The 72089-nt window shown below is 40.0% G+C and overlaps 1 long non-coding RNA gene across 1 annotated transcript; it reads right to left on the bottom strand.

Annotated features, from left to right (window-relative positions):
- Positions 1-33066: 33066 nt before the first annotated feature.
- On the bottom strand, positions 33067-69033 carry LOC129784950 (uncharacterized). The gene is made up of 4 exons (XR_008748263.1): positions 68815-69033; positions 66505-66596; positions 54989-55132; positions 33067-36641 (listed from the first exon to the last, which is right to left on the bottom strand). It is a non-coding gene; the product is annotated as an uncharacterized LOC129784950 (long non-coding RNA).
- Between the last annotated feature and the right edge of the window lie 3056 nt (positions 69034-72089).

Below are 72089 nucleotides of genomic sequence, written 5' to 3'. Positions count from 1 at the left end.
TCAGTTTCTTTGCTCATTGTAGTTGGAACAATTCTAACAGTCTTCTCAGTCCAAAACGTTTGTGGAGTTTTATCATTATCCCCATCACAGATAAAGTGTTGATTTGTGCTTCCCCTGTTAAAGTGTGAAGATTTCTGTTTTTCTTGGTGGTGACATTCATACTGAACTATACATTTCCAATATTTCCTAACAGGAGAGAAAAAATTTAGGCACTATGACGTCAGGAAGATGGACATTAGAAGAGACTAAGAATCAATATTCCTCCTTACACTTTAAATAGTTCTCCTAATATTTTTACTTTACTTGAAAATTGATGTTAGATCATCATAGTGCTAAGTAAGCTTTGAGAATAAACACATGACACTGTGAAAAGGGATTGATAATGAAATATGGGTTAATAGGCAGGAAATGTCTTGGCTGCAGATGAAACTGGATTGCTGTTCTTTGTTGCTCTAAAAGAATGACTGAACAACATGAATTTGATTGTGACTCCCTACAATTCCTAACAAGCAGGTATAAAGAAAGCCAGTAATGAAAAGAATTAATTTCATCTAAGAGTTTAAGCAGTTAGTGGACATGAAGAGCAAATTGAAACTAGACAGTTACTGCAAACTGAGGCCAAGATATTAGCAGAGCAATATGAAGACCTTTTTACTGCTTACACTAATGCTTTCTTTGAGCAAACAGATGTTCTAGAATTGTAAATCCAATACATTTCATGAATGCTAACATCCTCTTGCAAATAAATAGTTTGCTAGAGTTAGATTACAAAGAAGTTTACTTCTTTAAAAAGGAATTTTGTAGCCAGCAGATTTACTAAATCCAATAGCTCCCTGTAGTGCCATATTTCTAAACTTTTTCAGGAATGAAACCCAACATTATTAACATAAAACTGTCAGTGGCTGAGTATGTAAAATGACTTTTTCTTAGAATTCTTTTTTAAAAAATGCGTATCTGAACCAGAATCATAATGGCTCTGACACTGTGGATTAACATTGTACAAGAGACCACAATTATGTCAAAGCAACCATTTCAGTCTGGGAAGGACAAAGTAGATATTTTTGAAGGTACAAGTTAAGTGAACGGTCTGTCATTCATATCTTCATGCATTTCAATGGCAGGGTTTTTTTCCCCTCTGGCACTTTGGGTTTCAATGTGTCAGCCACCAGGAAAGGACATTGTTCTTGAACTTCAGCAAAAAAAAAAGCATTAAAATATAACCACAAAAGAAGATTTCAAGTATCATTAAGTATCTGATTTAAAACCACAAAAGCGATGAAATTTAAGAGTAAGTCAATTATGATTGACATGTGTCCCTTAATGTATGGTACTGCCTGCTGCACATGCAGAAAGTATCGAAACCATTTAACACTGTATTTTGCATGATGACAGCCAGATCAAGGAGCACAGTCAATTAAAACAAGGAATAGATAAATTCAAAAATGATGGGAGCTAATTTTGTAAAGGGATGTAATTAAAAGTTCAAGTGATTGTGTAAACCTTTGGGGTTCACTTGTCAGACTGTCAGTCTCATGGTAACAAGCTGAAGGGACCCTGCAAAGGACCATAATTGTCCCACCTGGTTGGCTGCAGTGACTTCTCCAAACTCAAACACAGACCTCTGCAGAGAGCTGATTTTCTGTATAGAAACAGCAGTCACTGCTGCTCCTGTTAAAGTCACTGGGAGTTGCAGGTGGTTGAAACTATTGTGAAGGCGCCATGTCCGTAAGAGTTTGACTTCTGGAACATTTTGTTTGTGGATATTAACATTTGGTCTTAGTGAAAATAATAGCTATTTAGTATAAAGATTCCCATGGTGCTTTAAGGATAGAAACAGGTGAAGAGAACCCTGTACACTGGAGCCTACGGTTTGGAAACCCCTTCAATAACAAGATGAGAATCTCTTCAAAGATTTCCAGAAAAGAGAGAGGAAAAGAGAAGGAAGGAAGAAGGGAGGGAACTGTAAGCAATATGTTTCTGGTACTTTTTGTTTTGCAGGAGGAACAGCTCATTAAAATGATGCTGCAAGGAAAGCAGATTTTGAGTGAATGTTGGTGAGGTCTGCAAATCAGAGCTGAATTCTGCAATACGTGCACATTTACCACCTCCAGCAGTCAGATGGGATGTAGTCTAGCAAACATTTTATGCTGTGAGACTCAGAATTATTCACATAGAGGGCACAGACAGACCAAAGCTCCTCCAAAAGCTCCTTGTCTAGAAGACACCCAGACACATTCACACAGCACCAGGCTCCAACCAATGCACTGACCTAACAGCTCAGGCAGGTTAGATCTCTAGTGGGATTAGGACAGCTCCATTTCTATTTGCCCATCTAGAGGTAACAACCAACACATGAAATACAGGTATTTTTCCATATTTTTATATAAAAACATTCTGTAACTTTGATAAAAGATTGTCACCTCTCAATATCACTGGCTTCTCTGTCCCTTTTTTTCTTGATTTTTACTACTTCGATTGCAATTTTTTCAGTACGTCTTTTATTGCAGCACCTAATGTGGTAATGTACTGATCTTCAGTTCTGCATTTAGGCTCAACATGAAGAGAAATATGACTTCTGGTGTAATGGTAAAAACATGCTCTTACCCCTTTCCTGACACATTCCATCCAATGCTATGGAACACCTTGCCACAAATTAATACTCAGCCTTATATAAGCATTGTCTCCACTTTATGCTGGAGCAGGACACAGAGCAGTTACAGAACTTACCCCAAGGTCATTTGTGAAGTCTCTGCCAAAACAAGAATAGAATACACATGATTGCCAATTTTTACTTCAGCTATAGAATGATTATTTCCCTGAGACACAGTATCTCTTTATGCATATGTCCTTAGTAATAAAAAATAGAGAAAAGAAACACCTCAGATATACATGATGCAGTCTATAAACAGAACTCTCTCTAAACAATATGTCTTTCAAATTTTTCCATGAGGCATCAACATCTCTTTAAGGACTTTATCATCGTTACTGACACATAATCATTCCTTGCAGGTGGAAAACATTGTGCTGAGAGATAATTGGGATAGTTATTGGATATGACTCCTCACTGGTTTTAAGGCAATATTAAGGCATGATTGCATTCTGCTCAAAGAAAAGAATGAATATTCTTTGCATTTATGTCAGATTGAGTGATTTATGGGTACTGTAAGTACTGAATTAGATGATAAGGTCTAACATTATCTGATAGGATGCAAAGCAAACTTAAAATATGAATGCTTTCCCCCTGTAGAGAGGAAAACCTTTTTTGGCTGTTTGAGTCACATTTGCTATTGGTTTATCTGGGTGGGGTAATTAGACCTCAATATATGTGGAGGAAACTGTCATCTCAGGGTACCATACTCATTGTAAAGGGAACAAATATTTTGAAAAACCTTCCTTAATAAGCGGGCTTATTCATGAACAGATTCTGGTATCTGTAAATGAGCACTTTGTTAACACATCTGTGAGCAAGAAATTACTCTCATGAATCCTGTTTGTGGTGGACAGCTTAAATGACTAAGCAAACCCTGGTTCCTCAAATAAGGGCTTGGGTTTGAGAGTAAGTGGGAGAAAAAAGGGGTAGTTGAAGGGGGACACTTCTTTATTCAACAAGATCTTTAAGAGGGAAATCCCTGCCCAGGTAACTGGGGAAGGAAAAATCCCCTACTCAGAGCAAACAAAATAATAGCTTTATATATCTAAGAAAGCTCTAAGGAAGCTTAAGGATACCGTTTGTTGTTCTTTGTTCTCCAGGATAATATTCCACCTATCAGTGTCCTGGAAAGGCAGTGTGTCCTCCTGTCAGTTCTTTTGTAAATTATGTATGTATGTGCTTATCTGCAGACACCCACAGCAAACACAGTTCCACACTTATGCTACATGTGTAGATTTGGATGTCTGGGGCTTTTTTCATTCTAATTGTGTCACACCTGAAAAAGATTTAACAGGTAAATACATGTGCACTACATGAACAGCAGGTGTGCGATACCAATAAAACTAGGAAAAATACCGTTCTGTAACAAAGCTTATGTTTTGTCTTTAATTCAAAATTGGTCTGACCCAAAGCCCATTGGAGTCAATGCAAGTCTCTGCATTAGCTTTGGAGGGGTTTGGATCAAACCCAGTATCATTCCTGTTATTAGGGCTCATTGTTTAATTTTAGTAAAAGAGAACTGTTTAATTTCCTTTTTTAGAAGAAGAAATTTTACAAGACCAAATGTCAATTGTGTCCAGTTTTGTATTAAAATCTTCTTCACTGGATACTTTGTCAGTAGAATGGTTAAGTCGCGGTATATTTTTAGGATTTCATTCAGTGAAAAGGGATGTCAGAAATTAACAACCCTGAAATTTACACCTCATGCCATGGAAGCTTCCCAAGGGGGGTGGGGGGGGGGTGGGAGGTGGGGGGGGGGGGTAAGGAGGGGGACAAGGGGAAGTAAAGAAACCTGAAATAATTTTATTGCCTAGTGAGACCTTTGGCTATTGTTCTGTGCTGCTTTCATGGGATATAGTCACTATGCGCAATACTACAGGCATTTCCAGTCATTGTTTCATTTATGGAATTCCCATTGAAGTCAATGGCACTGTTGTATGAAATCCATGGCAGGATATGGCTGTAAGAATAGTGAATTTTATCCTAATGCAATAAGTCAGCTGACTGCAAAGCCATCACTGTGCCAGGTGATGACACTACTGAAGCTGAATTCCCTTTGAAAAAATAAGAAAAACATGAACATATAAGACACCAAGCCCAGATCCCTGCTGCTGTTACTCCACAGGCAGAGAAACTCAGGCAAACTGTTTGCAGCCTTCTCACTCTTCCAGTCATCTTCTCCCATCTGCAGCTCCAAGCGCTGAAGAGGGGAAACCAAGCCTTAACACCACTAGGGAAGAAGCTTCTCTGACGCCAAAATTCCAGTTCCACCTTCCCCCAAACCAAACCAAACCTAGCTGCAAAGAGGTCATGCCATATCTGCTCTGTTCAGCACATGGGCCTTTGGAAGACTTAACAGTCATAGGGTTTTATAATTCTTTTTTTTTTTCTTTTTTTTTTTCAATTCTGGTCAGCGTTTTAATGTTGGATAGTCATTATCTCCAGAAGTCTGATCTAATTGTAGTAGTTACTGTTTCAGCCTAATTCTCAAGTGATTTGCCACCTGTCTCATTGAAATTGAAGTGGTGTCCAGCTATATATTCTGGGTTCTTAAATCATGTGAGCCCTTAACCTTGAAATGCAGGGTAGCAAGCAAGAAATAAGTCCAGAAGGAACGTTCTGTTATTGGGGGGAAAACTCCAGCTGCACCAAGAGCTTAAGCTGTTGTGAATATTGCGGTGTGTCACAGCCACTGCTCGTGGCCATGCATATGGCTGCCTGCCTACGTGGCCTCCAAAACCAAGCACGTCTAAGCATGGTGCTTTTAAGGCACCACAGTTTCACGGATATGATTTCTCCAAAGATTCAACCTTAGGGCTATTTTCAGGTTTTCATTACTAGGCAGTGCCTGAGGTGATTTTTAAAAGGAAATTCTGATGTTTTCATCAGGTTTTGAGGAATGGAAGAACGGAGAATCTAGTCTCATTGTAAAAAAGAGGTGGTAACACAGCTCCTGCAAAAATGTCTGATTCTGAGATGTGAAATTTAGCATGGGTCTCTTGTTCTTAGTTCCAGGGTAAAAAATAGATTGAGTGATAATAAACAAGAGGAAAATCATTCTTGTGCATGCTTGGTAGACAAGTAGCCTGAGGAAGAATGTTTGTGATATCATCCCATGATAGGGAAGAATGCTTTTTAGTCTCTGGAAAGTGGATAGCATATTATATTGGTTCTCAACAAATCTGGATTTTGTCCCTGTTTCTGCCGCTGGTCTCATGAGTGACACTGAGAAAATCACTTTACTTTGTAGAGCTTCCACAGCTCTAAAATCATGAAAATGTACACTTATCTTTTTCCTTGGGTTTTTTCTTTTTTCTTTATTTTTAAGATCTCTCAGACACCACAATAAAGAATCTAGAAGAGAGCTAGATAGTGTTATTATTATGAATAACTTTGGTTAACATGGGAATAAAACAGAAATGATGACTCCACAACTTTTTTTAATACAAATTCTCCAGTGTTCAGTCTGGCACAAAACTGTCATGTATAAGAGGACAGAGAAATAACACAGTACCAAGTCAGCTCTTCTTAAAACAGCCATTAATTTAGGCTACCTCACATTCATGAAGTTCATTTTAGATGTCTTTTTTTTTTCATATTTTCTTCAGTAAGAATACACAACATCACTTCAGAAAACCAGAGGGTTGGAAATGCTGAAAAGGAAACCCAGCATGTTTCAAGTCAAGCTTTTTGAATAATAGGTGGTTTCATTTTGTATTAAAAAAAATAAAAAAACAAAAGTACTTTAGTTGATATTTTAGGATGTCAAATGCTGCTCCATTTAGGACTACATCTGTGTGCATATGTGTGTGTGTATGTGTGTGTGTATGTGTGGGCAAGTGTGTGTATCTGTATACTTTAATTAATGTTTGGTTCCATAAAGCATTTAGGACAAATAAAAAAAGAAGAAAATCTGGTCTCTTAACTTCTTTAATTGACAATATCTCATTAAGTTGAGGGATTAATTTTATTCCAAGTGCATGGCAAAAAAGAAGTCAAAAATTTTACTCAGAGCCAAGGGCAACAGGGGAGTTGCCTTTTTCAAGAAACATGGCTGTACGAAACTTGCAAAGTTTATGGAATCTCTCTGGTTTGTATTGCTTTACAAGATCTGACAGAGGAGTATTGTTTCCAGAAGTGTAATTTCTTAATGTGTTTCCCAGAATTCTTAAAATATTGTATGTAGGCAGTAGTGGTCTAAGGGTCACCTGCATCCCGCTGGAATAACCTTACCTATACATGGTCAGAAGTAAGTAGCCCTGTACTCTTTTCTTCCCTTTTTTTCAATAGATTTTTGAAAATATCACAAAGCTATTGAGACATAGGACTTTTTGGAGCACAGGAGGATCATATTTTAAAATTTTAAGTATTAAGCAAAGCTTTCTGCTTTGTTCTTCATTAATATTTAGCAGAAAGCACACCTTTCTGCCCCTTCATTTCACTAAATGCCTCACAGGTAGCATTCAAAAGAGGTCTGAAATTCTAAGAAACACAAATTAACTTGATCCAGAAGTCTCTTCTCAAGAAAATTATCCTCATCAGCAGTATGACTTCATATGGTATTTCCATGGATGTAAAGCACACGAGACAAATATTTCAAACTGCTGCTCCCCAGTACTGACCATATGCAACCAATTGATTGTCGACTACGCCTAATTATTTCTTTTTTTTGTTCAATCTGTGAGCTATAAAGGACCTATCATGGCTACCACCCAGACTTTTCAATAACATTAAAACAAAGCAAAACAAAAGACCCCTCAAATATTGACTCAGTAATCTATCTCCCTCCCTCAAGGAAAACTTGCCTGTCATAAAATTCCAATCAGTTCCACACACACAATTATGAAAATATGGGCCTCAAAACTTCATTCAAAAGCCTGATTACACTAAATATAGATCAACATGTAATTTCTGCTTCCTTTCTATTTTTAAATCATGTTTTTGACAAACGTTGAAATGGTAATAAATGGTTTAGATAGGTTTTTCTTTTCTTTTTTGCATAGAAGGGTTTGTAGAGGGTTCCATGGTTTTAATAGCTATGTATTCTTTATTGAGCCTTTAAAATACTAATAAAAGTGATGAAAAGGCATGAAAAATCATCACTGATTGCATAGGAATTCGCTTAAAATACGATCTTTCCTTTACTCAGTTATCATCTGTGGTGGTGTTTCCTTACAGAAATGGTAAAGGGCTAAAAGTTCTTAATAAAAAACACATGCTTTTCTTTACTCCACCACCACACTTGGATGTATTCCCCTGTGGAAAACTACACCAGGTTAACCACTGCAAGGCAGCCTTACGGTAAATCGAATCCATTTTTAAAAATGCATTCCCAGAAGATTCAGTTTAATACACTGTTTCTGAGAATACCTCTTTGAGAGTGTCTTTTCGATAGTCTTGCTCTTCATATTTGGAAGCAACCTCAGCTGGTAAAAGGTAGGAACAGAAAACACCATTTTGAGACAAAAAAAGAATGAAAGACTAGAATTACTTTGAAATTAAAGACAAGGAGTATGTATATGTTGTATTCTGTATCTTTTTTTTTCTATCTCTGGACATGTAAAATTATTCTTCCCACTTAACAGAAGGAAAAATGGATGATTTTCCTTGAAGTATGTAAGAGGCAGTGTTTCACTGATCCAAACCTTGAAATACAACAATGACACTAAGAAGCTATTACCTGCGCTTATGGCCAGGTCTGGAATATAATGTACTTTCTAGTTAAAAATGTGAAATGGATTTTTAAAGTTGGGGGGGGAGGGTTATGTTTTGAAAGTTTATGCTAATTTGAGGGGGAAAGAACATATGTAGAATGGAAGTTAGTGTGGACTCAGCAGCAGAACTTCTCTTAAGAGAGAAAAAATTTAAATCAGGTCTTCCAATTCACAGATTGCATGTTGGGGTCTGCCAGTAATAATCGATTCCACATAAAACTGCTTCCCTTCCTTGTTCAGGAGCAGTGACAGAGCCTTGCACATTAAGGTGGGGCAGAGAGGGAGAAAAGAATCTTAATTCAAAGACAGAAAGTGCAGTCTAGAACAACCATTTGACCTTGCTCTGAAGGAAAAAAAACCCCACAAAACAGTAGGTGCTAAATGAAATAAAAAAAGGTGCTATTGGTGAAAGAAGAGTATCAGATCAGCTGGTTTTCTGGTAAAGTTGCTTTCCAGAAAGGTTAGAGGAAGACGATACCTGACAATACACTCCCCGGTTGTCTACCATGCAAGTAGCTTCAAAAGCACACCAGGAAGGGTTTTTTCATGAAGGTGGTAGGTACAAGGAGAGTTATCAGCTTAGGAAGAGGCTCGTTTTCTTTGTAATTTCTTTCTCAGACCGTGAGAGGTTAAAATGGTTAAGCAGTTTTCCTTCATTCCGTATTATGGCTCATTCCTACAAGCAATAAAATGAAGGAATTACTTGTAAGGGCAGAAATGTCATTATTTTTGCACTCATCCTGACCCCAGCATCTAAAAATACAAAATGCTGGAATTTGTAGAGCAGGTGACATTTTAAAAAAGGGCCCAGGGAAGTCTAATAGTGTAAAGGCTAAATGTACTTAGGAGGTGGAGGGACAGAAATAGAGAGATATCTCTGCTTCTGACCTAGGCCTAACAAGATTGGCCACATAATTCATTTCAATGACTCCTTGTCTGTGCAGTTTACCTCTGGGTTTAGACAGAAACATTTCTCTTTAGCATAATGGATCACAGTGTCAAGTTGGCTACCTTCTGCCTCGGAATGGGGTTAATTTTAGCCTGATCCTCATGTTGAACACACAAGGAATATATATGACTCATCAACCTTTGCCAAAAGCATAAGATACGTCCCTGGAACTCAAAGGCTATCTGCTTTTTTAAAAGATTCAGCTGCCTTCTATTAATTGAGCTGAGCTTTTTTAGGTCTCCAACAGCTTACTGAAGCTACACAGGAAGGTATATAAAATTTCTAAGCCACTGTATCACGATTCCACAACCCTTCCCCTCCCCCTGCCTTTTTTTTTCCAAATGCCTCACTATATACCCAGTTAAAATCAAGTGTTTAATTCTGCTTCCACAGGGATACTGCATTATTTCTAGTGTATTAGCTAGTATTTATCCTGAAGGCTCTCAACTCTGAGCATGCTATAGCCTGGAGAATCAAGCTTTTGAGCAGGTGTAAAAGAAGGACTAATGAAATGGTGAGCAAAAGGTCTTTTTATTGTTCTTGATTTGAAGGCAGACATGGCTAAATACTGAATCACATGAGTAAAATGGCAAGGAGTCTATGAGAAGTCCAGTAAGGGTGGCCATGTGGTTTCAGAAAAATTAACAATTTTTTCTCTATTCCCCTTAGTCTATTTTTTATATCAACAAATACCTGCTAATACTCTCCTGCCCCTCCACTCAAATTTCCAGCTGTGTAGTCAGGCCTAAAAAAGTTGTAAGCAAAGTATTTAAAGGGTAGAACAGTGCAATCTGTGAGTAAGGGAATTTTAGGCACTTCCAGTCTCAGAGGACCTAGGCTATTTTTTTACAGTATTTTTTCAGAGCAGATGTGACCTAAAGCTGAAATCCCTGCTCCACTGCAGGCCACAAGGAAGAACTCACGGGCTTCACCAGGGTTAGGCTTTCACTCAGTAAGCCTGTAGCACACTTTGCTGTTGCAAACAGAAATGAGCCCGAAGAACAGATATGTTGACCAAGCTGGAGTAATTTCTTAATAGTCATCTTCTCACCTGCCACAGTAGCAGCCTGTGGTGCAGCAGGAAAACACTTGCAGCTCCCTATGAACATGATCCTGCATTTCACATGACAAGTCCTTCTGCTTCCTCAAAGCATAATGATTCACCAGATTTAGCCAGGAGCTCTGCCAAAAAGCTCCAGTCACACAGTTTCATCATTAACTGCTATATTTACTTTGCCCTCTCTACACCAAGTTTCTTCCCTTTTACTCATGCCCATCTCCATGGCAGAGAAGCCAGGCAGACCAACACGGCTACTGCAGCTTTGGCAACATGCTTATCTAGCAGTATCTTGCCTTTCCTACTTCAGAGAATATCAAAGCATATCTTTTCTTCACTAGCCTCACCAAGACTGTTTAGGCAAAGTACGGCCATTGCTTGCTCTCAGAGCCAGGTCCCATCAAGGGCAGCACCAGCTTTTTGCCACCAAACTCCTCAGTGCCAGCTGCAGTGGGAGAGATTGTCACTGCGTTGATAATTTTCTTCAGAAGCCAAAGTCAACCCCTCTGAGATGCAGAGAGCCTCCTGTTATAAACTGGCATAGTTCCATTAAATTTAAACTGAGTAACACCATTTGCAACAGTAAGTCTACCCTCTTGCGTATATAAATTATGAAACAGTTTTTAGTTACAGAATCCCATGTTGTTTCTCAAGTAATAAACCATACAATAGTCTCGATCGCCTCAGATGCATGTTTAGCAATACCTTGTAATGCTTTTTATAGTTTTCCTACCTTCACTAATTTCATTACCTTAATGGTCAATGTCTTTATGCTTATTGAAAAACCTCAGGTTAACAATGGTTGTTAAGTATAGAACAACAGAACTACTAAAGAAAATTGTAGTATTTGATTAAAGTGCAACTGGCAAAAAATAAAGGTTCTTGTTCACTCACTAGTTACAGCTTCTAACCAGAGCACATAATCAAATTCCAGATTTTGGGCACATATGAAATGTGAACCCTAATCTGAATGACAAGTAACCTCTAGTATTATAATGGGATGAAACAAAAACCATAGCTCCAAACACTCCTAAAATTTGGGGGTTTCTAAATCTGGATTTGAAATTTGTGGCTTTTGCCTACTCAAATAAACTTCTATTTAAAGCCCTACTTCAATAAACTCCTATTTTGTGGCTTGGGCCTATTTAAGTAAGCCTTTTAAAATTAAGTTCTATTTATACGCCCCAAATTTATTTACAGTATCATTTTTTAGGATTTTAGGATTAGCTATATCTTTATGGAAATATGAACCTTTGTTCAGAGAATATTTCTCCCTTCTTCATCCATGATCATAATCTAAGGGATGCAACAGAAATGGTTGCATCATGTGGTTATTATTATAAAGAAATTGCTTATTGGCCATGTTTCATTATAAGAACATACAAGAAAGACAAGCGTGAGAGGGTAAGAAGATTTTAGTCACTCTCTCTTATTCCTATAATTTCTTTCTTTTCTTTGTTTGAAATAAATTTACTGTAAGAGGTTTGAATTAAGTTTAATAGCAAAGCAGTCCATGCCCTCACTGCATATTTCCCAAACTGGATAAAAGACTTGAGGGTATTGCTACAAATCATTATTTTTTTCATAGTGTTCAAAAACATCACCCAAAATGAAATGATCACAATTATTTTTTGTAAATATGTTTTCTGCCAGACCATTCTTTTCCAGCAGGTGCCATTCTTTACTATTCATTGCCTTCAATTTATGTATTTTGGTTTTTTCTTCCTTACTCTTCTGCTTCCTTTACTTTTACCAGAATCTCTGCCAGTGTTTTTCTTTATATTAGTCCCCCTTCATCCTGTTTAGGGCCAAAAACCAATGCTGAACTCAGCTGATGCTCTGATAGCAAAAGTATACATGACTTTGCTAGAGTCAGCTTGCAGGATTAGGGTTTTTATAACTTTACTCTTATCTCCCCATTAGCGCTTGAACTACACCTCTTTCTTATATAGCTCCAAGTTCTTCCTCAGGAGAGATGAGCAAAGAAGTAGATGACAGTTGCCGCTTCTAGGTTTCCCAAAAGTTGGCAATCAAAGTGAGAAGTCATGAATCCACAGTACTGCTGCACTATCATTTTCTGTAGACCTAAGACAAAACTTGTCATATGATTCCTTTAAGCTCCCTTACTTCATATGCCATGGTTTTGTTTTAACAATGAAAAAGGTCCATCCTTTTTTCCATTTCAACTGAGGAGATATGACAAAAGGCAGAGTTTTCATGAACTAATTACAGTTCTTTGGAAATTACCTTTTGTGCTAGGAAAATATGCTTTTTTTTTCCCCCTCCTGATGAAAAAGCAGTTTGAATAAAAAGTACTATTTAAAGAAAGAGTACAGTTACATAACCTTTACACAAAATTCAGACAATTTTGTAGCTCCACTTTGCAAAAAAAAAGTATGCTACTTCCGCAGAATTATACATACAATAATCTATAAAAAGATTTCTATACAGAAAAAGAGGGTTTTTTTCCTTTGGAAGAGAGTATTGCCTTATGTCGCAGTGCACATTCAGCATTCAGCAAAGCCATCACGTTTTGCCCTGTATCTAACACTATACAGCAGAACCTGCGAGTGTGCACTCCTGTCTCCCTACTTTGAAAGTCAGGGAGAAATGTGTGTACACACTTAATGACAGACTTCAGCTCCTTAGGGTGCAGGTTTGCAGTCATCATGAGCTGATCTAGAGCCACACTGTCACCAAAACAGGCCCTACCACCCTTCCCCTGGGCCCTTGCCCTGCATTCCTGCAAGATCTTTTTGCCAGCATATCTGTGTGGCCCATGGACAGACAAATCAGGGATGTGGCTCAGCTGAAAGCACATGGAGTTACTGCAAGACTCATTTTCATCTAAGAAGATGGCAGGAGCACAAACATGAGCAAGGAAGATGAACACTAACAAGGAAAGCTAGCGAGGCAGTGGAGAGCTGCTTAAGTCACCAAGAAAGTAGATATAACCATGCCCTGCAGATTCAATGACCATCCAGCTTTTTACAACCCATGGTCTGTACAAGTCTGTACAAGTACACACTACAACACAGCATCTCAAAAGGTTCAGATCTTGAAGAAAATGTAGAAGTCCTTGTCTGCGCAAGGTGGAGCAGCTCCAGAAATTTCATAAATGTGTTACTTGAATCCAGGGCTGTAGACCAGAAGGCAGTTGTCCGCACTGGAAAACCATGATCACTATTTCATTTTTTGTTGTTGATGTGGTCTAGAAGGTCTGTGTGGGAAGTCCTCCCAACTTAGCAAAGTGTTTACCAGCACTGCTGCTAGAAATCAGAAGAGGTACTTGTGAAAGGTGACCAAACTTGGTGACGTTTCAAGAAGGTATCCTGGTACATATGTACCAGAGGGGTTATGTAAGTTGCAGTGGATGTGTTTAATTATTTCACAAGGAAGATTTATGCAAGAGAACATTTACTACAAACAATCTCTGTAATGTCTTTTCCACTTTGGCACTGTACTGAAAACAGAGATGAACCAGTACTCAGATAGGATAAGAACAGGGCTGAGGATTTTTCAGCAGCTAAGAACTGCATGCAAAGGTGTTGTCTGCTCTTCAGTGTTTGACCAGCGTGTGAGAGCACCCCACAAGTAATTCAAAACCAATCAGGAGTAGCTCAAGCTTTCAGATTCCCTCAGAAAACTCCACTAGCATGGGAAACAGAATCAAGATGAGGACAGTGCTCTAAAGGCATGAGTTATGTCATTCATTTTACTTGCTATCTCCTAGGACTCCTGCGTGAGCACTTCTTATTCAAACTATATGTGATATACATTAAAAATGTCCCAGTTGTTTGGATGTAGGTACCAGATTTGCGTCTGTATTAGAAATATTCTCCCTCTCTCTCTCTCTTCCCCCAGCAAAGTGTGATAGAGTCATTATTTCTTATTTCAATAGTCAACAACAGAGTAACTTTTTATATAAGAAAAACCAAACATCATGTGAATCATGCACAAAATCTCATCTTTTTCCAGGAAAGGTAGAAACATGAAAATAATTGTAACAAAATATGGCATACTACTTTTAGTGCCTTCCTGCCAGCCAGAAAAAAAAAGAGACAACAATAAAAAAAAGTTGCAAAGAAACTTCATGGTTTATCCACTATACCACTGAGCCTTTTGACCACCACTGTAAATCTCTTCAAATTCTTGCTCCTGTTTTGATGGAAAACATTCAGTTCTATAATAACAGTACTTAGATAACCTGTACTTGACCTGTCTTTGGATAGTGATGATTTTCCATACAAGATGTTTTACTGTGATAACACAGTGATTCAGATACTCTATCTTAAGGCAGCTGGTGTACAAGTGCTTAGCTCTGGGAATTTTTTTCCTCCACTGCTATTTGAATGTAAGCTGTGCGTTGAAGCCCTTTCATGCCAGGCGCATTTTCAAAGTATTCTCCCAGTTAGTGCATTTCCATTAGAATTCCTCTGTTTTTGATTTCAAGAACACAGCACTGCACCCATGGGAACCGAGCTTTTCAGGTGTTAAAGAGGATTTGTTATAAAGAAAGTGATTATAATAGGATTTAATGTAATTGAAAGTCAAGGTACAGTAGCCACACACTGTATCAGAGACAGCATTAAACTGGTATTGTGAGTGAAGGAGTATTGCTAAGTAAAACCTGGGGCCACAGTGAATAAACCGGGGTAGAAGACCTCCTGCTGTTGTGCACCTTTTGTTACCCAGTGCTGTCCTGACTGCTTTGCTCCCCAGAGAGGCAGGACAAGCAGCAGAGCTGAACTCCCAGAGGCTTGTAACAGCATGAAAAAAGTCTTCATAAATAACAGAAGCAGCTCCCATGGACTCAGCCCATCCACGTGAGTGCCTGTTTTGCAGGTTGTCGCTAGCTCTGGCAGAGGTGCTTCCAGCCACAACCTCATCTAACTCACACAGAGGGCCTGATATTGCTGTGCAAGGCAATGCTTTTGTGCACTGTTGCACAGGACCAATGTGAAACTAATCTGACTCTTCCTCAAATTCTCTGAATCCCTCTGTATCATCTGCCCTGCCAGAAATCAAAGAAGTTGTAAAAACTCCCTGGAAGAACCTTGTTCCCCTTAATTGCTTTCTTTGCATCCTTGAAATCCATTGGATGGACAGGCTTCCGGTGTCTCACATACTTAAAGAAACACTTATTATCAAGTAATTGCTATTCTTCAGAAGTTCCATCTTCTTTTTCCTTATCATAGCTTGCACTCTTTTCTGCTGGCTTTGTTCCTGCTGTCTCTCTATTTTCCAGGGGACCTTGCTTACCTTTAACAGCATCTTCAGCTTCACCATTTAATCAAAATTCGTTTTCTCTTTCCTCCTCTTTTCTTTCAGCTGCTTCTGAGAGTGTTACAATGTCCTCAGATAACTTCTTTCTTGACTGTATGTGGGTAGTAGAAGTCACTTTTATTATCTTTTATCACACTTTGTTCCCTCTTTGATATTCTTCAACATTATGCATTCAGTAACTTCTCCAGATCAGAGGTCAGGAATTTAGCCCCTCTAGTATCTGGGTACTTTTATGTCCATAGCCGAGTTGGTCAAAATGTTTTTCATTTAAAAGACAAAATGCTTCTTTCAATAAAAATGTACTTTTAAGGAAAAAAAAAATATGTTTTTACAATGTTTTCTACTGCAAAGGGGACTGTTCCAGCAAGAAATCGATTCAGATCAGACCAACCCAAACTAGACTGAGGCTCTAACCAAGCTATTGCTTCAGTTTTCACTTTTCACAGAAAATCTCTAACAAAAAGTCCAACGACTTTATTTCAAATTTCCTAGGGATATAGTTGGCATTTGGAGGTCATAATGAATGTAGGTGACTGCACAGATACATCTGCTTTTAAACAAACTGTGATAGCTCTGTATTTGGGGTCCTCACAAATCTGAGTCTTCACACTGAACAAAGGTGTTCAGAATAACGAAGCATTGTCATGGACTACAGTCAGCGTAAGGTTCTCACAAGCTGTTCCTTCCTGAACAATGTAGAATATATGCCTGATCTTGAGTCAACCACAAATCAACTTGGTATTTGCTGCATGCATGCATATATGCATCAGCATGCCAATCATCACCATACCCTACCCCATTGCTTGTTGCCATCCCTGAAACACAGGCCCTTTGTGGTGTTGCATGGCAGCAATTACAATGGCATAGGCAGCAATAAGACACCTCCACTTTTAAGCAACATCTTCCTATATGGTTTGCTTTCTGTGCCTCCTCCCATCTACAGCTCATAAATTGGATGAGGGTAAAAAGAGGAAGATCTGCTGCAAGCAGACATCTGCCAAGGAAGGTAGGCTCTTGTTTCAGAAAGGAAACAAACGGTGTACCCTCACCCAAGGAGGTGGTTGGGGGGTGTTGCGTCAGAGGCGGGAAGCGTGGCTGTGATTTTCAAGGCTTCCTTGCTGCTTGTCCTGCAATCCTGCTTTAATGTTCTCCTAGATGGGGCATGAAACTGAAGATCTCAGTTTCACCATTCCCATCCTTCTTCTCTTATTCTGAGTACAGCCTGGGCAGCATCTGAAACTCCATTTGAACCATCGCTTTCATTGCATTCCCCAAATGTGCAGTGGCCGTGCACTCCTAGCATTCCTCAGAGGTAGAAGAGAGAAAGCTGTTTACACTATTATTTCCTTTAATTATTTCTGCCACTTCACCTCTCATTTTGAGTCAGGATTTGTTTTCTTTCTCTCCAAGGAAGAGAAAAGAAAAACAATGGAGGAAGTTCATTATGAAGTAAAGTGAAATGTCACCAATAATTAGTTAAAAACACCAACCCGAGGAACCAGTTTAGGAACACACATATAGACACACACACAAAAAACAATTAGTATTTCAAGCTTAAAATTCAGGACCTTTGATGAAAATGTGCAGTGGTGAGAGGATCAATTTCTGATGATGTTCTTGAAGGGCAGAAAGAGAGATAATAACTTTGATGCTCTTTGTTTAAATGACTATTGTTTGTAGTTAGCTGCTATTTAATCTCCACTACAGAGAGGAACCACTACACAGCTAAACTCTCTTCTAATGAGATCATTATTTTCTTACCACTCTTCAGAATGAATGTAATTTTACATAGCAAAACTACAGAGGCAGCGTTTTAGAACACTGCTACCTTTTATCTAACCAACATAAGAGGCACTTGAGAAAAGGACAAGGAGGGTCAAGAAGAAAATGTATGCAGCATAGTTTCTTTGCCTGGCAGGCAGGGAAAGGACAAAGGAAGAGGTCTATGATAACAAGACTGACCATCATTATTAGTGGAGAGGGGTCCAAGCAGCAAAGTTTCAGAAAAAGATCAGGTATGGCCCAGTATATTAAAGGGATTTGCCTGGATTTAGCACCAGCCTTCAGGGTTTAGTCACATTTTTAATTACTGCTAAATATTGTTTAATACTTTGACATTTGCCAATTATTACCAAGCCTGGAAAGATACCAGTGAGCTCAGCAGCATCAGAAACCTCGCTCCTTTTGCATACTGCCCCTTTAAAGAGTGAAGTCTCTCCCTTCCACACAAAGGGGACATGCATGAGATATGTGCCATTTTGCATTTCATTTTAGCTGCAAACTGAGAGGGAGCGCGCTTAGAGTGGTGAGAGCCGGTGCATTTTGCTACAGCGGTTTAAAACCCTCCTGCCTGCCCTGCCCCTGAGGCAGATGCTGCCTCCCTCTAGAGCCACAGCAACAAAAAGGAACATATGCTCATGCCACAGACACTGCAATTCACAGTCCACAGCTTAAAGGGATGATAAAGGTAGTTCTGCACTAATACAACGGATTGCTGTTCCAGGTATGGAAACCTCTGAGCAGGGAGGGAGGGTGCACACTGCTGGAGGCAGTCGTGTTTAAAATTGCTGGAAGTCTCTGCTTTGGTGCCTGCCACTCAGATCAGTCAAGCAGGATATTCATATTCATGGGGCTGACACTCTACCTGTGCCCCTCTGCCTTGTTAATAAATGAATGGAGGTTTCCGAACAGGCATTTGCAGAGCAAGGAGCTGCCTAGAGCCAGCTAATCAGAAAAAGTAGTCCCAGGGAGCAGGTAGAAATTATACTGCCAGCCTTGAGCATCCAGAATCATGAAACTGGCCCAAGGAATCATGAGAGCTACTTAAAAATCATGTGATTTTAATAAACAATTCACACGGGATTCCTTTTATTTGCTTTCAGATTTTATAGATTCCCAGGATCGTGTTTATAAACTTTTAGCCAGAATATAAGGCCCTGAAGGCTCCCATTAAAAAAGTAAGGGAAAGAGAAAGATCTGCATCCCCTCCTGCGATCCCAGGAACGAGCCATATGACAACAAAAAATGTGTATCAGAAATCGTACCACTTGTCAGATTTTTAAAGACACCAGAGCAGGCAATCCTTTAACCTCTTTCTTCCCCTCTCCCCGCAGCACGGAAATTTTTGCATTTGCTCCTTCTGTTGTTACATTTGTTCCCCCGACGTTCCTCTAAATCTGAAATAAGTCATCTCTTTCGCCCTTTGTTTATGGGAAAGCGTGTTTGAGAAGCAAAAGAATCAATGCTCCGCTCATCAAATGGAGGAGTGCTTGGCATTCATAACATGAAGGGATGAAAATAAATGCCTCTGGCTGCTGTTTTCGTCCTGCCGTACCACGCTCGGCTCTACCAGGCCTGCATCTGAGTGGCGGTGTGGGGAAAGGGGGCCTCTTCTTAAGTTTTCAGTGTAACGGTCAGAGCATTCAGGCATGTGCAGACATGCCAGTCCTGGTGTGCGCTTTTTGTTTTTGTTTGTTGTTTGTTTTAACAGCTGCTAATAATTATATTATCCTGCTACAGAGGTTGTTCTGGGAAATGGAGATCTTTGAAAGCACCGAAGTGATAGGAAGAAGGTGCCGCTTCCCTCCCCCCCCTTCTCTTCCCCATGTTAGTTTTCTGATACAAACAGCATTCCTGCCTCATTCCCCTCTGAAGTTAAAAGACTTAAATTCTTTACAAGGAAGGTCATCCTTTTGTAGCCAAAACCCTGTTTGCTTTTGTCTTTCCACTCACTTTCAAATAATAAAAAAAAAAAGCCAACCCTGAGAGTGTGCACCAGCCCACTTCACCGACTCAGAAATTAAGCATAACAAACTCGGGGGGGTGGGGGTGGGGGGTGGGTAGAGAAAGAAGCTGTGTTTCAGTTATTAATGTGTGTGTGTGCGTGTGTGTGTGTTCAGTGCTGCACACTTGCCAGCAGCTCTGCCGCAAACGCTGCGCAGATTGTTCTCAACGTGACCCGATGGCGAGCGAGCACCGGGCACACGGGCTGCAGTCACACGGTGTTCAGGACCTCGGTGTGCTCACTCAAAGGAACACTGTCAACTACCTTTAATAGTGTTAAATATAATTTATCGATTCTCCATTGTTTGTAATAATAACCTCCCTGAAGCTTGAGAATAATGTTTTCTTTTCCCCTGCAGATTTTGTCCTGTCAAACATTTTTTTTTCTCATGGTGTTGCTAATAGACCTTGAAATTAACATTGCATTTATATTTAGGATCTATACCGTGATTGTTTGTGCTGGTGCGCCACTCTCATCCATCAGCAAAGCAAAATAGGAGAAACAAGATGCATCTGAGCCCCTTACCATCCTGGGAAAAAATGGGTCAAATTCTGCCCTTAGATGTAGGCACGGAGCTCTCATTAGGGTCAGGGGGAGGCTGACTGCGTATGTGTCACCGAGGCAGAGTTTGTCTCAGTGCTTGTTAGCCGCTTGCAGCTGTAAAGCTAGAGGGGGCATAAAATGTTGGGGAGTGTTTTAATACGTCCTGTATAAACATTGGCTGTTGGGGATTTTTTTATTACTCTGTGAGGTCAGGTACATTTAAAATAAAGTAAGGTATCCATAATTCCCTATGAAATTAGAATAAGCTTTAAAGTGAATTAAATTGGGGTCTGAACCAAATGACAGTATCCCTTTGAACAGTCGGTTAAGAGAAATTACCAAGCTCTAAGTAAAATTGGAAGACTGGGCTTGTCAGACTGACTTGTATTTAACAAAATGGCAGTTATTCCACTTTACATTAGCAATTAGCAATAAAAGAATTTATAATTTACTTTGAACTTTTTTCCCCACTTCAACATAAAACTTCAATAAAAGAGTTATGCTGCTATTAAAAGCACATTGTGTTGAGAATCCCTATAAAACACAGTATGTTTCAGGGTCATGTTAGCAAGCGAGAATCAAGAAATATTTAAAAGGCCCTTTGTTACCTGCTAGTATCTCTTTCTTTCCCATGGAAAATGAGAAATTAGCTGGAATGTAAACAGGGGGAAGCAAGAAAATAAGAAATGCACGAGGAGCATATTTGGGATAGCCAAATCATATGGCTTTGCCTTGCAAGGCCTCTGACTTCTGGGGAGGGGGTTTCCACATCTTGTAGGGAGTTGATGATGCATGGAGGGCTGATGCTGCAAAACAGCCAGCGTGGGGGGAAGGGAGCAGGGAGAGGGTGAGGGAGTAGTATATACAGCTTTTCACCTTTCGGTCTCTATTCAATTTACTTTCTGAGAGTGTTATGAAAGCACTCGGCGCAACACAACCTGATGAAATAATCACATTTGCAAAATCTGTGTGTATCTAGAAATTGCCAGAACTTCATCTATATGTAGGCTTCCCATATAGGAAATAAAAGATGTGTGATTTATGGCATTTTATTGCACTTCTTGGCCATTGCTAACATTTTCTTCATTGAGAAATGGCAGAAGCTGCAATTTGGATTTTTATTGTGCAGTTTGCCAGCCTTCTCCCCATCCCCCTTTCTTCTTTCTTTTTCCTTTCCTGGGTGAACTTGCTTTGGGTTTAGGAGATGAAAGTTTATGGAGGCAGATGAGTGTCAAGGGGACTGAATCCAAACACAGAGCCAATGAGCATGTTGCCAGATTTTATCTACCCTCACTGAAAATACAGTATCCAGAAAAAGAAGAGTGATTATAAAGGAGAGTGACTTAGCCTCTAACTTACACAAAAATTCTTGGACGGGTTTCTGGTTTTCTTTTTTAAACAAACAAAACAATGTTTCCTGGTTGGCAGTTCCCAAAGTCTTTCCTTTTTTTCCCATTTTTTGGCACATTGCTGAAAGGTCATGCTGATGTATTTCCAAAACATGCTCATTGAGTGCAGCTTTGTAAAAAATAAGAGCCCTTTTCTTTAAGGCCTGATCCTGCTCTTGTTTAAGACAGAGACAAAATTTCAACTGTTTGCAGGGATACAGGAGCAGAGTCTAATCACAGAGTCAAACTCATTGTAGGATTAAATGCAGGCTGGGTAGCTCCAGCTACTCCTAAAGCTGCTGACACCAGTATACCATCCTGTTTACCATTGCTTGTGTCTGCCAGACTGTAATGGTTCAGGCCAACAATGCTTGCGCTACTTTTCAGCCTCAAGGTTTCTGACAATGAGGCAAGGGATAAATCAGCTGTTTCTCATGTTAAAATAGTCTTGTGACGATTCCTTTGAAAGCCCTTGTGCCTATGCACTTGGGGGAAGGAACTGAAAAAACAGTGTGCTTTATTTCTGGCATGAACCGTATTCCACCAAAATATTGCCAGACGAAAATCCTTTCCAAGGTTGCACTTTCCATATGCTCAATGGGCTGCAATTTTAAACTATTGAGTTTGGTTAGGCATCATGCATCAAAATGGACACAGTCACAGCTGCTGAAAGTGGAGGTGCTCAAGCACACTGTGCCTGCTGCTTCCAGACATTTGAGTTTGCAGGCATACTGTCTTGTAATCTGTGCACATGTATGTCTGCATGTGTGTGTGTATATGTGTGGCTGCCATTGTTTATTTGGCTTAGGCAGGCAGGCAGGAGGCTGGGTAAATGGACAAAGAGCTTGACTAGAACTCAAGGAACTTACGCTCTGTTCTTGGCGCTGCGTCAGATTTCCTGCATGACCTTGTATAAGTCACTTATTCTATCATGCACCTCAGTCGTCCTCCCCCACAAGAACTTTCCTTCCTTCCAGTGGTGCTATCTAGTTAAAATGCATTAATGCACTTAAGCAAGAATTGGCCAGGGGGGAGGGAAAGGGGAGGAGTGGGTGTGAAAAGAAGACTTCCTTGATAGTGTGAAGGGTCTTCCCTCCTTCCAGGTAACTTCAACTGAAGAACAACTAATATTACCAGTGTTCACTGTTGCATTGTAGTAGTGCTCAGAAGCACTAGTTATAAATTAGGAACCCATTGTGCTAGGTGCTGTGCAAGCAAAGGACCCAAGTGTTACATATTTGGCCTCAAAATTGTCATCAGCAGGATTTTCATAACACTGTATAAATCAAAGCCAGTGTTGCCGATCTTCGTGCCCAGCACTTGTTTTCCTAGGGTTTTTATATTCAAGGGAACATAGTGTCAACTCAAGCACAAGCACTGAAAGTTTTAAGTACTCCTCTGATATGAAGCCTACTGCGCTCTCCTTTAGTTGCTTTCAGTAAGAAGTGAAATCTTGTTGGCTTCTGGATCAGGCATTTATCTAAGGAGTTAAAGCAAATGCATCTGTTGCCTTTAAACTCCAGCCCTGATCCCAGTGAGTGTGCAGAGGGCTGAGAGGCTTTGAAAAGAAAGGCAGATTTTTTGTCACCTTTGACACACAAACATCCCGGCAAGTTACCTTTTTGTTTATTCCACTGTACAATTCCAAACATGCTGATTTCAGGGTGCTTACCTTCCATAGCATGACCTTTCAAGCAAATATATCCCTTCAAACTTTGGAATTCAGTGAGGTAGAATTAAAACCATTGACCTTTCATTCCCCTTTCCTCCTAACCCACCTCCCTCTCATACACTTTCCCTTTAATAACCAAGAAGCACATCTGCAGTTTTTGCCATAAACACTGCAAAAAGCATTAAGGTTTTTAAGGTAACCTTGGCAAAATTCAAATTAGAAAACATACTGCAGTGATTCACATTTAACCTCCAAGATATTTCACAGTGTAGCTGACAGCCTGCATTCTTCAGAACTTTGTGTTGTTTGCTTTTTTCTTCCCTGCTCTCTCTATAAGCAGCAGGATAAAAAAAATAAATAAATTAAAAAAAAACATAGGATTTTTTTCTCCATTGGGGGCCTGACATGTAAAATATACATGAAGAACTAGTTCCTTTTCTAGTCACTGAACTAAAAAGAGACACATTTCTTGCAAGTTTAGAATAACTCAGTCAGATCAACAACAACAATAAACCCCCTGCTTTTTTATAAAAAGCTGTGTAGCTTATTACTTGATTTAGATCTTCAGCTTGCTCCCTTCCAGTCAGGGCCACTCAGCCAAGAAAGAGCCTTCACTGTTTAAGTCATCGCGGTACTGTCATCGTTTCCTAACCCTGCCAGTGCCATCGCCTTGGATCATCCTCCGGAGCTGTAGTGGAGACAAAAGCAGTTTGAGGAGCAGTGAGGAGCAGGGTGGGCAATATCCCCCAATGACAGCGCAAAGCCAGTCAGCCGGGATGGAAGGCATCAGCTTGGTCTCACTGAGAAAGCAAAAGCAAGAGAAGATGCTACAAAGGGAAGGGGTGGGGTTCTGTTTTTCTCAGAAACGTGCTGCACTGTAGGTCTGTGCCTTTTATTTTTGGCACAAATTGCTATAGCAAATTATATAGCTTATCAGATGTGGTTTGTTAGGCTCAGTAAAGAAACCACTGCAAGGACTTGTTTTCCTTGTTGTCTGCACCCGATTATGAGATTGGCACAAATCAGATTCCTGATGTTGCACAGGAACAAGGTTGAAACTCTATGGGCCTTGTTTCTCCTGTAACCAAATTAAGCATGATTGGGTTACAAACCAATTCAGCCCAGTTGGGTTGAATTACAAACTTAAAGTCTCTCTCTGACTTTACACAAAAGTAGTCTGCCTGTTCACCTTGATGCACAGAGATTTACTGGTGGATAGGAAGCTACATGCTAATTTCAATCATGGTGTAAGCCCACACAGCTCCTCTTTAAACAGCTGAATAGGAGCGAAGTGCCCTTGCTCCAGGGTTGCATTTGGTCCCTTAGTTAAGTGTGAGAACCCACAGACTGCAGGATCAAATCCGTTTTCTTCCTAATAGCCCAGACCAGCCCTGAAGGATGTAAACGTGGATTAGAGGAGATGCAGGAGAGATTTCAGAGTACATTAATAAACTGGGCTTAGCCACGGCAGCTAGGGAGCAGATACACATTATTCAGTTCTCCTGGCTACTGGAAAAATAACCTTTGGTAAAGGGGTGGGCAGTGGGGAGACTAACACGACCAATTAAATCCATTTGCATCCAGAGCTACATGTTATGCCTCTCCCACACCAGTAAGACACTGTCACCACTGAAATGGCATAACCTGTTTGCTCTGATGCCACAGGTCCCTGATAAGCAGATCTGCTCAGCAGTGAACAGTTGGTGTCAAAGGTAGAAAGGAGCAAAAGCGAGAAGATAGGCCAAATACAAAATCCTCAGCCACCCATCTGTTTTCAGGGGAGGAGAGAAAATATTTCATTTTCTACCTGTAAAAAAAATGGATTCATGTCACATCCTTCCTTGATTATCACAGCATTATGCAATTCAATAGATTTACTGTCTTGATTAGACAGGCAGAATAGAATTTTAATTGTGAGTCTCTGGAAGGCAAAATGGAGAGATTTGTATGAAGAAATTGGGAGGCAGAAGCATTATTGGAAAGCTGAGCTTTTTATAGTCAGTCTTTCTGCTTCATTCAACCATCTGCCTTTACTTGTGCTCTGCTGCTTGGGGTTGAGAAGTTGCTGGCTTTAAAGATGAGCCACAAAGTTTAACCAGATAAATAAATGTGTGCAAGATCTCTTCATACTAGCAGAACAGCCTTCAGCATTCCAGCTACATATGTTGACAAAAAGAATGTTTTAATTTTAGCATTATTTTTACTGTTTATCAAACAGAAATGATGCATGTAGTTGCTTGCATGACTCTCAGTTAAAAGAAAGTCCCTTTCAAAAAGGCCTGAGAAATGTAGACTGACAAAAGTATTTTACTGGGGGGCAAACAAATTTTTTTTTTTTTTTTTAGATGCATGTTTTAAAGTGTTAGGAAGGGGAGTTGGCTGGCCTAAGCTAGTGTTTGCAGGTCAGGGAGAAGGTACAAGTGTCTGAGTCAGAAGCCAATGCCAATTTAAGGAATTTGGGGCTTAGTTCATGCCAGAAATCAGAGCTGAACTTATTCCAGGACCAGGTGAAAGCAAACATGGCTTTTCTGATACCTTAATTCTATGTCAGTGATGAAATGTGTCAGTGGTATTTACTGGCTCAGTAGGTGGGCAGTAAAGCCAGAAGGCTGAGTAGACAAAGAACAGTTTAAGAAATATGTGGTAGTCTCCGCGACAGGCATTCAACCCATTTTGGGACATTATTTGCAAGCAGTGATTTTCACTGAGGTATAATTGTCTCCCTGTCTTTTTAATAATAAAAGCTCTGGTGACAGAAAACATTAGTTCCACAGGTTCATACACAGATTTTCCAGAATATGAATGCACAAATTCCAGCCCAAATAATCCATGCTCTGAGATGTGTAAGGTCCCTGGTTTAACTCACTATGAGCAGGCTCTTAACCATTCAGCGACGTGCTTTCTCTCTGTGAAAAACTTTAAAAGCATGTTGGGTTTGTTCCAACAGGAAAAACAGTTGCAACCATAAACAGTTTCATAGGGCTGGGAAAGTGTTCCCTGCCCAGATCTAACCTTTTCCATAGGTGGAACAAATATGAAAACATCTTGAAATGCACTGTTTCTACTAGACAAGCGATTTACATTGCTGGATTGGGGCTTTCAGTATGTCTTGTCTGTAACGTGACTCTAGAGATCCTCGTGTCAGCCCAGTTTAACATCTCAAAACTCAGGAAGTTTAAAGTTTTTGATGTGAAAAGTTATGCTGGAACTCTCCTAAGACTTCAACATCAAGAGATTTCAGGAACTTCTAGCTTCTCATTGGAAATATTTGCATACAACACCTTGTTATCTGCCTTTGCTAGGGTCCTGGCAGTACAGCTGTAACCACCTGGCACTCAAGCACTGCCCAGTAACATGGGCACCTTTGTTTCAGCTACTCTTTCAGCCTTCTTTTGCAGTGACCTCTGACTACTTCCATCAGCATGCCATGTCTGCAGATGGGGAAGTTTTGCCCAGTTTTTGCACTAGCTTTATGTGGTGTCATCTCTGCATCTGCACAGGATGTGCAGCCACTAACTGCAGCCGTTTCTGCACCATTTTTCACTTTTGTAGGTTTGCAACTATGCAGGCTCTTGTGAGGATTGAAAAGCCTGCGCCATCACCTACGCAATGGTATTTTGTACAGAAACAGCGACCCTTTTTTTACAGAGGTCAACTTGGCCATCACATTTTACTTATAATGTTTATTCTTATCTCAAAGAATAAACTGTTCCTTTGGAGACTGTGCTTATACTTTATATGCAGTTTTCTTTACCTCATGAAGGAGTGTTGCAGTAAGAAAGTAGAAAGCAAACTTACAGCAAAAAGTTCAAGAACCAAAAAAGAAGAAGTTATGGAAATGAAAATGTAGTTATGAAAATGCATAGCCTTTCAACATCACTAAAATATCTGTAAATCTCATTTCAAGGCAGGCATAACAGAAATTAGGGACTGACTCAAGGAAATACTTAAGATGTGCCCTTATACAGCATAGCACTTAAGTATCTGATTATCTTCAGTCTTGCCTTTTACCAAAGCATTTATTTATACACTTTGCTAAGCCTGATACTGAGCAAGAAAAGCTCATCTGAATTTAAGGCACTTTACTGAGAAGATCAAGAAAATATTCCAACTGATTAACTAGAGTTAAGGGCTTCTCCTTCTCAGAGATATGAAGAACATGCTGGTACAACTGAGTTCAAGAAGAACTGCAAATGCTTGCTGCTACCTCTGGAAAATGACGCCTTTTTCCTAGGGATCTCAACCGGGGCTTCCATGACTGATGTTAGACACCTGCAAATGGAAATGTTGTTATTTGCTGTGTTAAACCCTAATCAGTTACTATTATTACAGGGGTTAAGCAACCAAGTTTGGAATTCGAACTTGCACAAACAAAATCCCATGCACAGAGCAATGGACCATTTACTGTACCAAAGAAAATGTACAGTCCGGCTGTTTCATGGCCTCTCCTTTCTGTGCCTCACAAAGTCAGTACTGCTGTGCTTAATGATAACACATTTATCTAACTACACAGAAAGAGATGTTAATTTTAACATGTATGAAGTGTAAAAGAGAGAGAAAAGGAGAAAAGCACTGCTGCAACCTTCTGTTTGTGGACTTTCCAAATTTTTATTCTAAACACGAGTCTAACATCATTCATGGAAATACCAGCTCAGCACTGTTGAACAGCAGTCTGTTTCTTTATATTTATTTTGCCCCCTCATATTTTCTTCCATTAAAGTTTAGCAATGTACACAAACAAACTGCAATGAGGAAAAAAAGAAAAAAATGAAACTCATAAAAAAGCAGGCAATAGAAATGACCTTTGCCACTCCTTTGATAGCATTTTGCACATTTCTCTGCTAGTGGCTAAGGTGTTTTTTTTACACTTTCAGGCAACCATAGATGATAACATGAATAAAATTGTATGGTGTCTCATGAATTTAACAGAATCATTTTAAAGGCAATAATTGCTCTTTCTGCAGCGTACTTTAATTTAGAGATGGAATTCTTTCTGTGATTTATGTAGCAGTATATTTCATACCATGTAAGGTATGCTTTTAAATCTGCCTCCTCACATACACACATATTTGAAATGTTTGCCTTCATACACACACTTGCACAAACATAAATACACAAATTCATAGACATACCCACATACTTAAGAACATGCAACAGGCTACACATGTATATGTGAATAAATCCATGTGTGAAAGCAGGTATCCGTGTAAATGCAGAAATTTCAAATTATTCTATCCCTAATTAAATCATATTTTGGTCCTATGCAGAGCCACAATGAATTATAAAGAAAAGACAGCACTCTAAGGGAAAACACAGGAAACGCTTAGGACTGACCTTCAGTGCTTTCCAGGAGTAGAGGTTATGGGTAAATTCTGTGTGTATTTGGGATCACCACAAACTCCTGATCAGCAGAAATAACCAGATGCTGATTGCTTTGTGGTTTTCTTCCTTTAAATACATGCCCAAGCAGAAGATACTCTCTGTGTAATGATATGCTAAAGAAGCAGAAACATGGTGGTCTTCAAAATTTGTCTTCATCTGCTACAAGTGGGTAGCAGCCCATTGTATTAGTTATGATAAAGACTGCAACAGATTTACACATTCCTTCTATCTGCTGAGACGTTTTCTATGGATGCTGCATGTGGCGCAGACAGCACTATATGTTTAGCATTACTCTTCACCAGTGTAACCCCATGAACATGCTAATGCCAGTAACCTCGTCACACTCTGCTGTGGCTGTCTTAATAACCTGGGGACTAGAAGCCAGGAATTTTATTCCTTTTTCTTCCACTTGCTGGCTATCCCTTTTTCCTATCCCACAAATTTAACTGAGATTTCACAAATTTTCCCACTCTGCAGCAAAAGGAAACCAGCCTTGTGTAAGTTTTTCCACACACAAGCGAGGCTGGCCCATTGCATACTAGCCTTCAGAGAGGGGCAGCCAGCCAGGACATAATGCCTTGTGTATCCAAGTCCCTGGATGGCCATTGCTACGTTACAGCCAGAAGACTCCAGCCAAGGGGAGGATAACTGTAGTCCCCTGCACTGGAGAACAGCAACACCAGACTATCGCTGGACCAGCTTTAGGACCCTGGCCTCCCACATCCCACATGAGCTGGTTGACTAGTGGGCTAATGATGTAGCTAGAAACTTTTCCTCCACTGCAGATATGTAATTAGGAACAAGAGGCGGGGTAGTTGGGGTAAGGGAGCAGAAGACAAAGAGCAGCACAATAGCCCAGCGCTCACCACGTTCGGACACACTCCTCACTTCATCTGCAACAAGGCAGAGAGGTAAAGCCATGGCTGCTGTATCTAGGCAAGCTACAGAGTCGGTTTTCTTTAACCACAGAACCAATTCTGTCAGCCTTTTTCACATTCACTATTCCTTCGAAAAATATTCCCATTTCAGTTGGGTACCTGCAGAAAAAGTAACTGTTTAGCATGAGAATGATGGGCCAAGGCCCCCTACAACCTAGGCATAAAGGACCGGGGCTTTTTCATTTCTTTTTTTCTCCTCCATGTGTCCTTCTGTGGGTCCCTCCCTGGAAATGGAAATGGTGTATTGTAATGCAGATTTCCTGCAGAATCTCACAGATCACTCTCTGCAGGGATTTCACTCTTCAGCTGAAATACTTTTCAGCCATGGCATTGTTCATTTATTCAACAGCTTTATTTTTAAACATGGAATACTATAACTGTGCATTACTAATTCCTTTTAAAAGTATTATTATGTTATTTTTTTGATTGAATCTTGAGCCCTCAAGACTATTTAGCTGAATTTTGTTGGGGTCTTTTTTATTCCATTATTTATGAATTTAAAATACACTATGAAAGGATCAAAATAGAGTAAAAGACCTCAAAACCCCACTAGCCTTGTTTTCCTTTCTTCTGCCCCAGCACCCAGTCTGTTTTCTCTTTCATGCTTTCCACAGAGAACCATTTTCGCTAATGTAATCACTGGCTGATTGACTCTTGCCTCTGCTTCCACTTTGGTCCTATTTGTGAAGGTCACAGAAACAGCAAAAGCTTCATTTAACTTCTCATTAGAGACCAGGCTTTGGCCCCAAAGCACTCAAGAGCCCAGAACCAGCCAGAGAAACACTGTCCACCTCAGCCCACAGATGAGGTGTAAAACCAGAACAGGGAAGTGGGGAAGCCCTCGGTCCTGCCCTGAAGTCACCTCCAGGAGCAGGTCTGGTCTTTGCCCTGGGTCACCTAATGCTGAAGCGACCAATGGACGGTCCTCTTCAGCAGCACAGTGGCATCTCCCTCCCTATGGTTTCAAAAAAGTCAGACAAGTCAAAAGGAGTGCCACAACGATGAGAACCTCTCTCTCCCCAGTAGGCAAAGGGATGATCTGTGCCCCAGTGCTACTGCTGCAGCTGGTACAGAGGGAAGATTTTGTGAGCAGATGTCTAAGCTTTTGTTCTGCAGCTGCTTCAGAGACACTAAGCCAGTTTTTGTGGAGAGAAGGGAAGAGACTGACCCACAGAAAACAAGATCCCTGTGGAAGAGGGAGAGGGGAAGGGTGGTATTCACTAGCTTCCCCCACCACTGCAAGCAAACTTTTGGCCTGAACCCACTCTCAGCATCTCCCATATACACTGTATGCTTTATCCATGGTATCATTTCAGCAGTGGGAGAATACATTTATCCTGGGCCTGTTTTTACTGTGTCAGGCCATGACAGAGCCTGGAGAAACCAGTGCTGCCTGCACAGTTCAAGTTTGCTGGCAATAACAGGCAGGATGGCTCAGAGGGTCCAAAGAAAATGAGGCCTGAACTACACTGTTTGGGGATCAGATATTAGTTCTTTAAATGACTCGGTACAATTTAGCACATTTCAAAAAGAAGCAAGAAGGTTTGTCCTTACAATGATGACTACAGCACACAAAATTTCCAGTCTGGTTCATGGAAAGGTCCTGAAGCATTACACCAATGCTCAAGAAGATGTTTGCATCTTACTGTAGCAGAGAAAAGTTTGAGTCCTGTAGACATTAATAGGTCTCAAACATACTTAACCAGGGAAGATTTCATCCCACTGAAAGCAAAACTGGGATTAGGAATTTTGCTGAATCTGGGCTCCTGAGTTGCATTGTTGCTCTGGAAGTAATGACCACAGGTATGTCTTTATACCCTTAAAGTAAAAAATATCTGAGAATGAAAGGGAATATTTATACTTTGGTTAAGAAACCCTTAACAGAAGATTTGCTATGGGCTAATAAAGTTGTAACCCCTTACATTATCTTTATAGGCTAAGCTCTGCCTTAAAATGTGCATGGGCAGTTTCCATTGATGCATGTAAACATAAATTATTGAATAAAGAATAATTGATTTAGAAATGTAAAAAATCAGCAGCCTTGCAGAGAAAAGGGACAACAGTAGATGGATACATTTTAAGTACTAATGACTCTGCCTTATGAGAGTAGCTTTACCCAGTGTATAATGCATGAGTGGTAAAATAGGTCAAACCCTGGAAGCATTCACATCTTTGAAATCATTATGAATATAATGGTTTTACTGCATCACCAATTGCATAAGAGCTCCAAAGCAAAGGCATATGTGGAATGCAAAACATAATGAAAATCCTTGCTCTTGTGTCGCAGATTAGAGAGCTACTACAGATTTTGGATCCTTTCCTAATTTTAATACAGTTACATTCCTGTGGCTGGTACTTCTACATTTTCACTTCTGTATGTGACAGGAGTTTGCTCCTTTGTCTTTTTTGTACCGTTCATAAGATTTCAGCTATTTGTGGTACAAGAAATTTGGCATATTAGCAATTATACTCATTTTTATTCAAAGAAAAGTTTGGCCATCCCACTTGCATTCTCCTAGGGCTTTGGGGGAGAGGGCTTCATCCCATGATATTCCATCCCCCACAAACAGGCGAAGCTTGTTCACTGCCTGCCTACCACTACAGCTAGTTATGTCAGTGCTAGGTAATGAAAAGGCTTTGTTTTTTACAAGCAATCACAGAGAGCCTTTGTGCAAGGATAATTACAGTGGTTTGGATATTCCTGGATTAACTCTTGGGATGAATGTTCACCTCAGTAGATCACTTATTAGCACCGTGTCTCTCTCTCTGTTTTACTCTCTAGACATCTTGGTCATACTACTCATAAGTTTATCCAGGGCTGGTTTTGTAGTACAGGCTCCAATACCCTTTGCCTATCCTTGCTGTATAACTGTAATCAAACGGTCAGAATTTCCTGCATTTTATCTTAGCCAATCTGTCTTCTGATAAAGCAGCAACAAGGTTGCGTAGCTTGCTGGCTACTGGGAAGAGTAACTGATAAATATTTGCACAGCACTTCAAAGAAGTAAGACCTGACTCATCGTGGCATTACTTCAGTTTTATGTCAGTATTAACCATTGAAATACATGTCACTATCATCTTAAAAAACAGCTGCTGAGAATCAGGCCCATAAAGGGCCACGTGCCATTGCTGCTCCTGTTGCACTATTTTCTACCTGCTCTTTTTGCTGAGTTATCAGTTGCCTGAGACAGTTCATCACTCAACTCAACGGGGAGGGTCTGGGAACAAGGGAGGGTATGCAAGGTGGTGGCAGGCATCAGTGGCAGGTACTGGAGATGTGCAGCCAGAGGAGAGGAGTCACATTTGCCCAGTCCTCTCACTGGTGTGAAAACAATCCATGTCAAAAACTGGTTCCTATGGAAAGAAGAAAAGCACTGAAATTGTATAAAGAGCCCTAAATACTGACCACAAAGATGCGCCACATCTCTTGCCTTCATAGTTTATGTTTGTGGAAGTCAACACAAGCCCAGGACTTCACTGTATATGTCATGGCTCCTTTTATATTTCGCAGGATGACCCACAGATACAGGCAATGACATTTTGTTCAGTACTGCTGCTCTGGCCCTTAGGTCTGACAGAAGAGTTTTTGATGAAAATCAGGAGGTAAAAGGTCTACCGATTTATCTTATACTTACAAGCAGTATTATCTGAAGTAGATTATGCTACCTGACAGCTCTTCTTAGTCAGAGGGCTAAAAAATAGCCCTCTTTGAAGGCAAATAAGGCGCAAAAGTTTATAGAGGGAAGTGAAGAGTGGGAAAGTACTGGTATTATTATGGAATAAGAGCGCTGCAAAATTGCTGTGAAAATTGGAAATCCATAATTTTATTGCCAAACCTGGTTTTGCCTACAATAATAGTCATGAACAGTGGAGATGGAAAAAAAGAGACATTAGGTCATTTTTTCTGTCTTCTTGTTAATTAAGAGTGTCTCCCTACAAGGATCTTGACTGTTTTGTTCGTTTTACAAATAACTAAAGCGATGAGGGTTCAACTTATTCCCTTGGGAGACCGTTCAGCAGGCTAACAGACCTCACTGCTAGGAAATTTTTCCTTGTTATCAGCATGGATTTTTCTTTGTTCACTTTCATCCTGTTACTTCTAGTTATACCTGGTTAGACCATTTCTATATTACATCAAATTCCACCACTTCATCTCATGTATGTATTTCTTTCACAGGGCAGATACTGGGCTAAATCTAAGCTTCAGTAAAGAAACTGGATGTAAAGTCAGAGTAGCAATTGGCTAAAATAGGTCCTATTTTTACTACATATTGAGCACACAAACAAAGAAAATTGCTATTTAAATTCTGAATGGGAAATCTGAATATCAATTTTTTTCTTCAAGCACTTTTTATTTTTCCAAAGTATGTGGTTGCCTGCTTCTCAAATCCACTTAAGCACGTAGAAAGCAGCTTACAGACACCAGATTCTTCCCCTCCAAGAAACCTGAACTGACATGCTGGAGCATAGTAGTTCACATTTAAAGGGAAGGAATATCTCTTATTTAGTACAGGGCCAATACCAGACATATATTTGCTCAGTTAGCTAACGGTGAATATGTCCTTTTTGCAAAAGGTCACAGTGAGGTATGTACCACTTAAGTCTCAATTATGCTCTATTTATACCTCCCTCTGAAACCTTCTCTAATTGGGAGATTCTGGGAATTTTTCTCTATTTAGTAAAATTTTGGGCATTTCACTGTCTCTTGGAGAAGTAAGTTGTAAGAAGAGTCAATTAAACATTATCGATAATGGTGTGAGTGAGGTAGACCTCCTAAAGTACAGGAAAACAGTGAAAGGCACTTAAGTAATATTGTTAACTAAGATCATGCACATTGCTCCTCTTTCTTTTCACCCATTCTCAGGTTTCTAACACCTTTGACATTCAATCCCCTGTAAAGAAAGTGAAAGTTTTATTGAAAAATACTTCTTTTTTTTTTTTTTTTCCCTCAGAAAACAGGGAGGGAAACCCATAAAGAAAAATGCAACAGTCTTCTAACCAAACTGACAGGAAGAAAGTAGAATCAAACCGCCAGCAAACAAATGAACAAACACATTTCAGAAGCTTAATATTAACCTTAAATTGAGCTAATGAAATTATAAAGATGTTTCCTGCTGTTTCTCCGAGATTTTTATCCTTTTATTGCAAACATGTTCTCCATAAAAGGACACTGGTCTCAACACAGCATCTTCTTTCAAACTGACAACTTTTCTCAAGAGGAAAAAAAAAAAGGACAAAATATTCATGCCTGTAGCCAGACTCCTAAACCTGTGGCCGAGTACCCTAAAAAGAAACTAAAATTTAGGCAGAAGACCCAATGTTTCTGGTTAGTAAGCCATTGTTTTTATTATGTTGCTAATTTTTTAGGGGGGTGTAACTGTGTCAAAAATATATTTCTAGATCCTTGCTTCCCATTTCTAGCCAACTCCTCCCTTCTTCTATGTTTTGCAGTTCAGATAAGTGAATACTTTCTGATTTGCAAACTACGAGCTTGTTCCCTCCAACTCTCCCTTGTTCTTGGGAAAATAAGTTTCGTCCACTCAACTTTCCCCATGTCATACATACTCTGAGATGAGAGGTTGCTCCAGTGTGAAACCTCTGAATCTAGTCAGCTGCATGGCATTTAAAAGAATGAGTGGATTATAGGTGGTAAAAAATCAATGTGAAAATAAAGAAATGCTTAAAACTACATTGAAGCACGTGTAGTGTACTTCACAGGAAAGCCCAATGCATCTGTGTTCTGGAGAAAGATATAATGCACCGTGAACTTCCTAGGCTTGCTGTATATATGTCAGACCCTCAAAATTAACTAGTGTGAAAAATGTTCTTGTAGTTTCATTTCCTCTGCAGCATTTTGGTTTCGGGTTTTGTTTTGTGGTTTTGCCTTTTGGGGGTGTGGGTTGTTTTTATCCCCCCTTTAAGCAATTAAAAATTCAAGGGAAAAGTCACTAGTTCAAGTCGCTCAAAGAGCAGGTTTACTATGCCCCATACACATTCTTACCTTGTCTTTGTCACCATTTCCAAGCTCTGTCCATTGACGCATTAAGCAAACTGATTTATCATTCTCTCCTGAGAGCACTGTGGAGAGTCTGGGGTCTGTTTCAGAATATGTTTAAGTATTACATACCCATTCATGTTGTAACAGTTGTCCTGGTTTTGGCTGGGTTAGAGGTAATTTTCTTCCTAGTATCTGGTACAGTGCTGTGTTTTGGATTTAGGATGAGAATAATGATAACACAGAGATGTTTTAGTTGTTGCTAAGTAGTGCTTACTCTAAACCAAGGACTTTTCAAGTTTCCCATGCTCTGCCAGTGAGGAGGGGCACACGAAGCCGGGAGGGAGCAGAGCCAGGACAGGTGACCCAAACTAGCCAAAGGGATATTCCATACCATAGAACATCATGCTGAGTATATAAACTGGGGGAGTTGGCCACAGCCTGTGCCGATGGCTGCTTGGGGACTGGCTGGGCATCAGTCAGCGACTGGCCAGCAATTGTGTTGTGCATCATTTTGTTGGGTGTTTTGGGGGATTTTCCCTTTGGGTTTTATTCCTCTCTCTCTCTCCTTTACATTACAATTGTTGTTATTATTTCTTTTATGTTTTATTTTATTTCAGTTATAAAATTGTTCTTATCTCAACTCATGAGTTTTACCTTTTTCCCAATTCTCCTCCCCATCCTGCTGGGGGGGGGGGGGGGGGGGGCGGGGGGGGCAGCGCAGAGGAGAGGTGAGCAAGCAGCGCCATGATATGTAGTTGCCAGCTGGGGTTAAACCATGACATCAGTTTATATTTAAAAAGGCAAGTTCAAAGAACTGATGCAGGTAAAATTTACGGTAGTCTGTAGTCCTTCTGGATATGTCCTCTACAGTTCTGGACTACCAAGCAGGACAGCTATCACTCATTAACTTAGTGCTGAATGTCCTAAACAACAACATGAGCCTGAAATGTCTGCAAGGGTTGCTCTTTATGCAAGATGCTGTGTTTTTCAAGGACCAAATGATTTGCAGCACTTCTTCCAGACAAGGGATGCAGGAAAGAAAAGCCCAGATGCTGCAGCCCAGACTGAGATGAATCTTTACCTTTCTCTTACTCTTGTGTGATTGAGTGTAGGAAGCTTTAGAGGATGTTCTTAGAGGCATGTTTCCCCTATGACTCGGACATCCCCAGTTTTCCTTCGGAGCTTTTAAGGATCCTTACATCAAAAGATGTGTAGTGGCCAAGACTGCTGACACACTGAAGGGTGCATGAAGGCTCCCTTGGACCACGATTCTCTCCAACCTGCAGCACAGAAAACTTACATGACTTTGTAGCTCCCAGGGAGACTATTTGGAAACTGCATGAAACAAATCATTCTGCAAAATAATTTCCACAGTCAAAAGCTGGAGATATTAGTCCATAAATCAAACCTGTACTGCATTCAGTCCCTCTACTCCACCCTTCTCCTTGAAGACATTGAAGCAAACCCAGGCTTCCTTAGTCCAAACAGTAAAAGTTAATACCAGCTGTTGCCTTTTAAATTAATTTGAGAAGCCTGTTTGGTTGCAGTTGTACCAGGGGACAGAAGTAAAGTTGTTGTGATCCTTCAATTCAGAATGTACAGTCAAGTCAAATATTTAGATGTGTTTCTGATATCTGCTATTTCTGGTAAGCGTTAATGTTTTCAAGAAGACCCATAGACAGGCTTGGCAGTCTTCATTTTACTCCAGAAAGGATTTTCTATCATTAGGTACACCGTAAAACACAGAGGCTCACATGAGCAATGTAAACTGACCTTTGCAATAATGTTGCTGACGTAAGGCAGCAGTATAGATAGGTTTATATAATGTCTTGACCAAATCTATACAAGTACTACCACAGTTCCAGCTTTTCAACAGTAGATTAAGACAGTATTAACAAAAAAATCAAGTTCATCAAACACTGCAGTATGTTCTTAGCAAGATTCTAACAAATCTGGTGAAATACCAAAGCGATCAGTCTTACTTCATCTTCAGAGAAACTAGCAGATTACGTGGTTTGAATTTACTGTAAGGAAGCCTTGTCTTATCAACTGCATCCGAGCAGCCCTTTCTCCCAGTGTTGCTAACTGTGGGGTGGCTCCAGCAAAAGTACCTGCAGTTCCCAGTGCAAACTAGTAGAGACAAGTTCACAGCAGGTTCCTGGACACTGTTTTGTCTAAAGCTACTCAGCCATTCTGTGCAGCAAAGCAGCTACTACCTTAGACCTCTTGGTTTTGCTGTGACCAGAGGGACTGCATTGATGTTAGCAATGGGGAGGGACAGGGACAATTTTCAGGAGGGGGGGGAGGGGGGGTGAAGGAAAACCCTAATGAAAGCAAGGGCATGGAAGCGACAGTTCAAACCAAGCAGCTCCAAAGCACTATCACTACTTTCAGAATCCTTTAAACATGTGAATCCAAATTAATCAATTGTCTGTTAAAGTAGCTGAGGTAGCACTCTGACTATTACCTGTGCTTTTAGTGTGCATCTCGAATGTGTCATTCAGGCTTCTGAAGACAAGAAAGATACAAATGAATCACCTTGTTACAAATTAATCACCCTGGGATTAAGGGTAAAAATTTCAAAAACACCTTAAAACGCCTTAGATATCTAATTCCCATTTTCAGAATTGACTTAGGCAGTTACATCCTGACTCTAGTCAAAAGTCAATGGGATGATAGCTCCTAAATCACTCTAATGCATCCAAAAATTTTACCCACTTCCACATGTAACACAACACCCAGCCCCTCTGCAGCCCCGTTTGCCCTTCAGTGAGCATCCCAGGCTTCTGCTTTTTCATCCCTGATTTCAGTCCACATTTACCATATGTTGTGCTTTCATTTTCATTAAACATTTTGAAAGATGGAGGTTTCAAACAGTGAGCTACTCATTCATTCATCTTTCCACACAGAAACCTAGCATCACTAAAACACAATTTCAGACTATTATTTTTAACTAATGAGAAAGGAAATGTTTTTCCTGACACTGACAGCAAAATTTGTCCATCCATTTTTATATTTTACAAGATGATACAGCATGTACCACCGTCACATCTCAAACTAAGTGTATGTTTTGGTCTTCTTCCAGTTACATGCCTTTTTCATAAATTAATGAGCAATCACAGGATACCCAAAGTACCCTTTGACTCCTAAGGGGGTAGAGCAATACTTGAGCTATCTGGATGCTACTGCTTTTCCACTGACCAGATTACAATAATGTCCCTTTTCCTCCTTGGGGCACTGGAAAAATCTTTTTATTTCTCCATGCCTGCTCCCCTCCACCCTGTATCTGTCACATCCATTCTATCTGCAACATTACGTTGGTAGCACTTCTTCATAAATGTCTGATTCCACTGTGACATAAGCTATAAAAAATAAACTAAGGAATACCTATGTCTAGATTACACCTATTCACAAGCATATACAAATGTAATATCTTGCTCTCTGATACAAAAAAAGATGAACTTCCTAGTGCTAGTGAATGACCAGTTAGAAAAGGGAATTAAGGCAGGGCAGGGAGGCAGTGAACAAAAGCAAAAAATCACATTCAGATCTGGAGGAAAATGATATTCACAGCAAGTCAGCAGTCATCCTGGCTTTGAGCTCTTTTTATGACTCCCCCCCCCCCCCCCCCCGCCTCTTTTTTATTTCTTATTTTTGAGTTCTTTTGCACAAGATTCTGTATTTTTCACTCTTTTGTCATCTTCCCTAGACAAAAGCTAAGGACCTGGGGAAAAGGATCAGGGAAGGGGAAATTCCTATCCTGGCATTTATTTCTTCAGTGACCTTGACAAAGTCACTTAATTTATCGTTTCCCTTACTGTAACAAAATGGACAGGAATGAAAATGAAGTATTTTTCTAACATTCACAACTGCTTTGTGATCCAACCCTATCTGCCAAGTCTGCTTCAAAACCCCAGACCAAGTTAGCACAGATTCGAGACATAATTGTTATCAGCAACGTCTCGCCTTTCTTCTAGACACACTTTCTGCGGCGGTCAATACCTGTTCAGCAGCTAGTCATGGTGGGAGAATAGCAATCGCCAGAATAAATGCTATGCCCTTTCTCCCAAGCCTGTTGCATCTCAATAAACTCTGCAGTGTCTCCAGCAAAGGGGGAATTCAAAAGGGTGGTCCCAAATCAGGACTCTGAAGGGCTTTGCATTCAGGATAAGACACTATGGGAGTATCATGATGACAGCTGCACTTACATCACTGAAAATAATTATTCTGATCCATGAACACAAGCTAAGCCATAAGAATGGTCTTGTAAGCAAGGTCTGTTTTAATAGAAACATAAGTATTATGCATTACAGTCTATTATAAATTGGTTGTAATTTTCTCCTGACACTCTGTGAATTAAACTAGTTAGGATACCAAAAAAAATAACAAATGCCACAAAGCAGAAAGCAAGCTCAGTGTCTGAAGGTTAATGATTGCTCATGAAAGCTACAGAAATAAATTATCTGCCTAGGGACACTGTCACATGATCGGCACAAAAGCTGCAACAGCCGAAAATGTTTATGTAGAGAAAAAAACACTGTCAGCATCACAGGGCCCTTCCCCCACCGCTGAACCGGAGTCCCGAGCCAAACAGCTGCTCCTGACTGCTTACATTAAACTAATTTGTGCTGCAACATTGCAGCTGCTTAATTTTTAGACTGAACTTTATCACCAATAAGTGTTACAATAACAAGTGATCCAGCCCTGTCTCTGAAGAAATAGCAAGTTCCTCAACAACAAAAGCAGCTTAAGGTGCCGAAACTCAAGAAAGAAGTAAGACGACAATGCCCAAACCAGTGTTTTAAATCATAATGACCTACTCTTGCTTTTACTGGGAAAGTGGGCTTGCCTCTAAATAACTGGGGGTCAGACTAAGCAGATGGGGCTTATCCCACCCCAACACTGGGGACCAGTGGTCGAGAACCACAGCAGAGGCCGATGGATCAGCAAGGTGGAAGCAAGGTGAGGTGCTGCAGCTTCAAGGTGTCACCCACCCTTCCCAGCTGGCCTCCCCTGCACTGGGCATTTTGAGATTGCACCACAGAGCCTCGGCACTTGCCCCCTTCTCCGCAGCCTTGTCCCTTCGCTTCTCCAGGCTCTTACTGGTTTGAGAGTTGGTGTACTGTAGTGCTGCTTGCACATCCTTCTGGCCATAGATCCACTGGTGTCTCCTTAAAACATTTATTGCACTCAATGTTTAAAAAGAAGAAGTAAAAAAAAAAAAAAAAAAAAAAGGGGGGGGGGGGGATCTAGCTCATTCATATCCTAACAGCTTGAAATCCCTGACCTCCTCCTCACCCCTCCCTCTGCCTCCCCCCTGAAAAAATGCGTTCAAAGGCAGTTGCATAGGAGGAAGTGTTTACAGAGCGGCAGCAGAGTGGTGCTCCTTGGGTAACAGAAGTGCTGCAATTACAAAATGTCACATGTTGTTCCTCCCGTTTTCCTCTGAATTATTTTCCTCTGTTAACATGCAGGGCTTCGTCTTTTGCTGAAACAGACACTGACCTGAACTGGCGGCGATGCCTGCCAAATATGCAGGCACTGTTTTGCTACATTTTGGAATTCGGAGAAGTCCATGTGTCAGGCATTTGCTTGCGCTCAGGAAACGCCAGTGCTCAGACCAAAGCCCTCCCCGCCCCCTCCCACCCCCAGTGCTTGGAATGCACAAAAACTTTTTAGTTTTTAATTAGTTTTAATAAGATTAATGTTTTTAGCTGCATATCTTGTTACATCCAGTCTGCTTGTTAAAAAATTAAAAAAAAAAAAAACACAGAGAAAAAGGACCTTTTCAATGTACTGGTCTTCGTTATTAAGAAAACAAATTGAGATGGGGGGGGGGGGGGGAGAGAAACCACCAAGAGAGCAATTATACAGTTAAACAAAAAGCTGTAGCTGCTCGCAGTGGTAACAGGGTTGCAGATAGACTGTTGTTTGCCCGCGTGCATGTGTGTGCTTGGGGAAGGAGAGAGGCATGGGGAATTGGTAATGCAAAAAAAGGGGTGCTCCAGCAGTACACCCCACCTTTTACAGTCTTTCAAAGACCAGCTAGAAGGAGGAGATGCTAAATAAAATGATGGCCTCTTTCTGTTCAATATAAAAGCATAAAGCAAACACAGAAACCCTTGCGGGGGATGGCTTTTTGTTTTTTATCAAAATAGCACTAGTCGGACTTTTGCCCAACAGCAGAACTGATGATACCTGAAGTCCATTTTATTCCACCCCGAATGTGTAAGAACGGATCAACAGGCCCCAGGGGCTTTTTACCACTATTCATGGAGCAAAGCTGCACATGGAAAAAATATTTTAAGAAGAAAGAAGTGGGGTAAAGGAGAGAATAGCAAAGTCCCTTGCACCTTTACCAGCTTTTCCTCTCAAGTTTGGCCTTTAAACCTTTAAAACCATATGGATTTCTTTAAAGAACACCTCTGAAAGAATAATGCAAGGGCTAAGATGCAGCTACAAAACTGGAACTCTCATCTGTACAACATAGGAGAGCAGCGTGGGGGGATAATTGCAAATGAGGTGAAAGAAAAAAGAAGGAAAGACTGTCTTAAGGAGCGGTTGGAATCAGGAGTTTTAGGGAAAACAGGGATATTGGAAAAGGAGGCTACCTCAGATCCAGAGGCTCTAGGGCAGAAGTCAGAAGCATGAGAAGAAAACAAAAGGAGGATTCAAAAGGAAGAAGCAGCACACTCAGAGGAATATTGGTAGAGACTTGCTTATTAAATAGGACTCTCTTAAGCAAAGGAGCCTAAATATGCAATGGGACCAAAAGCAAATATAGAGATTCAAGGATAACTTGCAGAAAATTTGAATTTTTTCTCTCCGAAATTTCAGAGTCCCAGAATTTCTTTTTATATTATCAACAAAACCCCCAAAAGTCTGTTTAAAATGGTCATTTCTTATAAAACTCACACCAAGTGCAGCCTCCTTGTGCAGTGCCAGCAGGGTGGGGAAAGGCATTGCCCCAGGCATAGGCAAGAGGTTCATCGGCTGTAACCAGCCAGTGCATTATTCCAGGGGAAAGGCTGGTGTTCTCCTGCCACCCAAATTTTCTCCTAATACCTGAAAACATTCCCAGCCATATATAGGTGAAACTAACTATGCGTCTATAAAAAGATTTGGTCTCAATGAATCAACATTTTCCAATATTCTTCAAGAAAATTCCAGTCCAGCATAATATTCATGAGAAGAACGAATACTCAGTCAGGGCTGCACAGCCTGAGCACACATACACATTTATATGATTCACTTACGATTATACTGACTGAGCTCCTTTACTCTTTCTCCTCCAGATGCATTTGCACACTGACAAATCATTTTCTTTTTAAATCAATCGGCCAGGAAAAATGTTTCCTCCATCTGCAGAAATTCCTGTGCTCACCATCCAATAAATATACCGAGCTGTCACTGTGGAGTGACATGGCAAAATAGTACATTCAGTAAGAGCCATGTGAGAAATTCTGTGTAAAAAATAACTTTATCAAGCATCTTTGACCTCTGCATATTAATCCTGCTCTCTGGGACTTAGTTTAAAATTTCAGGGTCACAAGAAGTTCCAGAAATCTTTGTTTTTCTTCCTCCCCAAATAACTCCTAAAGACAAAGGCAGACAAAATCTATCCCAGAGAGATTTTGTATTCGTAAAAATCTTAACTTAAAGCCTGACATTTTTCCAGCTTTGTGAAGCAGAAAAGGTAACTGAAAGGAGAAGCCCCTCCTTTCCCAACTGGTCCTTGTGCTTGCATATAGTTCTTAAAACTTCTTGAAACACCAGATTTCAAACTCCCAATATTTTAATGTTATTTTCAGGGATTTTTTTTATGGCTGTCTCTGAGGCCTTGGATAAATATACAGGTGGAAACTACCACAGTTTACAAGCAGAAAGTAATTTTTTTTTCCATTTTTTTTTATCTAACTGCTTTGAAAATATTTCTTCTGTTGGCACAATACGTGCATCATATTTCATGTACAAAGTGCTGTGGTATAATGGTACTGTTCATACCAGCATGAGATGGCCCGTTGTATTTTAATCATTAATAGTGTGGCTGTCCCAAATTCACACTGGAAAACATCCTATTATGATATAACATACTCTCTTTATGTATGTATATCTACTCTTCACCATCTAAAACCAGTAATTTATTTTCCCACTTAGATCTACACAACATGTACCATATTTACTATATGCCTCCTTATTTCTAATCACCAAATAAGCTGAAGCAGTTAATAAGGTATGCAGTAATTTCTAATTCAGAGCATTAATGCTCATAGTTACAATACTCACACGTTATTTTTTAGAGAGACAAAATAAGAACTAATGTATATGTAGAACTAATACTGTAAACCTTGTTTGATACAAAGCTGAATTTCAGCCATAGATTTTGTGTTCAACCTACTTCAAAATGTTTAGGGATAAGGAGGTACCAGGGTTTTGATCAGTTCTTGGCTTTTGCTCTTACTTTCTCCCTTGAAAGTAAAAAGCATTAAGGAATGAAATTGTCCACACCTAACCCTCTGGAGTTAGATGGAGCCTTTCAGCCACAGCTAAGCCTCTCTAGCAGAGGCAAGTTTGCTTAATAGTCATAAATATTTCCTGGGTCATTTATGCTACATATAACTTTGGGGAGAGGATGGCTCACTTTGTTCTATCACTACCTCCCTACCCTAAGCCAGGTCCATTCGCCTAGACAGACTATATGGGACAACTGGAGGTCTAGCCACCTCATTCACATTGCAGCAAAGATGCGTATGTCCAGATTCTGCACTCTGCACTTGCGCACTTCATCTAAACTTATTTTCACAAGCTCCAAAATGACGCAACTGTTGCATCTGTTCCCTATGGTCAACAGAAAAAGACAAATTGCTTCAGTGTGCAACCTAGCCCACATAAACCAGGCTTACAGTCCTTCTACATTTGCCTATCTCTCTCCCTTGACTGCAGAGAGAACCTTGAAAAATTAAGCTCTGATCTTTGGCAACTTAGTTAAGCACCTAAATTTAGATATATCTAATCACAGATCAGTTGGGGTTGGAAGGGACCTCTGAAGATCATCTAGTCCAACCTCTCTGCTTAAGCAGATTCACCTACAGCAGGTTGCACAGAATTACACCCAGGCAGGTTTTAAGTATCTCCAGAGAAGGAGACTCCACAGCCTCTCTGGGCAGCCTGTTCCAATGCTCTGTTACCCTCAAAGTAAAGAAGTTCTTTCTTGTATTCAGACGGAACTTTGTTTCAGTTTGTGCCTACTGTCCTTTATCCTGTCACTGGGCACCACTGAAAAAAGTCTGGCCCCATCTCTTGACAATTGCCCCTAAGATATTTGTAGTTGTTGATAAGATCCCCTCTCGGTCTTCTCTTCTCCAGACTAAACAGGCCCAGCTCCCTCAGCCTTTCCTCATAAGGGAGATGCTCCAGTCCCCTCATCATCTGTGCAGCCCTCCACCAGACTCTCTCCAGTAGTTACCTGGGGAGCCCGGACCTGGACACAGCACTCCAGATGTGGCCTCACCAGGGCAGAGTAGAGGGGGATGACAACCTCCCTTGACCTGCTGGCCATGGTCCTCCTAATGCACCCCAGGATCCCAGTGGCCTTCTTGGACACCAGGTTACACTGCTGGCTCATGGTCAGCTTAGTGTCCTCCAGAACTCCCAGGTCCTTCTCCACAGAGCTGCCTTCCAGCAGGTCAGCCCCCAGCCAGTACTGGTGCAGGGGGCTGTTCCTCCCCAGGTGCAGGACCCTCCACTTGCCTTCACTGAACTTCATTGGGTTCCTCTCCACCCAACTCTCCAGCCTGCCCAGGTCTCGCTGGATGGCAGCACAGCCTGCTGGTGTATCAGCCACTCCTGCCAGTTCTGTATCACCAGCAAACCTGCTGAGGGTACCCTGTGTCCCTTCATCCAGGGCACTGATGAGTAAGTTGGACGTGCCTGGACCCAGCACTGACCCCTGGGGAACACCACTGGCTACAGGCCTCCAGCCTGACTCTGTGCCATGGATCAAAACCCTCTGAGCTCTGCCATTCAGCCAGTTCTCTATCCACCTCACTGTCCACCCATCTAACCCACACTTTCTGAGCTTACATATGAGGACGCTGTGGGAGACAGTGTCAAAAGCCTTGCTGAGGTCAAGGTAGACAACATCCACTACACTCCCCTCATCTACCCAGCCAGTCATTCCATCAGAGAAGGCTATCAAGTTGGTTAGGCATGATTTTCCCTTGGTGAATCCATGTTGACTACTTCTGATAACTTTATTTTCCTCCACATGTTTAGAGATGACCTCTAGGATTAACTGTTCCATCACCTTTCCAGGGATGGAGGTGAGGCTGACTGGCCTGTAGTTTCCTGGGTCCTCCTCCTTGCCCTTCTTGAAAACTAGAGTGACACTGGGTTTCCTCCAGTCCTCAAGCACCTCTCCTGTCCTCCATGACCTTTCAAAGATGATGGAGAGTGGCTTGGCAATAGCATCTGCCATCTCCCCCAGCATTCAGGGGTACATGCTGTTGGGGCCCATGGATTTGTGAGGGTCAGGTTTGCCTAAATGATCTCTAGTCTGAATCTCCTTGACCAAGGGAAAGTCTTCCTTTCTCCAGAATTTCTCTCTTGCCTCCAGGGTCTGGTATTCCTGTAGGGTGGCCTTGGCAATAAAGACTGAAGCAAAGGCAGCATTCAGTAACTCCATCTTCTCTGTATCTTTCATCACCGGGGCACCCACCTCATTCAGCAAGGTGTCCATATTTTCTCTACTCTTCTTTTTGCTACCAATGTACTTGAAGAAGCCCTTCTTGTTGTCCTTGACATCCCTCACCAGACTTAATTCCAAATGGACCTTAGCCTTCCTCATCACATCCCTGCATATTCTGACAGCGTTCCTATATTCCTCCCAAGCGGCCTGTCCCTTTTTCCACATCCTGTAAACTTTTTCTTCTGAGTTTTGCTAGAAGCTCCTTGCTCATCCATGCAGCTCACCTGCCCCCTTTGCTTGATTTCTTATGCACTGGTCTTGAGCTTTGAGGAAGAGATGATTGAATATTAACCAGCTGTCTTGGACTCCCCTACCTTCTAAAGCCCTACCCCATGTGATTCCTCCAAGTGGGTTCTTGAAAAGGCCAAAGTTAGCTCTCCTGAAGTCCAGGGTTGCAATCCTACCTATTGCCCAGCTTCCTACACATGGGATCCTGAACTCCACCATCTCAGGGTCACTGCAGCCAAGGCTGCCCCCAACCTTCACATCTCCAGCCAGTCCTTCTTTGTTTGTTAGTACAAGGTCCATCATTACATCTTGCCTCGTTGGCTCGTCCACCACCTGCATCAAAAAATCATTATCAGTACTCTGCATGAACCTCCTGGACCATGTCTGCCTAGATGTGTTGTCTTTCCAGCAGATGTCAGGGTGGTTGAAGTACCCCACGAGAACCAGGGCCTGTGATCATGAGGCTACTTCCAGCTGTCTGTAGAAGGCCTCACCGACTTCCTCTTCCTGATCAGGTGGCCTGTAGTGAACACAACAGTGTCACCCATGTTAGCCTGCCCCTTAATCCTTACCCATAATCTCTCGACTCGCTCTTCATCCACACCTAGGCAGAGCTCAACATATTCCAGTAGCTCTCTCACATAAAGAGCAACTCCACCACCTCACCTTGCTGGCCTGTCTTTCCTAAGTATACATAGCTATCCATGACAGCATTCCAGTCATGGGAGCTATCCCCCATGTCTCTGTAATTGCAATGAAATCATGGCCCTACGACCACACACAGATGTCTGATTTTTCCTGTTTATTGCCCACACTACATGCACTGGTGTACAAACATTTCAGAGTGATAATTGACTATGCAGATTTCCCAGGAGGGCTGCAAGAGGATCTACCATAGCCACAAACACCCTTGAGGTTGTTGGCCTTCTGATTCTCATCTTGGGAGGCAGCTAAGCAACATTTGTCACTGCTCTGATTGGCCTGGCTTATTCCACAGTTGGATGCAACAGCATGAGCATTGCCACATTGGACCCAACCCCTCGAGTCCTTCAGTTTAAAGCCTGCCTCACCAAGTTGGTCAGGCTGCTGCCAAGGATTCCCTTGCCTCTTCTAGACAAGTGGATCCCATCCCTCCTTAACAGACTATAGTCATCAAAGAATGTCCCATTGTCATAGAAGCCAAAACCCTCACAACAGCACCAGCCACAAATCTCTGCCTCTAAGAAAATCTCAGTGGAAAGCTTTGATGAAAAATGAAAATTAACTTTTATGAGAATTTTGTTAAGATTTTGTTCCTTTTCTTCAGATCAGCTCTAATTAAAACCAATAACTTCATCTTTAGTCAGAAGCTTTGAGCTGTCAGCAACAGGATGTCATAGGACTTGCTTAAGAACCCACTTCAATAAGTCAAGCAACCTTGCTAAGCTCAGTTTTGAGATCTCAAGGTACTGCTTCAAGGAGAAACATTTCCATGGACCACTCACAAAGTGAATAGGACACACAAAATGTGGCAAGGTAGGGATCTGAAATACATAGGCTTATTTGCCTTATAAGCAGGAAAAATGCAAATAAGGGGACATGTGCCACAGCAGCTTTCTGACTAGCCAGAACTAGGCAAGGCATCTAACAGGCACCGTCCATCAAGGACTAACTTCTCCCTAGATCCAGCATCCTATTTTATGCATATATTGGAGTTGAGTGATTTCTAAACAGATTCTTAAAATATCCTCATAGAAAGAGTACTGAAGTATAGCGCCCAACAGTGCCCTTTGGGACCATCCAAGAAGGAAGGAAAAGCACCTCAGGGCAACCATTTTCACATCTGCTGTGCGCTAGGGTGGCTCAGCTGATAGAGTGAACCAGATAAAGTTATGCCTGAAAGAATCACCGCTGAGCAGGCCATTTACCCATACTCTTTTCAATAACCTCTGGCTGTAAAACTGAAAATGAGACACACTTGGACAGCTGGCCAGATTTTCAGAGTTGTGCCATCGATTCTGGAGCAACAGAAGACCCACATCATTGCTTCTGCAGCTCACAAAATACCTTTTCCTAGCTGTTCTTCATAGAGCATTATTAACTGCCTAAGTAACACAGTGAATCAGCAGTGGTGGTCACTAGTCAGAAAGACAAAGGTCCAAACTCACAGTGTCTTCCAAATAGTCCCAATAAGCCCAGAAACGTCAGTGACAGCTAATGACCAAAACCAAAGGAGTGATGACACTGGATGTGACTTCTGAGGTAGTTATATGTTAATGTTCCTTGCCATTATGAATGTAGTAACTGAAAATTACTAATTGCAGAGGTGAACTGTCAGATAATTTCAAAGGGTTTTTTCATCACAGAAGACCATGGTTTCTGCAGAAAGACAGCTTTAGACACATGAAAATTTCTTTGCTGAAGGGGACTTCTCATTCAAAAGAGAGAAGATTCAAAACAGGGACAGGGAATATTTTAAGCAAGCCAAAGAATGTTTCTCATGTATCTGAAATTGCAACCCCCCTGAAAGATCATTCCAGAATAATTTTTAGACAGAAAAACTATTAAAAACACCGTATTTTTTATTTCGCACTAGTGGCTACAGTTTGGGGGGGCATAATAAAGTCATGAAGCATAAACAGCAAAGTGAACAAGAGAAATAAGATATCTTCTCTCTGTCTAAAAATTCAGGAAATTACAATGAATCTTTAAAACAAAGACTACAAAAAGATGAAAAGGACTTCAGAACAGTCTCACACTGAATCTAGTCACTGTTTCACCTAGCTGTTAAGAAGAAAGGGATCATGAAAAATGCTTGTTACAAATTTTTTGCGCTAGCATTTTTGAGCAAAAGCTGAAGCTGCTGTTCAAAATATTTCTGAGAACAATCTGAAAAATAAACTGTTAAACCTTGAGAAGATCCCTTTTTATCCTTTATCATTTAAATTAGAAGGCATATATATGTCCTAGGACTGGGAGAAAACAAATCATATCTTTAACTATATAATGTGTGAAAATAAGAGTGGGTTAGGAGCTTCCTAGAAAAACATCATTTTTTCAGAAATGCTGACTCATCAAAACTGAAGTTAAGCAACTTTGGTTTGGTTACAAAGAAAGGGAAATGTTGGCAACTCACCCAACTCAAAGAACCTATAGAAAAAAATTGCTTCAAGATCTGAATCTATATTTTTTAATTGGAAACCATATTTTATTGTAAAATAACTTATTATTAGAGTTCTTAATTAGCATATATTACACAAAGTTCTTAAAATCGAAACTCTGTGCTATCAGAACTTCCCTGCTATCGATCTTGGCACAAGTTCATTTACAATCAGGTCTGTCTAGTTCACGCTAGCATAGACACATGAGTTAAAAAAAGAATTTCAGGAAGAGGTCTGTGCCTTCAGAAGACACCCTTTCCAAAAGCAAAGCATAATGAACAAATCTGGCCACAGATAATTTGAGACCCTGAACAGATTTTAGAGAAAAGAAAGTGGTTTTCAACATAGAAAAATTCACCTGAACCTGAAATCCCATTTTCCAGCTCTGTCCAATCCCTCACTTCCAGCCTCATCCTCCACTGGACTTGCTGCATGCTCACACATCCCCAAAACACGTACCATGAGGAATGAGCCTGCACACGAACTGCTATGCTGAGCCACTGCTATCCAGGAACAGGGCATGTGCCTATGGGAGCTGCTGTCAGTGGGGACATGGAGTCTACCTGTGCCTTACACCCCTCTTGATTATAAAACTACATCAAACTCCCTCAGAAATCATGAGTACTGGCTATGAAAATGCATTTTAATACATCAGGCTAGACACTAAGAAGACCAAAAGGAAAAAAAACCCTAAACTTGCATGAAGTATGCTTTGAAAAAATAAGTGAGTTACTTCATTCATTTGCTATGATTTCACAACTCTTTAAACAAAATACGAAGTGTATTCCAAATAAAGCTTTTTCTCTTTGGGTCAGAATTGTTCATAAGCCGCACATTAATAATCTACTTAGAAAGTGAGAAACACTTAGAAAGTAGAAAGAACACTAAGAATGTAGAAACTACTTAGAAGAAAATATCTTGCTTTGCAAGGGCAGTAGAAACTGGCCTTCACCATGAATTGCCACCATCACTAATGAAAGTGGCTAGCTGGATGGCTAACGAGACCTCTCATCAGGGAATGTTAATGGAGAGGAATCAACCTTATATGCAATAAGTGAACAATCAGGTAATGGAGTCAAGGAACCATATAGGCAAGGTGGAAAATAAATGCCAGGGACTTGAAAAATCTAATCAATGCCTGATTAAGCTAATTGAAGCCTGGCCACTGAAAATTAATGATTTGGAAAATTGCTCCCAGAACAGAAAAAAGCAAAGACTACTGGATCTCACATAAGGGACAGAAGGTTCAAATGTGAAAGCAGTTATCAGGAGATTAATACCTGGTACCCAAGGTACATAAAAGTTTGCTATCTCACCTTTCGCCACATTAAGTATATTGCTTCCCTGCTGCTTCTCCAAGCCCATGCAACCACCAGGTCTCTGAAGTCCATTAGTTTGGATATTAAAAAAAAAAAAACCTGTAAGAATAAAGGGAGCACTAATGCTGAAAAAAGCAGTAATGTTCTAATTACTCCAGAATGTCTTCCTTTTCAACTTCATTGAAAACAAAGCGCCTGTGTTCAAACTGAAAAACATAAAGTAGGAATGCTAAAAATAGCTACAGAATAAAATGCAAAAGACACTTTAGCATGTGCTTAGGTACAATTGTTCTAATCCTAACCATCACAGTTTTCAACTAAAGGCTCCTTTAAAAACCCTTATTGAACTGGAGGGCTTTTTTTTATTTTTTAACCTATCTGGGTTCCTGGATCTCTGTCGACTACTCCTGGGATCTGCAAGTGGTCATTTAAAAAAAAAAACCCAAGCCTAGTATCAGAACACTTGCACTTACCACACAGGAGCCTGCATCTCTACAAGAAATTTCTCAAGATGCTACAAATCAAAAAAAGGTGGAAAACCATTAGGTGAGCAGACCTTTGGCACGGAGAACTCCCTGAGCCTGTGGGTGGGCAGGCAGGCAGCCTGAGTTCAGCTCCAGGCACTAGTAATTCAGGCACTTCACTAAGCAATGAGGAGCGACATTCAGGTTTTTAAAACCATTAAGATGTAAAAATAGTTAAAATTGTACCTTTCAATATGCCACGTTTTTCTTAGGCGAAGAGATCCCAACCAAATTCTTGTGGTTTCCATGGAATTCTGCTAAGCCATGAAAAGGAGATGGTGGACAGTCCATAGGAGCATATCAAACAGTACTATAATTCATCCATTAAAATTGTGATGAGAAGAAAGTGCATGCTTTTACTAGTAGCCATTTCATTCTTAAATTTATTCTGAATTTTTCTGATTATATCATCTGCACCTCATTACTCATTTGAGATGTTCTCTTCATTGCATTCACATTTTTTAAACCCATCCATGACAAAATTGAAGGTGTGAAAGTAGTCCTTTGCCATAAAATGATTTAATGATCACCACTTTAAAGCAACAGTGATTTTAGCCTGCCATTGTGGCAACTTTACTGCCAGCTTTGTTAGCTCCTCCTGAAGTTTGTCCACATTTATTTGACCTTAATCAAATTATTTTGGTGCATATTTATAATTTAATACCTCATTGGTCTTCCATCTCCAAATGTCTAATAAGTAGATCAACTTCCATTCATATGTGCAAACCTGAGATAATCCAAAGGTTATTTTTTCCCCTGAGGAAAATTAACTATTTTTTTTTCTGCTTTGTGCTCTTATCCACACAGGATGTTACTTTCTCAAAACATGAAAGATACTAAAGTGTTACTAAGCCTAATTCAGACATGCCCTGATGCCTAATGGCATACTTGCATGCAATTAATATGCAGCTAAAGAAATTCCCAAAGCTGGCTGAATGTGACACTGCTAAGCAAGTCAGCAGTGAAACAGAGGAAATGGGTGGGGTTTAGGCATCAATTCAGCTGAGACAGGCATTCTGCCAGGGACTGTAAATCCTATCAGAACAAAGGGAATGAAAAATTCACTCCTTGGGATCTCGGAAATCCACAGATTTAAACAGCTGTTTTGAATACAGAGAATGTAAGATCAAATCTGTCTTCTGCACCAATTCAGAAGGAAGACTTGAATCTCAGACTTCTACCTCCTCTCACTACCTTTTCAGGGAAACCTACGTGCTTTTGTTTCCTTAGCTGTCACTTTAAGAAGTAGTAGTGATTATGTACACAAATATACTTTATCAACTGGTTTTCATTCATGTACTGCATCATTTATACATTTAGTGAGGTGCAATATTTCTTTTCAGAATTTGTGCAATTTCCTTCCCTATCATATCATCAAACTCTGTATTTCTCAGATTTTTTATAACTGTATTTTTAATCATCCTGTCAGTTAAGTTGCCAAGAGCTGAAGTAAGCCTTACAGGTCTGTAATTCTGCAGGTTAGTTTTGGGCCTTTTTATAAAAATAAGTACAATATTTGCTATCTTCCAATATAATTGCTGACTTAAATAAGACAATGTGTACTTTAATTAGCAGCCATTTTACTCTTAAGTTCATTAACATGCTTATTTACACTCTGTCCAGCTTGTTGCTCTCCTGAGCTCATTAATTTGCTACCTTTGGACCCTTCAGCAATTTGGACTGTCACCTTCCTGGCCAGGTAGAAAGAACTTCCAGGTCTCCATTCCATTAAAGATGAAATTCCTTGACCTGCCAGTTGTCGGAATGCCATCTCTTGAAAGGAGAGCTTTCCTTCAGGATCTGCCTTGACTTAATTTGTCAGCTACCAGTATTCTCTTGTTGGGGGCAATGTTTGTCATGGAAATAGAAACCATACATAGACATTGTGTGGATAATCCTTCTCACTTGCAGCAACTTCAGCCATGTCCCTAACATTTTCTGAATGAAGACTGCTGCAGTGACTCTAGGCTGAAAACAAAGCAGCAGCTCAGCTGTCCCTCCACAGCGGGCAAAGTACTGCACTCCGCAGAAGCAGAGCTCAAAGGTTACCGGAGTAGCCCAGGAAAGGCTCTCCCCTCTATTTGCATCTGTCTGTTTGCATTCTTCATTTCCCCTAAGTTACTGCCTTGAATCAGAACACCTTAATTACCGGTGCATCACATTTCTCTTATTTATCTGTCCGACCTTTACTGTTGATTTAGGAGGATACCAGCTCAAAAGCTAACTAAATGTACTGCTCCAAAATAACTAAGAAAATCATTGTATGATGAGCTGCTATCAACTCCTTCTTCTTACAGACTGTAAAATCCTCTTTTCCATTCTGCCAAGTGCTGTTGCACAAGAAACCCTTTCCTGAAAATATTGGTCATTTTAAGCAGATCAAATAGATCTATGTCACTTTGTAACACTCCTATGGAAAACTATCGGCTTTACTTCCTAAGTATGGTACCCTTCCCCAACTGTTGGTGTACACTACTGAATTTAATCAAGAAAAGCCCTCTTCCAAATCAAGTTCCACATCAACCAACTCTTTATAAAAACAAGCATCATTCCCCAATGCCATTGTAAGCTTTATTACAAAAGGACAAAAGGATTCTCACCCTGTTACTACTATATTATACATTTGTTTTCATAAAATCTTCAGTGTTAAATGTTACTGGAATATTCTCCGTATCAAGAATCAAGTTCTTAAGTGTTCACAAACAGAAAGTATAAAAGGGCAGTGGACATGACTGAATTAAAATTTCCTGTTGCAAATGAGTGCATACAATTATTATTTTTTTTCTTCACAATTCAGTCGACTCTAGTCGGATTTAACTCTGATTTAGCAACGTACAGCACTATGCATATTGTGCAGGTACTCACTGGGTGCAGCACAGTAAGACATTTACATGGAATTTTGAAAGAAAGCTTTAAAAACTGGAAAAACATGTACCATATTAAAAAAGCTGAACTAATTCTTTCTGTTCACTACAATCAAAAATCAAACACTGTATTAGAATTAAGACAGTGAATGCACACATAAATGCTATGTCATATCATAAAAGGAAGCTTTTGTTGGATTACAATTAATTTCATATAGTCTTTATCCACAACTACATTGAGCAAAGCGGACAAGAGTAAGCTGCAGCTGGAGATCAGAGTTCCAAAAAAAATGCACTGAAAAACATAACTTTACTGTATAGCTGCACTTTTATTCCGTGCAACAATTGCAAAATGCCACTCATGAAATGCCATCTCTGATCTGACTGATAAGATCATTTCCTTATCTCTTTCCAGTTCTTGTCATTCCCCCTTGCCATACCAGTCACAAAAAAATAGGCCAAGAGGAGGTGGGGATAAGTAACTTTTAATAAATCTACTAAAAAAAGGCAAGTGTGTGTGTATATATATCTGTTAGAAGCTTGTACATCTGACTACATTTTTTGCCTGTCTTTGCCAGACATGCAAAAAACAATATTCACGTTTATCTGTAAACAAGTGAATAGTTAAAATGAGCCAACTTCGCACATGTTAGCAGCCTTATCAGGGTCCAGTGAGTTCAGCTTTGAGGGAGGGTCATATTTTCATGTGTTGGGACACAATGGAGACGATGCTTCTGATAGGAGTTTCAGGGATCTACTGGAACCTACACAGAAACTAAAATATAAATATTAAATAATTACTTACAGTGTGTTCCACCTGAATCAGTAAAAGATAAGTTTCTAGTTTGAATTAATCTTCTCCCAACAAAGAAGAGACTCTCTGATTCTCTTAACAATTTCATGGTGTATCCCAATGTTGCCACAAGCCTTGAGAGATAAGGGTTTTCCTCTGTTAAGAAAATCAAGTTATTAAATTGGTCAAAGATGACTCTACCAGAAATGTATTCAAATCTTCTTTATTAATTACCATAGGAATTTAGTTTGAGTCACATATAAAATTTTGTTCAGTTTTCACAGATAAAATATATTATGTACAAAAATTCCTAGGATTTTAATTTAGTAAAACCCCAGTAGTACTTAACCGAGCAAGTTATTCTCTGTACAGAGAAGAGCTCTGCAGGACTGATTCATTCTTTTACAGTGCATTAGTTTAATCACCTAGGAGATTTCTAACAGATGATGAAATCTAAACAGGAGCAGGAACTTCAGTTATCTTTGGAGGAACATATTTAGTTTCATATTCTATCCTAGCACCAAGCAAAGTAAAACAGTCTAAATACACTTTAGTTTCATACACACAATTTCTTTAACTTTTGTTCGATTTAAAAAGGCAGAACTAGATATTGTTTATTAATGCTGCAGTTAAGTTCAGGTTTTCCTATTAATAACTGTCTTGAAATAGAAGCCTATATAAATTTTTTGCTTTTACTATTTTTTGATGTACAGTAATTGCAATAACATGGTAAAATTTGTTTAGAATAGACAAGTGAGTCAAAATAACAATTACAACAAATCGTAGAGCAACTTTCTATTATACTCTATACCTTTTTTTGTTAATAATTTGCTGTATTATACAGTCTCCCAATTGTCAAGGAATAATCCAGGAAGACTCTTAAGATATAGTGACAGATTGTTAACAGCTCAAACAAAAGTGAACTCTAATGAGCAGACAAAATCAACAAACAAAATGACAAAATCTTATTTTCCCTATTAAAAGAACATTCTTTCCTGGTAAGAATATACTGGATGAGGCCCAAACCGTACAAAAATAAAAACAGAGCCAACGATAATAAAATAGGTTTGATAACCCATGTTCAATGCTACCTTGTCTATTCCCACTTTCTCAGTGACTCTATCTAGCACACACAAATGTATTTTGCTCTATAAAATCCCATATTTTAATAAATCATGCAAACATTTTTATAAAAAATTACCCTTCTAAGTTAGTTTTTTATTCTCTTATTTTCTTCCCTTATGTTTCTTCTTTGTACTTGTATAACTGTTCGTAACCAAAGATCTCAGTGGTTAACTTTATATACCATGCACTAATTTTAATGTCTGTGTGTAGAAATATCTAAGTAGGTGCTAATATGCAGGAGTACACCAAGGGGAGCTAACATGCAACCAAATCCAACTTACAAAGAAGTTTTGTGGTACCAAGCTCAGAAAGTTCTTGACCCATAGTGGAAGTACGTAGCAGCAAATCTGTATCTCCTACACCTTCCTCCCCATTCCACATGCTGATGGTGTTGAAAGAGACCCAGTCCTCCCACCTACACATCAGATGTCTGTGTCATGAAGGGATCATGGATTTCACTGGAGTGAGGGTCTTCCCTGCACAGATGCCAAGAGGTGAGGAAAATGCTTTCCTATCTGGCTGCATGAAGTGACTTGTGAAGGAGATCTGAACCCAGAGAAAGTAGGAATTAGGCTAACATGTGGAAGATGTACATTTTGTTGCCTTAATTCCCAGGATCAGTACATTCTGATTTATCACTCTCAACACTTTGTTAATTTGAATCCAATATTGCTTTTCATTGTTGACAAGGAAAGCTTTGCCATCAACTTGTTATGCAAATCAACCTGTAACTATTAGTTACAAGGTTAGATCAGTTCCTTCCCTTCATAAAATCAAATGATCTATGCATGCAAAATATAAGCAGGTCTGACCTGCCCTATCCTGTTGATCTCTGTACATTTAAACAACAGCTGTGTATGGAAAAGCTGAATTAAAGACACAACTAATATAGTAATGAATCAATTCAATATTTATTAAGGTGGTCTGTGAGAAAAACAGGAAAGTCATGACCCTGTTTCAGTATATACAGTTCTCAGAAATGCCTTCCAAGGTGACTGAAAAATGGAACCTGTACATAGGAATAAGAACACCTTGTAAAAGGAAAGGAAGAACATATACTGCCACACATAATGTAAAAGACACATTTCTAGTAAATAAATCTCCATCTGGAGCTCCAGGTTTAGGAACCGGATACTGAACTTTGGAAGAATAAATTACATTTACTTTGAAATATTTTCATAGGCAATTTTCACACTGATATAAGAATTATGTAAACAGCTGCTAAAATAAATCACTGGTATTTAGATTGCAAGCTGTCTGGAACAGACACTGTCTTTAACTTTATGGTTGCAGAGCACCCCGTCACATGGCCCATCTTGTTATCTGTTTCACCGCAGCACTCAGTGGAAATGGGGATCTCAGTGCATAGGTCCTTAAAATGCTCACATACATTTTAAGAAATTAGACCTGTCAGGAGACCTTGCACACTAATTAAGCACAGCAAAGTGCAAGAGAAATTAAGATTCCCATTGTACAGTCAGAGAACTAATGCTCCAGAGGCTAGTTAAATAATTAAGTCAAGGGTTCCTTGACCCGTGTCACAAAACCATTTATCCAACCAGAAATCCAGATAAGCTTTTGTATTGTGATTCTCAGTACAAATTGTGATGGGGAACAAAAGATACGCTACTTCAGTGCATCTGTATACAGTTTCTCTTTTAGATGAAAAAAGTAATATTCAAAGATTACCACCAGGAAATGAATGCTGGAGCTGACCGGACTTAGGTTCACAAGATACCTATGTGCCTCTTTAGGTTTCTAAGCCTGACATTTAAGGCACTATTTGAACACTGAATGTCTAAAACATCCCCTTCTTCCACTGCTAAAGTCAACAAGGTGCCGTTGAGTAGATGCACAATCATCTAAACTGAGACCAACGATTGCTTCATCCAAAAAAAAATCACAAAAGCACTGTACCTCCATCTCACTCTCAGGAGCCCACATCAGTAAACAAGAGCACATAAAGAACAGTTCTGGATGCTTCTCTTCTTAACAGCTATGGAAGTCCTTTCTGCTTCAGAGATTTAATTCAACTGTTACATGACTATTATAATTTCCAAACAAGATCACGTCTCTACTCTTCTTGCTAGGGCTTTTTCATTTTGTAAAAAATGTGTAAATATTTCTGAGTGGAAACTGGAATGTCACATCTCGCATGCCCCCACGTGAAAAAAATTCATTATTGGGCTCCCAGTGTTTGGGCTTTCACTTCAAGCATGCCACCGAGGATGAATGAAACAGGACAGTCACAGAGGGATGTATTTTAACAGCCCCATTTATATCTAAGTGCCATGTCAAAAGAACTGGGCGTCTGACAGGCTCTAAAGGATGACTTAAAGGACTGAAATGAGGCTTAAGGCAGAGACCTGCCTACAGAGAACCGATAGGAAATACCAATCACAGAGACTTTGGTGGAATTCACACTATCTGAATATGACCTATAGTCTTCCTGTACCATCCAGCATCTTAGAAGGCGTGCCTGTATCATGTAATGAACCCAAACTAGCTACTACCTCCACTGAGAGCTGTATTGCACTACATGGGTACGTCAGCTCAGGTCCCAAGACAGTGCAATCAAATTAGTATAGAACATGGATCTAGTTAATAAGTCCTGCCCTTCAGCAGGCAAATACAATGTTATATTATCAGTGTTACACTTTGGGTATAAGACATTAATAGGGTTATACTATCTGGGCATCTCTGCATCACATCCCATTCTGAAATACACGTGCTAACTCTTATCTGGCTTTTTTTCCTTTTTTTTAATTTAATACCTCTGGCACTCCAGCAAACACTCCCATCCCAGTGTCCACAGAACACTTTAAGAGCAAACAAACTTTAAAACTTGGGGCCTAACTTTAGGAAATTGTCTCAACCCAGATACACTTTGCTGAGTGCAAATTCAAAGCTTGGAGCAAGGCCCACCGGGTAATGAACCTCAGGGGCTATTAATCCACAACCTACAATTTGTAAATGTGCAGGATACTGACTCAGTAGAAAAAATAATTTTAAACATCTGTGGTATTCTTTCAATTCCAGATTAATTACACTGCTCACATTGTAACGTTAGCCAGAAATTTCAAGTCTCTCCACTATGTTGAGAATGCTCAAATTTTCCTTTGTGTTTATCACTGCTCTGCTACAGTAGGAGGCCTCCTGCCCAACACAAGCTTATGTTCAGTTCTGTGTCCTACATTTATTTCACAGCTCACCTTCCCTGCCTTTTCTTCCTTTCTTTGTCTGAAGTCCTTCTGAAAGTCTTTGTTACACAGCTTTAATTATTATTATTATTACTTTTAAGACAAAGGCTGTGTACATACCCCCACATCACTCCATCAAAATGGTGATATAAATGAAAATCTAAACAGGCTGTTTAATCCTTTTGAGAAGCTAATAATTATTTTCAATCAGCAAAGACTATTCTGCCATTTCAAAGAATGATTAATGAGAGCAAATGTGTTTGTAATTTATTAGCAGCAGCTTGGGGGGGGGACACAACTCGGGAATGGCAGCCATAGCATCAACATCTGACAATGTGAAGGCACTTCTGCTCCATATTATAAAGTCAAACATGAGTCTGCCTCTTTGTTGATTTATACTCTGCACAGTGATACCAAGTGCCTGGTTTTTACTCATGAATGGCTTTGCAGTTATTTTTTGTAGAATTGTCATGGAGAAAAGAAATCCACGAGCATGTACCTCTTCCACAACATTCACTCAGCCATCAGTATTCATCAGCGTATGCTGCTCTAAGAACAGAAGTATATCACAATAAAACAGGAGGGAAAAGGCAAACAAGCAGAAGGAAAGCAGAGGACTGACTGGATTGAGATATCAGGAGCGTTAAACCCCTCTATCATAACATCTGATGACGTAACTTTATGGCCCACACACAGCATAGTGTCCAAGAACACACTTGCAAGAAGAGAATATGTCCATGTCACAAACAGGATACAGAGGCATGGCAGGGCTGAAAATTCCTTAAATCACATTATTTTCTTATCTGTTCACTTAGTTACCTAAATACTTCTAAAATTTGACAATACTTCTGAATTTTGACTCTTAAGGTTAGACTCCCCCCAGAGAGGACTGACAATTAAATGGCACTTCATGTGCCTAGAAAACCCACCTGACAGCAGCCCGGCTCAGCTGTCATTTTGTCTTGAAAGTGCCTTGCTTCTCCAGCACAGAGCTTTCCCTCAGTCTAGGGAAAGCAATGAAACCTAGACACTAGAAAGGCAATTCCTATGTCTAAATCACCTAAGCATTGCATTTCCCAAACAAATTAATATATGCAGTATTTCCAAAGGTACAGAAGTCCAGCCTAAGGTATTGCACACACATTCTACTTGCTACAGGGGCAGTGGAGTGTCTGCAATATGGGCAAACACAGAAAAGCTTCAAAATCCTAACATTTTTGCATGCAAAATGCATCCCTCCCAAACAACTGACAGGACCAAGCTGGAACTGGCTGGAGCCCCTATCCCTCGCCTCCATCCCAAGAGGGTGTTTCTTTGACAGCTGGGATCAGTAGCAGCACCATCTGCCCCTTCTTTTGAAGTTGTGTCACTATGCAGAAAGAAAAGCAAAACTGAAAGAACCAGAAGGAAAAATTAAGCACAGCATCACAGCATCTCTTTTCTCCCTTCTTGTAGTCCCGGAATCTTGCTTTCTCACTTTATTATTTTACCTTAAGGTAGAGGGATGAGAGGGAAACCAATCGTGACCTATTTTATAAATAATCAATTATTCCCATCAATTTAGCACTTGAGGGACCCCATCTGGAGCATTGTGTGTAGTTAGGGCTGCCCAGGACAAAACAGACTTTTACAAGCTGAAAAGTCCAAATAGGTTGGTGGAGCACATGACATATGATGAGAAGCTGAGAAAGCTGCATTTGTTCAACCCAGAAAAAAGGCTAAAGAGTCTAGTTTCTATTTTCAGCTTCCTAAAGGGGGCAGAAGAGCCAGAGAGAAGACAGACAGCTTCTTCTCAGCAGTGCACGGCAGAAGGACAAGAGGCAATCCTCAAAACTTACAGCACAGGAGATTCCAATTACATATGAAGGGGAAAGAAATTCATAAGAAGGCTGGTCAAGAAAAGGAATACAGTCACAAAGAGGTCATAAAACTTCCAACTATGGCAATATTCAAAGTTTTCCTGAACAAAACTCTGAGCAATCTGACCGAATGTTAGCACTGCTTTGAGCAGGGGCAGGTTGACCAGATGACATCCAAAGATCCCTCTAACCTAGCTCATTCTTGTGATTCTGCTCAGACATTCTTGTAACATGATCAATAGGAAAATGTAAGTTTTAACTGACACAAGGGTAAGAAGGATATGACACACAGGTTGACCTCCAGTGCCCAACTCTACATCTGCATTTTGAGGAAGTAATGCCTTAGCTGGTGAGATGTGTTTTCCAACTTGAGCAACAGTTCCTGCACAAAGAAGAAATGAATAAAATACAAAAGTTTTCTAAGCAATCAGAAAAAAAATAAGATAAATCATTCCAAAGAAATTCACCTTGCAAACCTAGCAGTTTCTGTTGAAAGCAGACATAACTCATGTAGGCACTGAATTTGGCAGCATTACAGGGATAATATTTTCCTAAGGATGAACTAGTCTTGTAGCATTTTGCCTGTATGTTAGACACAGATACGCTTCCTTCATCAACTATCAACTGGCATGCATGGCTTCTTTTTCCACCTCATTCTTACTTAACCAATCTATTTACAGTGAACAACACAAGCAAAAATCTTTGGGGGCATTTTTGTATGGCACATTATGAATCACAATTTTTGGCCCTTTTCTTACATCACAGGGTACTGGTCACAGCTGGAAGCAGAACACAGTCCTCCTCAGATCAATGGTCTGCTCTGATACGACAAATTCTGTGTTTTCATTCTGTTCCCTTTGATGTCTCTCTCTCTTCTCAAGCCTCATCTTGTTTTTATTCTATACATTGTATTTGGCTGAATTAGACGACGAAGTCTTGCAGAAGACATTGGTTTGAACAAGACTTCAAAAAATGGCTTAGTACATCTGGATACCTCAAGTTGAGTGACACTTTAATATAACTGGATTTTTATAAAATGATGGACACCTGCTCTTTGAAAATCAGGTTCCTCTTAAGTTTTATGAAGATAAGCAGAAGTGACGCATCTGAAACTAATAGACACTTCTGAAAAATCCTGTGTCTTTACCATGATTGATAGAGAACTGTGTGCATTTACAGCATCCTTTTATGAAAGAGATGATGTCTGGCTCAAGGGTAACAGCATCTCTGGTTTCATATGCAACTACCTCTCATAGTACACCACTATATTAATCTATTCTGAATAAATGAGAAGAGCGTTAAATTTTTAATGAACAGTGTTTCCACCTGTCTCAAGATAATGAAAGAACGTAAAGCTGTTCTTAGAACTTTACAGAAAGCAAGAGTAATTAGACACTATCGGCACCTATAACCCTGGGCTGATCACATCACCACATTTTGTGCAGAAAGGGGAAATTTTCTTTTATGGATCTATTCTTTCTAAAAGAAAATAATTCCTTGCTGTTATATTGCTCAGGGGAGCAGCACAAGGGAAAATACAGCTCTATTCCACAGATCATTCTGTACTCTCACTGTTCCGTAAGAATACTAGGGTCTTATGGGCAAGGGATGAGACCTACAAAACTCATACATGGGCTCACACTCACCTCCCACCTAAGAGAAAGCCTCTGCCACAAAAGAAAGTGCCCTGGTCTTGAGTGTTCAAGAAATTACCACTTGAATTTCTCTGTCTTATAATACGAAGATCTGGAGTGTTTTCCTTACCTCATTGTTGGTATGTTGTCAGGGAATGACAAACAATATTGAGGCAGGAGTCTCATGCTCGCCTTTAGCAAAAGCAGAGAGCATCCTTTAACAAGTCTCTTGTTCTGCCTTATCATTCGAAACAGCTTGCGTGCATTATGGATGAAAAGGTATCTCTTTGCTAATAGACAAAGTATAGCATCCAACACATGACAGGACACTTGCACGCTTCTCACATCAAGTCAAAATGGTGTCAAATGTCTTTTGTCTGTATTTGAAATGCAACGTCCTCCCCCAAGAACGTATGTGTGAGCAACAATCATGTAACTCACACCAGATTGTGACACTAGGCTAGTCCAACTTATGTTTATGAGGCAGGATGAGTGTTCATCATCCTGCTGCCTAATGAAGGCAAATATGTGAATAAATCCAACACTAATGAAGAATACTATTTAACAAAGTAAAGATTATAAAAAGTCAGTGGTTCCAATTAACTGAGTTGTGACAAAAGAACTACCTTGTAGGTCTGCAGGTGCCCTGGGGCTGCTTAACTGCTCCTGCAGAACTGCTGAATTTTGAGGACCTGCTGGTAGCGCCAGCACTGCTCATGATCGTGTGGCTCTCTGCCTGCTGGACGGGCCAGACAGAACTCCTCAGCTGTGAAGTAAAAGCAAAGATTCTGCTCTACACACTCAAAATGCTTAGCTGGAACTAAAGTGCAGTGTTTTAATGGTAAGGGAATAAAGATATCAGGGGACATACTGAATTTGGTTCTATGTATCACTCAGAGCAGGTTTATCCTGGTTTTTAAGAATGCAAGAAGGAACACAAACCAGCTTATTGAAGAGTTCAAAATTATGTTATCAGAAAACAAAATTTCACTATAAAAAGTGAAGAGGTAGTCAAACAGGCGAGAGGATGAAATGACAACTGGTCTCAGTGAGTTATGTAGGGCATGTATAAGAAGAATCACTGAAACAAAATGTGTAAAGGGTATGGCAGTGCAAAATAAGATGATGTAGGAATACTGAAAACTGAACTAGTGGAGACCTTGACAGAGGACATAAGAATGTCTGAGGTTCTGAAATAGGTTTTTAGAAAGGCCAGCACTAAAATAAGTAGATAATTAACATGTCCTAAAATATGGTTTAAGCATATCAGAGACAAGAGATAAAGATGGTGGTATAGCACCTGCCACCATCAGGCTCAAACAATAAAGACATCAGTGAATATAAATGAATAAAAGCTTGGAATACTGTTGGTCCTAAATGGCTGACACCTGACAATATTCAATGATCAAGAAAACAAGTTAGCACAAATGAGAAACATAGGCTATCACAAGGTGTGTATCAGACTATTAAAGAATTACTCCTATTTTTACCTTACCTGTAAAAAAAAATAACAATGAAACTGAAAATGAGAAACATCAAGGAGACAGAGGGGAGATAAATCTTTGACTGTTGTCAATACACATTAAAGTCTTTCTCTTTCTCTTTTTTTTTTTTTCATTACTATAGATGTACAGTGGTTACACACTGACAAAAATCCCTCATGTTTCAGCATTCAGATTACAAATTTGGAAATCCAAGATAGTCCTAGAGTGAAAAGTTATGCACATGTTTTATTTGATTCAGAATGAAGTACTCTGCACAGGAATCAACTGTTCTAATAAATGAGGAATCAGATAAACTATAAAGTAATTTTTTATTGAGAAGAACTGCTTTTCTGGATATTTATTGTAAAGAACTGCTCTGAGTAGAACTGAATTCAACGTATATTTCATAGGACACTTAAGTTTGACCACATAATTCAGCATGATTTGTATTATATAAAACAACTGTGGCAACACTACCTATTGCAGACATACTAGCTTGGTAAAAAAGCAAGTACTATTAGTATGGTTTACTCTGAGGGTTAACTGTCCAGCTCAGTGCAGAACTAGAAGTCCACACTGCAGATTAAATGAGACTGCAAACACATCAGTTCAAAACTCACTGCAGAGCCTCGGTCAGCCAAAGATAAAACTGTGGAGTCTTCCACAAAGGCAGAAGTGATAGGCAGGTTTGTAAATAAAACAAAGACACATTGTTTTACAAAAATATACGATGCCAACTTGAAGGGAGGGGGAAAATCAAAGTGCTACACGAATTGCGTAGTGATGTACACTGCTGTCTTCTACAGCTTTTATCAAACTATACTTTTCTTAAGCTTTAGACAAGACACATTATCTTTAAGACACACTAAATAGGCTGTCTTCAAGCTAGGAGCCTAGGCTCTACCAGGTTAGCATGGGTTAAAGTTGGTTGCACATGCTAACATCACACCTTTAAGTCTTTGTCTAGACAGAGCATTAGAACAGATAACTTGTTTGCAGGATGTAAGTATACAGAATTAGATAACAAACTGTTCCAATAGGCGTAAACAAAAAGTCAATGTGCTGACAATGGATTGCAGAAGACAGAAGTAACAAGTTGGGTTCCTTGGGGATGCCTGTCTAGCTCTCTGTTGTTCATTAATGACCTTGAAATGTGCTGTCTGAATGTGATCAAATATGTATGGTAACTGGAAATATCACAAATGCTTCATATACTTAGAGAATGTGTCATACTACACAATAGCATTCAAGCGCCTGCATTGACAAAGGTAATTCCATCATGCAATGTATTAGAAGGACTTCTAGGAGTGCATCCCCTGAACCATTAGCCCGTATTAATCTGAGCTGCTTTGCACATTCTTCTCCAGTGCTCAGTGGGAATGCACAACCAATTTACCTAAGCATCCGTGGGAGCCAACTTATCTAAACATCTGTGGGAAAAGGTAAGGGGAATGTACAAGGGGCTGGAAGAACAGAGGCACTTTGGGGTAGCTGACCTGCAGGGAAGTTGCCTTTATAGATTTCATCTTCAACCTTTCTCACCAGACACCTGTCAATGTACTAAAGGGGGACGGATCCCTAAATTAGGTTAACTAACCTCACCTTGCCAATCCAAGCTTCCAGTCAAGGAAGCTTAGGTTTGAACGTTTTCTTTCCTGACAGCTTTCATGGGCAGAGCTGTTCAGTGAAAAGCTGTTCTACAGCAATAATCATATTCTGGCAATATCATATCAATCAGTGCCTGATTTGCATACAAAAGGCAGTTTATCCATACAAAAATACATAGATGTTTTCAATTGTGAACTCCATCACCTTGCTACTCAAATTTCTAAATGTGTGATGTTTCAGTTGAGGCAACACCTATACTCTGCTGGTCATGTCTCAGGCACAGAATGAAACTAACCAACAAGTCTGGCATGAGGGAAATACTTTCCGTGCATAAGGGCCCTGTGCTAATAGTGCACCAAAAGTTAAACCATGCTTAATCCATTTCCTTTGATCCCAGAATTGCAATTTTTCCTTTACTAAAACTTTTGGGGTTTAGTCTTAAATCTCCTGGATTTTTCCATGTTTCTGTATAACTCGCCAGTTCGGTCCTGAGTACTTTAACCCCTCCAACGCATATCATAACAACATATTCCCAGACTTTCAAATCATGGTCTGTCACGGCTGTGTAATGTACCAGAGTGGTGTTGCTGAAGCTATGGCACATAATAGGGTGCTTACCTGTTAGTTCAGTGTCCTGATGTCCAGTAGAAACAACACATGAGAGATAAATATATAGTGGAAGTTGATAGTCAGGCTCACATCTTTTGTCCCTGAAAAAAATAAATATATATATGCCTACATTATGAATGGATAAGTACACAGGTACTTTCTCACCAGGTAAAAACTGCTTGTAGGATTCTCTGTGGTTATAAGAGGGGCAGGAAGCCCCAGAAAACTGTTAAAATACAAAGGGAGTTTCCCCATAATGATCCATGCTTGATATCCAGCTTATTAATTGCAGCGTGTTTTATTTGACTGTACCTCTCCCTGCTTCTAAAAATAGGACTGTCAAAAGGCATCACTGTATCAGCCAGTTCCTCTCTGCAAGTTAATCTATTATACAAGAAAAGGACTTTACAAATGGCTACATTAAAGACATCTAATGAAGTCAAAGCAGCTGTTTTAAAACATATTCAAACAAAATCTAGTCAATGAGATTTGGCCTCTGAATTTCATGTTGTACTATTAGGTATGTAGAAATTGAGCTTTTCAGGGGAATGAATTCTTTAAATTAAGTGAAAAGTCAGGCTATTTGAGCACCTCATTATACTCTGTATTGAAGATCTTTCTCATCCATATTATCCTATTAAGGATTGCAGTGATACTCACAACTGTATTCACTGGTATAATAAAAGGACACACACAGCACTCAAACCAGTGCTTTTGATACTTCTGTCCTTATTCAAGCTCAGTTCCTATTTATCTCAACAGAAATTTTGTTACAGGATATGGAATTAAGCCATGTGTTTTTAACCCAACAATATAGTATATCCTGTAAAAATGTAATTTTCTGGGCCTTACAAAATATCAAAGCTTCAGATCATTATTAATTACTTATGCATGCATATTATTCCTCCTTCCTACTGACAGATCCTCTTTGAAGCAGAATGGGTGCATTTCCTTCAGGCTATTCTGCCTTAAAAGGGTCAGCTTGAAAACCACACTTTTGTTACACCTATCAAATGTGGTATCCACAACAGTAAAAATAACACTGAAGGCTACTGCAACTGAAAAAAACCAACAGAGAAATATATATCTACATCTCTGACATTCGATTGTATGCCCATCCTAAATAAGCTGGTATAGGCATGTTTTGCATGTACAAGCTCTAATTTCTCTCTTACTCAATGATCTCATGCATTTCATCAGGGAATTAAAAACTTCAATTTAATAATTCAGAGTATATTAGTTAAGTGCACTTCACCAGAAAGCGTGTATTTCTAACCAGAAAGTTTTAAAGAGGGTCCCTTTAAGTAGTTCAGAATAAAAAAGCATTAAGTCAGGCAGCCCTGGGTAGATTTTACACTGGAATTTTAGTGATAAAATGTGGGCATACATATTCCATTGCCAGCCATGAAAGGGATGCCCATTGCATCTAATAGAAAATGTAATGCTTAGGAAATCATGGCTTTCATGTAAGGGCACAATCCCACTTTAATTACAGTCAATTTGAAATCTGATATTAATATCAGTGGGAGTGAGTGCAAACCTTTATTTTTTCAGGAATCAGTTTAATACTTTGTGCTTCAGCTAGCAACTCTGATTCCAATCTATCACAAACTACAACACTAACTTTGTTAAACCCAGAAAATCAAATTAACAATGGCTAAAACACATATTTGTTTGTGTTGCAGAAGTAATCAATAATTCCTGGAATACATATTCAAATTAGCATTGTCATGATGCATAGAAAGTAAGCAGATGGATACATATAATGGGCACTTTTTGAACTATGAGATATGGCATCAATTAATCTGCTTTTGTTTAATTTAGTTCTATGATCCCTTTCCATCACGTTCCGCTTTCTCTCTTATACTCCTCACTTCTTTTTCCTCCCATTCCCACCCTATTCTCTCTCATCGTGAAGTTCCCTCCCCAAGGTCCCCTCCGTTCACACTGTCCTGCCACCCCAGTACACCAAACAGTACAACTCATCCTTCAGCCACGGCCTCCAGAGCCTTTTATTCACTGCTGATTTGCTTCCATACACCACAAAGAAGGGTGTGGGTCCAAGCACCAATTTGGTTGTCTGCATGCTAAATTGCAGAATGTAAACAACCTTCCATGATTTCTTGGTGGAGTTATTCACCGCCCTAGGGTCCCTTAGTTTCAGCAATATGGCCAAGTGGATTGCACATAGGACTGGGAGCCCAGAAACTCCTGAGTGACCGCAATAGCTTTAACTAATGATTCTTTCAATGGATCCTGACAATTCATTAATCCTCTTTGTCTCAGATTACCTGCAAAGATTGGTATAATAACACTTACCTTGCCTTCCTCACAGGATTTTGCAAGAAACGGTCCGACATCCAAATTTTATTCTCTCTATATACATGCTTGGGTTTTATTTATTTCAATGGGAAATATGATTTTTCATCTGAAGGCAGAACTCAGCCCTTGTACACTCTAGATTATGTTGCTCTCTGAAGATGTAAGCCTCAAGTTTTATTATACTTTTATTAAGAGACATATGCAAAATCAAAAGTTGAACAGAAGGCTCTTACTCCCATTAAGAAGAGATATGACAAGAAAAAGAACGCAAGGAAAATGAAGACTAGTGTTCTCTTTAAATTAGAACAAATTTGTGTCCCAGAATAGAAGGTGGAGCAAGATGCATGCTTTCAAGGGAAAGTATGTTAAGTGCTGAAGACATTGACTAAATTGTTCAAGAACACTTCATGCTTACTTAATGACTGATTACTCGGTAATGTTCCCAAGGTCAGCAAAACCTTGAGTATCTGTCATCTGAATGCCAGTCCCATGACTTAAAGTGACCAAAATTGCAGTAACTTTCAATAGCTGACATTTTTAAAGGCTATGTCCCTTTATGATATTATTTGTTTATTTAAGCATAGTCAAAATATCTGTATTCCATCCATTTAAACTAAGCCCTAGTGAACAGCACTCATGTCCAAACACTTAGACCTTCCTACTTCAACTCTCCAAAAATACTTTTTAAAAAAAAGAAAGCCTTCCAAGAAACATGTCTTGAATCCTCCCATTTCTCGTCCCCAGAGAAGATGTAGTAGAACAAGACAGCATGACCTACAGGTCAACAAATTCATGCTCTGGCAATAAATGGAGGAAGCAAACTCCATGGTAATAGATTCCTGTTTAGATATGCCCTGTATCGAACCCTGCAGCTGACTGTTAGGCCAAGCTTCACAGATATCTCCAATTCTGTATTATCACCGAGGCAGAAACATTCTTTTTGTTACCTAGGAAAAACATATTTATGGCCTTGGGATTTAAAGCTAACTCTTTATCTTGCAACCCTAGATGTATCAAAAGAAAGCAGAGATCAGAGAGCAGGAGTGTAGCACCCTTGCACAGGGGACACAAGAGAACACCTACATCCTGCTCCAGCCAGAGTTTTAGGTGGCCTCTTAGATGTGGCACCATGAAAAGCATTTGGCCATGAGCTAATGATGAGGTTTTAAAGCATAAATCTACTGAAGGGAAAGGTTACAAATGCCAAGCCACTATTTTTCAGCTTTTTGGACACCTAGAATCAGCATAAGAAGGGATTTGTAATAAAAGTTACACACACTCTCTCAGTTGACCATAATTTTAAATGGTTCAGTAAAATGTAACAGGAAAAAAACCTGTTCATACCAAAAATGCTATTCCTAGAATTACATCTGAGTGCCATGACATTACAATATAAATTATATCCTCACAAGAGTATTAGAAAAATGGGTAATTAAAAATGCCAATTTATACATACATGAAACACATTTTTATTGCTAAAATTAAGTGCTTATTATAGAAACCAATTATTAAGCTATAGCACACTTTAGATTTTATGAACTAAATCTACAAATGACTTGGGTGCCTGTCTCCACCATTGGGTACCTCAGGTTAACATTTCAGCGTTACTGCAACCCACGGACCCTTTTCAATCCCTGCCTAAATTTGAGGGCAGAGCAGGAGATCAACAGGTAGGCACACACCAGGCTGTGAAGCTGTTCACAGCCCTACCTCATGCCTAATCCCTGCTGGAAATCTTGTGTTCAGCATTTGTGGGGGGAGGTAAAAGGGAGCAGCAGGGTCAAGGCACACATCTGTCAGGATTAGGGCACATGCGTGTGTATTGGGAAATACGTTCTGAAGTCTCCTTTCTGCCTGATTCATTGAATGAACTTGAACCCATTCTGCTGTTTCTCTGGGAAGTGGCCAAATGTCAAAGCCATTCGATGTTTTGAAAAAATCTGTCTCAATCTGTCCTGCTATAGCTGCTCCACTTCGCATAAACATTTGTACATTTCTTGGAACACGCATATGAATCTGAGTCTCCCACATGACCACTTTAACCAGCAGGTTAGTCTCACAGGCTCCCATTCCCAGTGAAGTAGAACAGTTTGAATAGGAGATACTTGCCCAAAAATATGCTATGGCCTCAAATACTGGAAACCTGTGTTCATATGTGGCTCTGAATCAGACCAAATACTAACATGGTCTGAATACTGGCCTGCTATTTTGCACCCTCCCTCATAAAATAAAATAAAATAAAACAAAATAAACTAAACCACACCAAAATAAAATAAAATAAAATAAATTCGCTATCCTAACCTGTAACACACTGGCTTTCAAGGGATTTTATATTGTTTCATGAGAAATTATATACTGGAGTGAACTCCACTAAATATTCTGAGTAGAAAAAGTACATTATCCCAGCAGTGTGGAACCAGCGTCCTACCAACCCAACCAGACACTTAGCCAGGGCAGCAACTTCTTGGTCTGAGCACTAAAAGGCAGGCAGAAAAAAAAGAACAAAGTGTTGGTCACACCCACAGCAAGCTAAGCATAGGCAACCGGCTCCTCACAAAATGGTACAGAAAAGAGCTTGCATAAAAATAATGTAACAGCCAGCCTGGGAAACAGCTCAGGTATAGTCATATATTCTCTGAGCACACCAAACTACTTCCTGAATAATCTTGCTTCCTATCAGCCTCAACTCAGTAAAACTGCCATGATGGTAATGGGAAGAGGCTATCCTGTCATAGGTTGAACCATCAGAGTCTTTAAAAGCTGCCCACACAAGAAGTATTTGTCAGCAGTCTTGCACTAGCAATAATGTGGTTGTCAACAAGAAAATTTAACCCAAGCTTGTCCTGAGCAAAACAAGCCATTTAGTGACAAAGGGTTAGGTTCTGTCCATGAAAAAAATCATTTCTTCATACCTTTGGCCATCACAACCATGCTTGTAAGTGTCTAGTAATGCACATAAAGCCTAATGCTGCACATACCAGGCAGCAACAGCAAGAGATGCTTTAGTGATTCACACTCCAGTGTTTGTGGGACTTGGTATGTTGACAATGGTGTATGTGTGTGTACCTGGTAATGAAAAATTAAATCATTCTCAAATGTCTACTTGTTCCCTGCCAAGCGCATTACTATCCACATGGAAACAACAGGCAATTACTCATCTGCTCTGAGATTTCTCTTGTGCAGAGCACCATTCTGTGACCACCCTCACATTAAATTTGGGCTTGTCTACACACGGAGTTGTTCTTGATTAATATCATGTGTGGCCAGAGCAT

The sequence above is a fragment of the Falco peregrinus genome, chromosome 7 (genome assembly GCF_023634155.1).
Source record: "Falco peregrinus isolate bFalPer1 chromosome 7, bFalPer1.pri, whole genome shotgun sequence".
NCBI classification, from domain to species: Eukaryota; Metazoa; Chordata; class Aves; order Falconiformes; family Falconidae; genus Falco; species Falco peregrinus.
The sequence above is the reverse complement of the archived record's forward strand: the minus strand, read 5'-3'. Positions and strand labels throughout refer to the sequence as shown.